This window comes from Rhipicephalus microplus, unplaced genomic scaffold (assembly GCF_043290135.1).
Source record: "Rhipicephalus microplus isolate Deutch F79 unplaced genomic scaffold, USDA_Rmic scaffold_107, whole genome shotgun sequence".
NCBI classification, from domain to species: Eukaryota; Metazoa; Arthropoda; class Arachnida; order Ixodida; family Ixodidae; genus Rhipicephalus; species Rhipicephalus microplus.
Window position 1 is genome coordinate 168,061 of NW_027464679.1, and position 72,089 is coordinate 240,149.

The 72,089-nt window shown below is 47.0% G+C and overlaps 1 protein-coding gene across 2 annotated transcripts; it reads right to left on the minus strand.

Annotated features, from left to right (window-relative positions):
- Positions 1–2,331: 2,331 nt before the first annotated feature.
- Positions 2,332–45,724, minus strand: LOC119163531 (uncharacterized). 2 transcript variants are annotated; one of them, XM_075885264.1, is made up of 22 exons: positions 45,542–45,724; positions 34,836–35,079; positions 29,268–29,362; positions 24,455–24,541; positions 23,561–23,672; positions 23,357–23,402; positions 22,422–22,600; positions 21,294–21,372; positions 20,341–20,447; positions 19,192–19,345; positions 17,779–17,908; positions 16,264–16,384; positions 15,269–15,312; positions 14,587–14,705; positions 13,634–13,746; positions 12,535–12,812; positions 9,284–9,608; positions 8,656–8,847; positions 7,199–7,428; positions 5,882–6,217; positions 4,226–4,640; positions 2,332–2,702 (listed from the first exon to the last, which is right to left on the minus strand). In XM_075885264.1, the coding sequence occupies exons 2-22, from the start codon at positions 34,915–34,917 to the stop codon at positions 2,656–2,658; spliced, it is 3,291 nt and encodes a 1,096-aa protein (XP_075741379.1). In that variant the 5' UTR covers positions 34,918–35,079; positions 45,542–45,724; the 3' UTR covers positions 2,332–2,655. The 2 variants fall into 2 exon arrangements, with proteins under 2 accessions (XP_075741379.1, XP_075741378.1); XM_075885263.1 differs by having other exon boundaries at positions 4,230–4,640; positions 45,542–45,722.
- Between the last annotated feature and the right edge of the window lie 26,365 nt (positions 45,725–72,089).

A 72,089-nucleotide genomic window follows, 5' to 3' on the forward strand; every position in this document is an offset into this window, starting at 1 on the left:
TTGTGTTCATACGATACAACAGGCCCTGTACGTTCAGCCAATTAATTGTTAATCAGATCAGTCGCAACAGGGTCGAATAAGAAACCGTATAACGGAGAGTCATAGTTTAAAGCTCGGATAGTGTGAGCAGAGTTATCGAAGATGTGAGTGTTCAGTGTGCTGACAAAAAAGACCTCGTTCCGTCAAATATGCCAGAACACCCCTCAATATGAATTATTTTAACAAAAGAGAAAAACAATCAATCCAGGGGGACCTTTTGTTTTTAGACACAGCCTAATGGAGCCAACTGATAATGAAGCTGAAGACTAGAAACTTCTGAGCTTCACGTTAAATTATCTTTACGTGGTAGTATCAAGCAATGGCTACCTGCTATTTCAACTCGAATTTAAAATGCTTTTTCTTCTTGAATGGGAAAACTGACTCAAACAAACTGACGAGGGATCGAGATAGGCCACACTGTAGTAGGTAAAAAAATCGTGAAAACAAATAATTAAAGCAATCTTACAAGCTATATAATATTGTAAAGAATGAGAAGGACGAAATCTGATGTAAATAAATATTGTCTAGAGCAGGGGTTCTCGAGCATGTTGGTCCAATGAACCCTGCCAGGCTCTATTAAGTCCCAGAAAACCTTCCTCTTCCCCTTTTTATGCAAGCATTTTTTCATTTGGTATACATAACATTCACGTGCAATAAATTCACAAACAAGGTTCTATTAAAATTTTATTCACTGATGTGCAACAGAGCTCACTTTTCTTGCAACAAACGGGAGCGAGTGACGTTGTTTATACCGATCACGCAGAGTTACGTCAACTAAATGACTTGTGTAGACAATGGTCTAGAACCATGGTCTAGAGAATGTTCATTGGAAAAGAAACAAATTAGGGTATGATGACTACGACGACAAATACGACGATGATAGCGATTATGATAGTGCCGATGATAGCACGGCCTGCACTGCTGCTGCCGCTGATGGCGATGATTAGAAAGAGGAGGCAGAGCAGGAGACAAAGACAATGCCCCTGCAGGAGATGAATAAACAGTCTTCTTCAGACCACAAGGAAACGTCTACAGTGACAAGCACTAGGCGGAGAAATATAGACACCACGCCTGTTCTTGAGGCTGGCTGTTTTATTCTGCCTCATCTTTATTTTTTTGTCTCACGGGGCGAGTGCGAGAGCCCAAGCTGCGTTGCCGCTCTTCATTGTCCCATTCGTCCGTGACTGCGAGCGGGCGTAGCTCCAGAAATCGTCTCTGGGGACGTTACTGGGAGTGTCATGGTAGTCAGTCATAAGCACCCTTTGACTTTGTTTTGTGGAAACGCCATGTACTCTGGAGGGCAAACTGGCTCTGTGGAGCTGGTCGTTGCAGGTCTAGTCCACACCGTGAACGAATGCGGTCACTTGCGGTTGGATGTAGCTCAAGGCTGCAGCTGTGCACTCCAGTTCACCTCTTGAACTTCGGGACTCTTCGCAGCTACCAGACTCGAAGCTCATCCCGGCCAGAGACCACTACCGAAGATGAACATCGTGAAGGGCGTTGTTCTAATGACTCAGCCACAGAGAATCACTTCAACTGTGCAGCTGTGCCCAGTGATACCTCAGATGACCTCTTGGTAAAACGACTTGCAGGGACCACGGAAACAGGTGGCAAGGTACTCACCTCGGTACCAATGATATATTCCGCATCGAGAACCATCTCGCGATATTTCTTGCCAGTGATCAACACTACCAAGAAGTCGGAGCTCCCGGAGTCGCGAAAGCCCAAACTTCGTTGCCGCTCTTCATCGTTGCAACGGGTAAGCCCACACAACTTACCCAAGGTAGATCTCAATGCATTAGGCGCTTACACTCTAATACATATTTCTTGACACCCTTTTCTGTGGGTGTTGAAAAAATTAGAAGGTTGTGAAGCATGGGCGTCGGCAGGGGGATGCAAAAGGAGCATCTGCGACCCTTAGGACACATCAATTGGACTTCACCCAAACCACTCCAGCGCCCCCCCCCCCTCCTGCCAAATACGATGACGATGTAACATAGCTGTGCACCCCTGAAGACAATATCTTTCTGAGGCCCATGCGTAGAAGGCGACCTACAGCGGAGTGTTTCTGAAAGCCTTTTGCTATAGAACGCCCTAGTTCTAGGGTGCATGGCAAAGCAACCTTCCTAAAGGGCACAAATTCAAAACCCCCGGGATGTTGTCCCCTTGACAAGCCTACCCACGTCCTTTTGGTTGTACACACTCATGGCGTCATCAGATGTCAGGCACTCGATGACACATAACAACCGCGTAGCAAAGCAACTGGAGACACTAATCCAGTCAAGCCCGATATTGCGGTAATTGGTCTTTATTGATCGGAGAAGATACGAACAGACGTGCACGGTTGTCGATGAACAGGCGCTACTACACTTGGAGCGCGCAGCGCGGCACGCGTGGACGGGAAGCTTGAATGCTCGCCGTCCGTGAGGCATTATGTTCGCTGCGCGATGATTGTAGGCGGATGAGACAGAAGGAAGAGAGGGGCCACCCCTCTTCCTTTCATTTCCTTTACTTTTTTTTCACGAGAAAGTCAGGTGTGGTGAACTGGATCCAATGAGATAGAGAAACGCGATGATTACCAATCAAAATTCAGCGTCAGAGTCGGCAAGAGCAAAGTCAGGGTCGTATGAGGAGAGAATCCGTTCTTCCTTCGCCGTGATCTCCTGATAGGAGAAGGAAAAAAGGAAGATCATTGTTAGCACGAATTCGCAATAATGTAACTGCTGTGAGAGTGAGCAACTAGTACATGAGCATTTCAGTTGAACTTTAGACAATGCATCTAGGCGGCATTACGCAAATGTATTACTGTCATCTACAAAATACCAGTTGGTCGGTGTTCTGCGTTCGCCCACTGTTTTATTCTCTGCATGATGGAACAAACATCCCTAACTTGGCAGCAATATAACTAACGTTAACTCCATACTTACAGTGATAGTCAGTGCATACTTCTCGTGTTTTTCCTCTCTGGTGTCCATACTGGCACTTCAACCACCTCTGCTATACCTACAGTCGTTATAAGATGCGAAGCAGCCCTTTGACTAGCTTGTGTAACGCTGTCACTCTGTATCGTATATTGTACGCTCGATCGTGCGCCCTTATCTTGCAGTGGGGGGAGTCGTACGTCTTGGCTAGCCTTTGAGTTTCGTCGGAACGATTCTGTTGTAGTTACCGGGCGCACAAAGGTCACTAAAATCATTGCACAACCTCCGTTTGCGAAAAGGGCGCGCTTTTCAGACACAGCGAAGTAACAACTGAGACGCTTATTCGCGTTAATCTGTACCTGTGAGTACGTCTTGTGCGTCCTTTGTGCGTGAGAAACGCGGGGCACGTTTCGACCTGCTTTCCATTCTGCGCGTGACCTTCCAATTTGTTGCGATCGCGTTCATTGCTTCGCCTTTGCGGCAAAGCTGTGACTTTTTAGATGCGGAAGCATCTTATACTCGCGCCTTGTAGTGCGCCGTCCACGCCGTCCGCGCCGTCCGCACCGCTTCTCGAACATTCGACAGCTGACGCGCGCGCATGCGCCGTCGCGCCGTCGCCCACTCTTCCACCATCTGTGCATCCCTTCCTCCTCTACACACCGCGCGCGCTTCACTCCTCCACTATCTGTGCACCCTTCCTCCTCTACACACCGCGTTCGACATCTACAATTCTCCTGATTCTCCAGTGGACGCGCATGTGGCGTCGCGCTTCGAGAACATTCAACAGCTGACAGTGCATGCGCCGTCGTGCTGTATATATACTCAAGGTCGGCGCTCGCTCGCTCAGTTGCCGCTCGTCGGTTGGTTTGTACGGCGCGTCGACGTCCAAGGTCGCGGTGAAATGAATTCCAACGAATCCACAAACACAATGATCGACGTCCCTTCGACCAGCGCCGCCCTTTCGCATACGTGTGTACGTGTTCACTCATTTAACACCCCCTCCTACAACCACGTTAACCAATTTAGCCATCGACCCAAGTAAGTCGCAATTTAACACCCCATTTCACAACCACGTTAACCAATTTAGCCATCGACCCAAGTAAGTCGCACTTTAACACCCCGTTAACCAATTATATGGTCCGCATCCTCCTCAGTGTTCCCCGAGGGAAGCTGCGGGCAATTTTTTTTTGTGAAATCTTTCTTTTTGTCGACTCAATCGTTCTTTACTTAGACTTCACATGCACAACACAAAATAAAGTGCCCACCCACTTGCGTGAGGTCTTCCTCTTCCATGGCGTACATGGCGTAGCCCTGTGCCTCCGCGGCTTCCGTTGTGTCGTCCGGAAGCGTCGCGGACTTGGACGACCCGAGTCCCGCGGAAGGCGAGCGGACCTTGACGCCTCCTCTCATGGGCTCGTCCTCTGCAGCAGGCTCATCTTCGAGTGCGTCTTCCAACTCGAGCTGCAGCACGGACAGCTGCTCGTTGACCAGCCTCGGCTGCTGCATCCGCTGCAGCTTGTCCTTGTCCCCGCGCAGCACGTCTGCCGCGTCGGGCGCCCGCATCTGATACCGGTAGACCAGGTCGGCCGTCAGCGATACACCCTCGGTCCAGTGCGGCTCGCGCAGCACAGCCCGGAAGGGCTGCTTGCGTCGACGGTCCTTCATCTCAGAGTCGGTGTCCTACACCAGGAGAAAACAAGTTCATGCATAGCGTCGACAATATTTTTAGCTTGTCCTGTATTCCGGCATGCGCAATGGAGTTAAAGGAAAACAAGAATAACGGACACCACGGAAGTCTCTTGTTTCCTTGGCATGTACTGTTAATGCTCTTCACGCACTTGAAAAAGAAAATATGTATAATACATTAGTTTGATTTTCAAAGTTATCGTCGCCAAACATCTGCAAGATGATCCCACCCCAACGGTGCTTATCCTGAAGACTCAGCACGGCTGCGTCCTGCATGAAGCCAAAATTGCTATCGCATCCACTGGATGTCGCTTCACTTGTCATGGTCTATGTGCAACACGTGTAACTAACACAATCCTACAGAGTGATGCATGGACGTCAAGAGTCACTGTCCCAGTGAGACACTTGCATCCCTCTGTGTTTACACGTTAGTGTGACAGCATCTCCTCAATATAGAGCCCGAATGCATGTCTTTAAAAAAAGTGGTAATAAAAGTGTAATAAATGCGTTCCGAGCAACCACGGTACACATTTTAGTGGTCTTGACGCCAGTACTTTTATTATACCAACAATGCAATAATTTCAAATGTTGGTATCAGTATATACTCCGTTGACTGTTTATGGGCACCCCTGATGAATCAAAACATTTATAGAGGCTACTAATTTACGAACACACATCTGCTGAAGGTTTACAACAGAAAACACAGTAGAATACACTTCGTTCCTGCCATGAAACTCCTGTATTTCTCTAGTTGATGTAGTGTGACAAAGTGGGCTAGTTGGAACAAAATGACGACGGACAGCAGAAGAAGAGCTATAGAGTCAAGAACAAGTAGACGACACTGGTTGATCTCCGTATCAGGACTCCGGTGCCAACAACCCAACCACTCGCGATTACAAGTCTGGTAATGGTCAATCATTGAAGGTAAAACTAGTGTGCGCTTATTAACACAACTGGGATACAGAAAGAATGAACAACGACCTGCCTCTGATCATTCTTGGTGACTCAGTCGTGTTCATTTGCGCAAACCCACTTTAACTTCAAATATGAACTAAATCACCCAGCTACAGGTTTTATTGAACCAGCAATCGGCAGATGTTAATCCCGCCGAACAAACAAATCTCCGTTTGTCTTTCTAGCACTACACGGACACGCTGCGGAAGTGTTGCCAGGTTTTCTGCGCACGGCTTTTTGTTGAGACAGGTGCCGAGGTAGTAACAGTAAACTATGCGTACCTCAGAAGACTTCTCTGATGAGAACTGACTTTCCGAGTTCTCGGACTTCTCGAAGAAGGATGATCCAAACGAGAGCGACACGGAGTCGTCCTGGTGCATGTCCTTGTCGGTGCTTTCGCTGTGGCGCCGCTCGTCCGCGTCCGACTTATTGGCGCCTCCAGCCGAGGGTCCGTTGCCGAACCCCGTCGCATACGGCTTGAAGGGTCGCATCGGACAACCCCCCACTTCGGTGCCGCCATTGGCATTGCTGCTGCTCCGTCGACCATTGGCCGAGCCGTCGCCGAGGCCCGTAATGGTCGCTGGACCACTTGTCTTGTCCGCCCCATCTTGCAGGGCCTGGAAGAAACAGTTGCTTTATTTGTAACAGCAATTATAGTGCATTCGGTCGTCGTGTCCCGGGACTCGGACGACGAAAGAAAATTCATTAATATAGCAATAAGCCTGCCTAGAGACGCCGTAGATAAGTCTACCGCTGTTCTTCGGACACCAAGTCAATGCCTACCGTGTGCGAATGTGGGGCCCTACCAAAACAAACTGAAGTGCCTGCTGTTCCTCGCAGCTTGAATGAATGGAGCAGGACGCTAACGCACAGTGTTGCCGGAGCTATAATGCACTAGTGCTTACCCAAAATTCAACTAGGAACGTAGTTTACGCAGCAATCAAATACTTGTCAATATTAGCTGTAATATTTTGCCTACTTCCTTCGATTATGTTTAAATTACTAGGCGTGCTAACACAAACGCAACCACGTACGCTGTTGTTTGTGGTGTCATGGCTTCTCTATTGGGTCCATGTTTGCATGCCCCGTTATGTTAACATCAATACCTGCCAAATAGATCAGCTGTTATTTTAAGTCTTCGCTTCGTCTCCAAAAGTTCTCACTTGTGAAAATCTGGTTCCAAGTTAGCAGAATTAAAATTCATTGACATCTCATCGGGCAATGAAAAAAAAATTTAGTGACGATTCCTATTGCCACCGTTGCAAATTGATTCGCAATTGTTGAAAAGTGGCGACAGTGAAACTGGTCCTTGTGATCGGATGTTCAACCTCTGGAAATCCATGGCTCTCGCGTGCAGGAGTTTTCGTGTTGCCTTTTTCCTGTCAGTATAATTACTATGGCTTTGCGGACTAATATAAGTTTATATTTAGCGCACGTCTTGCTTTTCAAGCATATTCTACTGAACCTGTCTCGCACGGTTTATAAAAATCAATCTGAGTAAGTCTACAGCCCAGGTCCTGTGTCACGTACATTTGACAAAAAAAAAAAAAAAGACGCGAAAACGATAATATAGGATCTCACGTCTCTTTTTCGCTCACCTTCCTCAGAGCATTATCGGAGTGCTTTTCGGTGGCGGCCCCCGTCGGAGCTCCTGGTGTCTTGGCGTCCGCCTTGGTCGCTTCCTGTGCGCCGGCGGTACCTCCGTTCACAGGCGGTTGCTGCCACAGAGGCATGAGTGGCAGGGCACCACACTGCCACATGCCCTTGGACTGTGGTCCATCACCCGTCGGCAGCGAAGGGTACAGTGGCACGCCACCCACGTACATCACTGCACAAAAGGAAGAAGGGCAACGACCACTCATTAGTTACTCATTAGTATCCGTGAAATGAGAGTAATCAGATGCTAACGAGCAAATAACCATCACAAAAGAAGCCCAAAAATGCCGTACGACTTTCGCGAAGAAGTCCAAAAAAAAGTCAAACGACTAATTTTCCCATTCTTGAAAATATCTTTAGATATAGTAAAAATGTCACTGCAATACAAAGGGGAGCTGGAAAAAACACTTAATTGATTTGTACGGCAAAAAAGCAAAAAAACGCAACTATGAGTGAAAGCCCACATTTAATTTTTAACATTGCCTACAAGGTATACCTTCATTGGACTGAATGCACGTATGCCAGTGTATGCTTAACGATACTGGTTGGTTGCCCAACGTATGTTCGACTTCAACACTCAACTACTGAAAGTCGTCGACAACACGCCATTAGTGAACGATGATCGTGCTATTGGTGACCGTGTTGGCCGCTAACTATATTTGACGAAAAAAATGCAAATAAGCAACAAACAAAAACGCGCCAAGACACCAGAGAATTCCACAAGAGACTCGGTGAAAAAAGAAGCCCAAATCTGCTAATTATTAGCGGGGCTTCCAACTCTGCGCGAAGCGGAAGCAAGAACAGTAAACGTATTTGTCGTATAGTGTGGGTCACTGGAATTGATGCATTGTAACATACGTTACAAGTTGTTTTCAAGGTGCTTTAACGTCAGTGATTTATTTCTGATGTATACAAGAGACACACAAAGATAGGACACACATGTTCCTGAGTCGTCTGCAGTGTCCTATTTCTTGTTTGCATTACGCCCCGAAGGACCTAAATAAGATGCCGCCCGGGTCCAAGGACTTCGAGCGCTCGCCTGAGGCACCACCATTATAATCGACGGTGAGTGGGAAGGGACAGGGGTTAATCCCTTCTTCCCCCACCTCGCCCGGTGAAAACTGCCGGACTTTAAATAAAGTTAATTCATTCATTCATTCATTCATTCATTCTGTTCACGCAGTTAGCTGTCAGATAAGAAACTAACTGGAGCATTCAACGAAAAACCGCAAATGGGAGTATAGCTCCTCGCCTGATAGTTGCGAATTTTTGTCGGTCGTCCGCAAAAAAAGTTAACTAAGGCCGGGCATTGTTGTAGCCGGCTCACCCAAGAGCGAACGGACCAAAGAGTGCAGTACTTGAACGAACCACAGATAATGCTACATGCCTCTATACATACCGGGTATGAGAAATGGCGTGCTGTTGGCGGTCGACTGCGCGCCCCCTAGGGGCACGTAGGTGTAAGTGGGTATGGCCAGGTTTGGGACGAAGGCTGCCACGTTGTCCTGCTGCGAGGTGACCAGCGATGCGGCGGCGTGCAGCAGTGGAGGAAATGGCGCAGCCGACGCAGCTGCTGCTCCAGCTGCCGAGCCTGCGAGTGGCGAAGAATGTGCGGTCACTCTTGGCAGTTCACTTCTCGTAGCGAAGCATAGATTCAAGAAGCCTTGTCCTTATGCGCTCGTTGACTCCTGTCATCGGCGCAGGACGCTATGTTGCAGCTAGGCACAACCTGGGCTACACACTCGACGTTACGCATCACAACTATATATGTGTGCGTGTGTGTACGAAGAGTTCGGCTTATGGTATAATTTCAGTTTATGGCATGATGTGTCGAGAGAAGATCGAGCAATTTCTGGCGGTCACGATGGGATCGCATGTTCTCAGGTGCCTCGACAACTAATCGGCAGCGTTCTAAGACTATGCTGAAAAAGTGTTGAAGAGATCCTAAAGATTATGGACCAATTGTCCTGGTAACGAATTTGGTTACTCTACCAGTGCCGTTGTACGTAGAGTGTTTGTTTGCCTACCGTCTGCCACCGTGCTTTCCCTGCACGACTTGTTGTGCTTGTGCAGGTTTGAGTTGACGAGCGGCGATCCGCTGCGCTTGAGCCGGTGGCTGTCCTTGTGGTCGTCCGCGGTCGCGCCGCCTCCGTTGCCCATACCGGGCTGCGGCTGGTAATGTTGCTGCTGGGGCTGTTGGTGCTTATTCATGTGCTTGTAGGCCAGTCGGTTGTACTGCAGGAGCACCTCCTCGGTGAGCGGTGGGCAGGGCGGGTACTTGTCCTGCACGCTCGCGGCTCCAGCGCTGCCGTTGCGGCTGCTGTTGCTGCTGCTGGCTCGCATCTGCTGCTCCTGCACACGCCATCCGACGCCAGACACTGTGAACTACAGCGTCTTGAATTTTGCGCGCTGGTTAGCTGTTACGTCATGAATTACGGCTGTCTCCCGCCAGGAATTTCGACCATTGAAACTTGCGAGATTCAAAAGCGTATCGACGATGTGGCCAGCCAAATAAGATGCCATGTACATTGATTGAAAACCACGACGTGACACTTACGTAATGACGTTACGGTTTCGACGCAAAATTTTCATTATATATTGAACTATGTGTGACATGTTGTAAACAGTATCTGGAATAACAGTTGCTACATTAAATATGAAGTAGTACTTGCACTGCCCCTTGCTGCCAAAATTTATGTGGAAAACTTTGCTCTCTTTATTTATGTTTCAATTAGGAACACAAAAATTAAGAGACTCCAGTGACGGTCGGTGAACATTGGAGCTCCACCATTAAAAAATATATATATATTCGTTTTGGCTGCCCACCCGCAGGTCGCGGGATCGTATCCCGGCTGCGACGGCTGCATTTACGACGGAGGCGGAAATGTTGTAGGCCCGTGTGCTCAGATTTGGGTGCGCGTTAAAGAACCCCAGGGGGTCGAAATTTACGGAGCTCTCCACTACGGCGTCTCTCACGATCATATGATGGTTTTGGGACGTTAAACCCCACAAATCAATCAATAAATTAAAAAAATCTTCGCTGTTAAAATAGTTGAAGTCAGCGCCCTTCCTGTCACAGACAGACGTGTCTGCTGCAAGATGTAACATTTGCGTGCATGGTATGTGTGGATTACACTTTCTTGCAAAATCATGGTGACTTAGATTTGCGTAAGACCACCGCTGATTGAAACTTTTGACTTCCTTTGTTAGACTAGTTCGCGCGTGAACATTGTTCTCTTATCTACTTACTGTTACAGGGCTGGTAATATCAGCGGTGCTCACTGTATAGTGTGCCCTTGAACAGAGAATGGTACTGTACATCTCTACCTTCTTCTTGTCAAATGCAACGCTGCAATATTTTTTTAAAAAGAGTCAAAGAACAACTTACGTCAGAGCGAAAGCTGAATGCATGACAACGTCTAAAATGTTAATATTATCAACAGCAGTGCCCTACTTACCGATAAATGAGTGTAAATGCACGAGAGTACATGCGCTATGCGTAAGACATTCGCACAACCTGAGAAGTACCACTTATAATTAGTCACTAGTAATCGAACTAGCTGCACTAAATAAAGAAGCTTCCGTGCATCAAGAGACGTAACAAAAATGCTGCTTGATCATTTCTGTTTGATTCATGGAAAAAGAGAACCGCCTGACGTTATTACGGGGAAATGGCGCGAGTGGTTCAAAAGTTCAATTTTTTTCTGGTTACACTCATCGGGTCGTGCCATCTAGCGGGGCTCAGTGAAACCAAGCAAGTCTGTCATCTCGCAGGCCATGGCAGGAAATCGTTCAATGACAGTCGTTGCTGCTGCTGCTCCCGCTACTTTCATTCTGCTGCTACAAGTGCAGGCGGCCACGCAGTAAGGCCGGGAAATGTTGTGCACGGCAAGGGTGACGTGACACGTTCCGCTTGAGGCAGGTAAATTGAAAGGCGCTAACCCGATGCGACCACTCACGGTGCAAGAACAGACAAATTCCAGCGGACTTACGTCACGAAAACGCGGTGGCGCTGTCTATGTAGGCAAAAGACGCTCTGCCTACCACAGGTTCTGTTGCGTTTTCAATGGTGCATGTGGTGTTCTCAGTCAAGCAACGAGGAAAAAAAAAAACGGTATGCCGACGAGGTGCGTCACGGTTGAATGTGAGTCGCGTCTCACAACTTAGTTTTCTTTGTTGGCGCACATCGCGGCCCTCAGCGCTTACGGCGGAAGTTACGCGCGGACGTCGCTATAATTTTACCCATAATGTCGACATCGACCTACCTGTGTTTACAAACATAGAATGGGTCCATACTTTAGGTGAGCGAATGCCGGGACAATCGGCTGCGCGATAATGCTCTTCGCTAGGAGCCTGGGAAATGGCGCTAGGAACTTTGCCCCGGTAAAAAGGGGCTTTATGCCCCGGCTTTTCCTCCCCCCCTTCTCGGTGTAGGAAAGCCCAGTGATGTAGGAAAGTAGCGGCGCTCATTTATCGTAACCACAACACTCTAGCCGCATCGTCAACCTCCTCCCTTATCACCCTCTCTTTCGCGGCACCGCTCTATGCGTGTCACGTGGTCGATATTGCACGATTACCCGGTTTTCTTAGATTTGAAAACCGTCGCTCATGGGCTTTGTATAATTTGCCAGCAGCCCGCCACGATCCTCAGTCGGGTGAGCCATCTATCGGCACGCCGCAAACGAAAACATAATCAGTCCCTCCCCGCCAAGCGCTCGCTTCGCGTCGTTCAATCACCTAAAGTATTCGTGCACCGTGGAACTACTAAAACGTGATTTTATTTTAAAAAAAAGCACTTCCTTGGCACAAAAATACCACTACGAGGTTTCTGAACCACTATTTCCACAAACAACGTCGACTTATTAGTTGCCTTTAGAACATTCAAACAAACGTGCCTTTTTTTGAAAAAAAACGATAGGCTTTCCTCAGATACTTCACCGCAGAAATTTTGATCTGTATGTCTGTCTGTGACGCGTACCAGCCAGCCGGCCAAAGTTTAAACGCTTGCTGAACGCCCATCCGTCATGAACTGGTGGCTGCGTTCATACTTCTGAATATTGTCGATCAAAAATGAAATGTTACGCATATCTGAGGCGCAATATCAATGCGTAAGTATTAGGTGGCGTGTTCCTTCACTAGAAACTACATATAGTACGTTATTCTAAATACCTTAGTGTCTATTAGGGTGCGCTGAAAATGCGACGCTATGCCCGAAAGAAGGCTGGCAAAATACTATCGCCTTTTTTTTTTAATCCCTAAGAAGAACCATGTAACCCACCTTGACAGTTAAGGACTCATTTCCAGAGTCGCCAGTCGTGACTGAAGAGTGCTTTCTCTTAGAGTCAGAACTACGGCCGCCGCCAGCACTGCCTCCGCCACCACTGCCGGATCCGCTGCCACCGCTTCCTCCACTGCCTTTACTTCCGCTGCCACTTCCGCTGCCACTGCCGCTTCCGCATCCAATGCCGCTCACTCCACTGCCTCCAGCACTGGCGTAGTTGCTGTCGACAACCGCGAAGTCCGAGGCAGACTTGTCTTCGGAGGATTGCGGTGAAGCTGCACACAGGGGGGAGCATCGTGACGTGGGGTTCGCCCTCGGTGTTATCGATGGAGGTTCAAAGGAACCACATCGATATCTAAGCCGGCACAACACACGAGCACAAGTGCCGTTGAAAGTGTGTTGGCCGAAGTTTCTTCTGTTTGGGATAGTTCGTTCTTAGATATCAGTGACGTCTAACGACTCAGAGCATATAGACAGGCCGGAGTGCTTCTTATTCTGCGTTTGGTTTATGCGGGAAGCAATTTATCAGAAAAAGCGCCGTACAGCAATAGTGTAGATCCCGAACAAGCTTCGCAGTAGGAACGAGGCTACGGTGAAGGAAGATACAGGTAACGCTTTGTGTCTTCAAATAGTGATTAAGCATATTTATTTGATTCAAAAATTTTGCCACTTTGGATTTCGTGCAGATAGCCTTGACACACGTTCAAGCTCTCCTCATTATTAAGATCGTTTAATTAGGGAAATGAAGGAAAAGACTTTCATGCGCGAACACCAGAGAATATTGTACGACATCAGAAAACAAAAGATAGCGATCATTTAACTGTACGTGGTCTATTTTAGTTAGCTCAGAAATTAGCGTGCGATTGCAACAGTGCAAAACTCGCTACCCACAACAACCTGACTTCGAAACCCACATGTAACTGCAAGACAACCTCGTGATGGGTTTCTTCGATTGAGGTTGCCCTCACGTTCGACAGAAAAGAGCACACGAATATCAAAATATGTGTTTGATTGAATCCTACAATAATTTTGGATTTGAAAGTGACGAAGACTTTCAGCTTGATCACAGGGATGAAAAAAAAAACACATCACTCACCTGTGGCCTTGATAGCCTCTTCCTCGCGGTTCTCGGGCGAATTCCGATCGTTGTCCATTTTCATCTCTGCCGGTTCGTCAGACGAATTTGTCTTGGGATTGCTCGCGAAGAATCTGCGCGCGAAAAGTGTATATTTCTTTCTTTGTAATTCGACGGCAATTCATCAGTAAAGATTGAAGAAATCCGTTAGAATGATCAATAAAAATCTGTAATTATTTTGATAACCGAGAATACCGAACTTTAATTAAAATCTGGGATTTTCATGTCAAACCCCACAAATTATCGCGGGGTACCCGTCAGAATGTTGCTGCGGTGACAGGGAATCGAACCCGTGTACTCGAGGTCAGCAGTACAACTCCTTGCCAAGCCAGATATTGCATGTTGGATCCCAATATTAACCAACAGTCCTGCTGATATACAGGCACACGGAGTAAATTTCTCATCAAGATGATCGATTGGGTGAACTGGTGATTGATTGTTTGAAATACGAGCGCGATACGTAGACAGAGACAGGAACAACACGAGCAAGCGCTCAACTTTCTCAAGGAAGCGCTTGTTAATGTCTTTCCTGTCCCAGTTTACGCATCGCGCTCGTATTTAAAAGATTCTAACGGGAGCTGGTACACATTTTTTGCCCTTTTGTAACTCCTACCGTACCGCAATAAAAATTCTCGTTCCCCAATCTCTTGGAAGACAGTGCCATTAATAATTTTTCAAATAAGGGCATATCGGAGATGTTTGGCTCGTGTTGGCCTCTGTGTATGGTTAGAACAACACTGACTCTTATCGAAGGACCGATAGTGTCTTCCGCAAGATGGCACAAGACGTGACGACAAACTATTCCTCTACATTGAAGGGAAGAATATCGTAATTTTTCACAGGCTGCTCACCCGCAACTTTACAGCCTTTCACTTTTTTTTTCGTGTAAACAGCCACATCTCATAGCAACTCACCTCTCAATATTTTCTTGGTATCTTATCTCCTGGATGTTTGGCGGCGACTCGCTTGAAGGGTCTGAGTCGTGAAGTTCCTGGTGCGGTGAAATCTCCCCCATCACAACCGATCCAAGGTCCTGGATTCAGGTACAAGAAAAACGCAAGATTACTCAACTTGGGCTTCAAAGTTTTTGAGCGAAAAAGAATTGTTTTCGCAAGTGATCGTGGGTAGTGCAATGTGAAACACTGAATTTATTTTCTCCCAGAAAGTCGCACTTTTTAAATGTAACTACGCTGCCACTACATTTGATAAAGTTATAGGTCATCTTTCTAAGCACACTGAAATTCCATGAATGTCAATTGGTATTTCACGTACTTTTACCTTTGCGGCGTCGACTGTGCTGACTGCACTGTAAGAAGCGTTACTCTCAGTTCGAACATATATAGGTAGAACATATTTTCAAATACGATACATTCGAGATAAACATTCGAGATAAATAAGCCACGTGTTTTTTTTTTCAACTTCGTTAGGTGAAAAGTCCATGATTAAATTCCCCTATGATCCTCTTTGGCTAACCCAAGTTGCCTCACGTACCATGACGCATAAAATTACAAAAGTATCGTCAGGATACCAGGGCACAAATATAATGAATACGCTGTCACACGCACACAAACACGCACAATCTCAAATATTACTCACGGAACATGTGCATCCTTCAGCTGTTGCGGCTACTTGCTCCTCTCCTGGATGTATGAAGCAAGGGGAAGGTAAGAAAGAAAAAATCATATTTGTGTTACTTGAATATGTGTAAGTCATCAACTTTGCAATGCTTACGCGAAACTCCAGCACGTATAACGTCACACTGTTTTATGAAAGTTTGCTCTTGGCCGAGATGGTGTTTAAGTTTGCTTAGCATGTGCGCCGCGGTGGTGTAGCAGTTACGGAGCTCGGCTGCCGAACCGCAGGTCGCGGGTTCGATTCCGGCCGTAGTTTCAGACTCGAACCTTGAAATACTAGAGGTCCGTGCACTGTGCAATTTCAGTGCGCGTTAAATAACACCGAATTGTACGAAATGCGGCGGCATGTGTTTCACGTTATCGATGTCGTTGCATAGCTGATGGCTTCGTTTTATGCATGAGGGCATATCGTCGTATGCATAGCATTGCTCCAGAGGTCCGTAATATAAGGCAAGGCGTTTCAGCATCGTGAGAGATTAGATAACTTTTGATTTTAGATACTTCAGCGACCAGAGAGGAAACTTGGTGAACATTTGTTGAACGCACTATGAAGACGTGTTTCATTTTGCGTCTGTAACACCTATCCGAATATATATGGGCGGTACATTAGGACAGGCATGGCACAACAGTGGCGTCTTGTTTTTTTTTTTATTTATACTACAGGAGAATGCGCAGTCGATGCGCTGTCAATAGAAATGCTAAATGCTTTAAGTAGTCCCTGGGCTATTCATTGCAGAGCTCGAAAAAAAATCCAGTGACATCCACTGCGTAAAAATAACGAAAATTTATATTGGTTACATGCACTGACGCTTTAAACATCGGCAATGAGAGTGGATGGACAAAATTCAACTAAACCTTACCTGTTACTTACTACGCTGAAATCTGCTTGCATCATTGGTTAAAGCATCTATGTCTTACACTACAAAGATTACGGAATGAGGGTACAGCATGCATTACCTTTGTCGGCGACTCGTTTGTGCGTCATCTCTCCGACGAGGGTGCTGACGAAAGATGCGAGCTCTTTTCGCCTCTTGTTGGATCGCTGGCGCATGTTGCTGTTCTCTCGAAGCTTCACGGGCTGTGACAGAAATCGAAACAGGTGGTTATCTCTTTGTAAGTTATTTATGCGAACTAACCTGCATGCACCCGAGCATCTGCATAATTGAATTACTCAAACAGGAAATGCAGCCGAAATTCTGTGTTCGGAAACGAAATTGTCTTCGCTGAGTACCTTTTCAAGCCCTGCGGACTGCCGTTTCCGAAACTAAACCTGAGCGCACATTTGCGGGAGACATTGAGGAATCTGGTGCTTGTAGACAAATAAAACAGAAAAACCGGTGCAGTCCGGGAATAAATGTGCAGATTGCTACGTTGAAACTTCTTGAATGCTCAACGCTTTTTGGCAACCTGATTCTTCTAAGATTGGCCCCTTCTTGTATAATCCGTCTGCTTAAAGACTTCCCAGGAAGACAATATATTTTCTTCGTTTGCACAGACTCTTTGAGCGTAGCTCCCGCATCTTTGTGACGTCACGCGAATCGCCTACGACGTAGGCCCCATTGTGGTCGACAATCCCTGACCAATATGGCTGGCTTGCCAATGTTTCTCCTCCGCACCTCGCTTCTCTTCCTTATCCGTTCCTATATTATACTGCACATGGCTATGCTATACTATGCATGCCTTATGCTATGCTATGCTATGCTGTGCATACTATGCTATGCTCTACCTTCTCCCCTCATCCTCGCGATCACTTCCTTATTCGCCCATTTACTGTACTATACCGTAAGTGGCTGATCTATGCAAGATTTGGCCTGCGTGATGTCATACATTGCTATGCTCTGTCTTACCGTCTTCCTTCCTCACTCTCATTTCCCTTTCCTGCCTTACTATACATGGATATTCTGTACATTACTACGCTATACATGGTTTTGCTTGCCTGACTCAAAGTGACGCCATGCAATGACAGCAGATGACATGATGCACATATGTATCTATTAGGTGAATATGAACTGTCGTTTGAGGACCTTGTGTGCGGAACATATGAACCTATTGACTGTATGTGAGGTGACCTGTGAAGTTTTGTTAATGTGTACTTTCACATCGTATGTTGTACAGGTTCGCATTCTGTGCCCTCATTGTTAATCTTACGGCATATATTGCCTATTAGGAGAAAAGGAGTAGCCGGTGCCACCATAACGGCACCAAACTCTCCTATTTCATCACTTTATTAAAAAAAAAAGAAACAGGACACGATAGCCCGCCCCGGCTCCTGAAGTGATCCGTAAAAGTGAAGTGTTCCAGAAAGCCCCAGTGACGATCTTCTTGTGCTCCCGTCTAAACCTTCCTGGTACCCTTCACCTTTACGTGATGTATCAAATGGCCCACAAAACCACACTGTTAAATGCTTCGTATTTTTGAAATCTGCATTGTGGTAGTGGATTCGCCACACCGAGGTCCATCACGCATCCGTACCTGGGAAAGGATGTCCTTGATCTGTTCCTGTATGAGTCTGTTGTTATTGTGGGCTTCCCCCGTCATGGGCTGGTCACCCATGAAGTGCTCGGTCGACGACTCGGCGAACACGTCTGGGTTTCTCGGGCCCCTGTTGCGGTCATTATGAACTGTTACTGCGGTTTGAAATCAAAGGCGCAAACGAAAAAGGGAGAGAGAACAAAGAGGGTGTTTTGCAACTGACAACCGGAAGCATAAAGTTGAAAAGTAGAGAAAAGAAAATAGAAACTGAAAATGGAAAGTACTAGAGAGAAGGAAGAGCAAGATTACGGGTCACATTGACAAACTATGGCGAATAACAATGAACATATTTCTTACGGGACAATGAAGAGATGAAAGAGAGACGCAACATCGATACTTGTATTCACATAATGCTATCAGTGCATGCTATCACTGTGCTAAAATATTTAAAAAGGAAGCCGTAGTGACTGCACGATGAGTGACGAAGTGGACTGTCTTAACAGTAAGTATTTAAAAAAATGAAAGGGAGAGGCGTGATCGTGCCGATAAGAATTCGCAGCTGATAGTCTAGTCGTGAGTAAGAAAGGCAGATGTGTGGCGTCCAAGTGAGGCGTGAGTTGCAGGTCTAATGTCTTAAGTAGCAAGAAAAGCAGATGCAAGGAATAATACCAAGGCGGTCATTCTACATTACTTTCACCACTTGGGCCTTTTGAACATGAAACTAATTAAAAGTATAGACATGTACCTCACGACTTTTCATAGAATGTGGTAGTCTATCATTAGGCAGTATCGTAATCGTTGGTTAACTTATTTTTGTTGTGGGTCCTTTTTTTAAGACAAAAGCATTCGATACTTCATCAAGCAAGAATAGTGACCATTACACTTCGCGGCTTCGGCGGCGTTAACATGAGTGACGCCAATATAATCCTCATCATGTGATAACTTTGCCTCATGACGTCATTGTAATATCGCAGTACGCCGAAAATTTTGGCGTAACGATGACGTCACTATGACGTCACATCTACCGGCGTCATGTCACGACGTCATCACATGACACCGTCGCTAGGTCATGATCTATTCATGAAACATGACAGTATCATGGCATACCGCATCATGGGAGCACTGCAAGACCACATGAGGTGCAGACAGCTATGGACTTTACTTACTACCGTTTAGCGATATCGAGATGTACATGCCACGACAGCGTTTCATTGTAATTCTCAGCAGTGTAACCCCAAATATGTCGCTGCCAACACAAAAACAGGCATTTCGTCGGATAAACATTTGTAGAGTGTCAACGTGATCTAGGCCTTTGAAGGTCATACCCTGTTTTCTTTTCGCTTAACTGCTTGTTTCACTGCTGAGCTTATTCGTGCGAAACAAGAGAACCAACAGAAACAAACGTGTACTCACTCGATAACCCTGTGCTGGCCGACGACGAACTCAAGCTTTCGCGTCCAGGGATTGATGAAGCAGGACCAGTCTGTCTCGAGCTTAATAAAACAACCATTGAGCGCCCTGAAACGATACGGCTTGCTTCTGAAAGAGTGGCCTTGCTCTTTCATCACTGCGAGAGGGTAAAAAAAAACACGACAAAGAACAAAGCAATTTAGAAAAATTCCATTCATTCTGGTTGCTGTTCGTTATATTAACGCATTAGACTATGCACACAACTAATGATGAGGGTGGTCCCTGTCTATTCTTCGTCTATTTTCAGTATTTATGCAGCAAACTGAATAACAGCTGTAACAAATACCACCCACATCTTCCCACGGATCCCTGGGAACTGGAGTAAGTCCGCCGCAGAGTGACGGGTGTATCGCGTGAATGTTGCGCAATTGCGTATGGTCTGGCAATGCTTAATTGTTATTTGGTATTTATTATTCTTGCTTATTGAATGAAGCTTGAGAAGCGTTGCCTTTAACGTCAAGCGAAAGCCAAGTAAAGACGCCCTTAACTGAATGACAAACGCGACGATCGAGTGCCTACATATACGGGGTGACCGTCAACGGTTGAGCAGCGCGAGCAGTCTTTTTTTTTTTTTTTTACTAGCAGACGCTGCTTGCGTCAGCCTTGCGAGACGAGAGAGGGAGAGGGGAGCGACAGTTTCGCGGATGTCTTCCTGGGCCGTCACGAGACGCGAGCATGTGCAGTGGGGGTGTAGACGGCGCCGACGCCGACGCTCGACAACGTGCGACTAAGAAATGCTCCGATTTAAAAAAAAAACGACGACAAGAAGTACAAGAGGGAATCTGAGTACACTAGCTTGCTCCTATTGACATTTCGCCACAAAGAACTTCATGGAACACATTGATGCCCTGTTTGGAATCAGCACTGGGATTCGTCGCTAAGGGTAAGTAAAAAATACTCGTCATTCTGTTGTAGAAGCGTGCCAGAAAAAAAAATGTTTAGCGTTTAAAGGAATAATAGCGCCACCTGTCGCTCTTGATCTGAACCACGGTTCCGTTCAACAACACTGGTATTTAAGTGTCACCACATTGAAAGTGATGTAGATCACTAGGGTGCCTGATGTGATCACTGGGAAGGCGTAAGTACACTCACCCAAGTCGTAAATGTCCCTCAGCAACTCCATGTCCTCCGGACAGTAAAAATCGAACACCGAATGGCCCAGCATATCTTGAGGCAAGTATCCAAGGTACACTGCAGCGCTGCACACGGCATCAAATGTGACATGATTAGGAGATATTGTAAGAATTAGAATCGATGTTATTATCACTGCAAAGTTGACGTATAGCAATGTTGTCACGTAAAACTACTCATCATTGCAAAGTTTGTTTACAAACCCACAGCACTACACAGTGAGCACATTTTTTATCTGCATCTACACTGCAGAACATAGCTCCACGAAGATGTTAGTGTAAAGCCCCCTTTACCATGAGATCACTGAGATCAGTGGACGTGATAGGCTAACGCACTGATACAAGTATCTGAAAGTTGGCCAGTGATATTCATCACTCGTCTTTCGAGGCTGAAACCATGCGTTAGAGTCTTAAACGCTTAGTTCTTCCCACTTTCACTGGTGCTACAACTACCATCAAGATCCAAAGCATGACAACGAGCGAGTAAGACAACATGCTTAATTTTTGGTGCCGGACCTGTTTGGGCAGATCTCAGTGAGTATGTAAACGAGATGATTCTTCGGTAAATGGCAGGTGACATAACATTACAACAATGACGTTTACTTTAGGATATTTTAACAGTTGGGATGAAGGAAGTAGAGGCGAACGGTTTCATCGGATATGGCATCTGGCAATTTGATGTATCGTAACAGCTATTTCTTATTAGAATATTTCAGTTTTTGCCTAAAATTCTCGATAGACTGCCAGTACATCCATACTTGGGTGTTTTTATATTTCTACGAGTTTCAGGAGATAACATTGTTATCGGTTCCTGTCTTCATTGATCCATATGGGTTCTTTGGTTGTTGAAATTTTCGAATAAAGAATGTCTTCATTTGCTCAGTATCGTCATTCTAAAGGCAATTAAAGTCTCACCTGAGATCAACGTGGCTGTAATGGCAGGATGCGGTATGACGTGTGGAAAAACACGTCATGGCGGGAGTTTCCGCTGGCACTGTAAAAGAAAGAACGGCTTCTTAGTTTATTGTTCCCACGTTCAATTGTTATAACTGAGGCTATTAGTTTACGGCTGGACATCGTAAGACAAAACATTCAAAAATCCCGCTTGCCAATCGCAGCGAAAACAGTACTTTGGGAGCTACTAAACTGTAGTTAGATATTGATATCAATAACTAGAGCTGAATGTCTCCCGTAAACAAGGTTCAGCCTTACGTATTCGTATTCATTCAGATCAAGCACCGTTCGGTGTAGCGCACGGTTGGTGAAGAGGGTGCAAGAACGACCACGACACAACGCTTCCTGGCAGTGAAAGGTGATTGTTGCTTTCAAGATTAGAGTACCCCGTCCTTTCACCATTTATATTTTGTCTTGGTTGCATCTAGGAAGCTTCGCGCAAGTTTACACTACCGATGACGCTTAAGCATTGCTTGTCGCAATGAGTGAACTTTTGCGGGAAATGTAATCAGGGAGACACTTATGACGCACTTGAGGCTTCATACAAGACTGTGACACTCAAAATTAAATTCAGGAGTACAATCACTAACATCACAAGTATACATGTGAAGATGGTCATCAGCTGAGGGAGTTCCCCAACAGGAACGAACTTATTCAATCATAATCTTGTATAGACAAAAAATGATCTAGCCAGTTGAACACCATGAAAACCGCCAGACAGCGTAGCTGTCACCCATTGGTAAGGCATTACTGCACTTCACACCTCTCGGCGAGGCACAGCTCTTTCTGGCAAGCCTCTTCTGCCCCTCAGGTCATGTGACCTATGCCTCGCCACCCTCGACGAAACGCAACCCACTCCACCGAGCGTCTATCTAGCCCCTAAAATCATGTGACCTACGCGTCGCCACTTCCGGTGGCCGGCAGCCCGTTCCCCTTTCCGCGGAGCCTCACTCTCGCCCCTCAAGCCACGTGACATACGTGACGCCTAAGCCACTATAACTACTACGACGACGGCACAAGGCAGCGTGAGACGGCTTCGCTGCACAATACACCAGTGTAAGGCTGCGACGTCAGACGTTCGCGACTCACCCCTGTAGGCCGTCTTGATGGCGACTGTGGTGACCACGAGGCACATGGCGGTGGAGGCGTTCTCGACGCTGACGTCATCCCCGTTGGCGGCATCCTTGATGTAAACGGACATCTGGAACGGCTTGTACTGCACCTTCTTGTCCGAGATGCCATAACCGTATTTCAGGCTCTGGTATTGCCTGCTCGTTTGGACGTCGTCGTAGCCGAGCGAGAAGAGAGAAGCAGAGGAAGTAAACACCGTTCTGGCAACGATGTAGACATTAAGGGTCCTCGGCGGCACGACAGAGCACTCGTGGCTTCGACTGACGGTGAGCACATTCAGCGAAAAATGGCGACGTGTCTGTTTGTGTGCTCAGCGTAAGTGTGATAGCAGAAACATTCGTTCTTTTTTCTGAGCATTTCTTACCACTGCGTGAATTTCTGTCCAATGAAGTTACCTCTGACAATTTATAGGTACCTTAGATTGCCTTTTAGACTAGTCTGTCTGTAGAGAGCATACAGTCGCTCTTTAATCACTGTGTGAATTTTCGAACACAGGTTGCCGCTGGAGTAAGCGTTTCGGCAAGAAGTCTTGCCTTGTTTGAGGGTGGAACTTGATGTGATAAGGCTGCCGCTGAGTTGAAGCCTTGAAGACAAGACCTCTTGTCGAAACATCGGCTACAGGCTACAGTGTTGAAATACAACCGAAAAATATATGTATATCTGATTACCACATAATCGCCTGTAAATGACTGGGCAAACTCCGAGTAATACTGCAGCGTTCAACTGGTTAACAGTCATGTTGACCAACGAACAAAAATTGTGTGCTTTGCTTATCTTCTCTTACTGGTCTCGTGCGCCTACATAGAGGCGACATGATAACGTTTTGAAGTTAACGTGGAAGCATGTCGCTGACGAGAAAACGTCAAACAGTCATGTTCTACGCGTATGATTACCTGAATCTGCATAGGAAGGTGCTCTGGCTTCGGCTGTGGCAAATACCTCGAGGAGGGAGGAGGAGGAAGAAAGAAGAAGCAAGAATAAGTGCATCTTTTGCAGATCGCCACCAGGTGGCTCTGAATCGGGAAACGGGGTGACTTGCACCGTGGCGCTTGGCAAAGTGTGCTGCCACCAGCGGTGGCTCTGCGAATTGCCCATACCTTTCGCGTCCTCGTTGAACCAAGAGTTGAGGCCGTGGCTTAGGTGATTGGCGAAAGTGATGCGGTCACGGGGGTACAGGAAGTTCATTATGCATTGACCGAGCAGCATATCCTGTGAGAAGAATATATGGGAAAGACAAGAAGAAGAAAGCACGAACCGAAGGTCAGATTAAGGATTCCCAGCAGGAACGAAACGTCAAAAAAAAAAAAGAAGTCCCACTCTAGAGCAGATAATACAACGGGAAAGGGCGCAAATCATACAGTTTAAGAGTATAGTACATGGGTGTCGGCAGAATTTCGTTTTGGGTACAGAAACCTGTGTTTGTAAACCCTTGTTGGTGGCCTCCCAAACCATGGGTAAGGGTTTAGTTTGACTTGAAGGGGAGGCCAGCACTGTTGTGGTTTAGCGGGAAGTGCGACTAGTCTTTTTGAACCTGCCCTCCTTCCACGCTAAAACACATGGTGTAGCCTAACAAGGAAAGCCTCAGCTTAGAGCCAAAGTTTCGGCCAAGCACAACAGCAAGGACACTTAGTGAAACCTTTATTTGATACCAACGGTATCGTTCTCCTCCCTTCTCTCTCATTTATATTGCCCTTTTTAATGAATTCAGCGTATGGTTGCCAACCGTACATGTTTCTGTTAACCTCCCTGCTTTCTCCCCCCACTTTTTTTTCCTTCCTTCCTTCGGGCTTTGCTGACCCCATTCAGTTTTCATGTTTCCGTGAAGCGTTTTGAAGCTGTTCCGTCTGTGCTAGGTTTCTTCAATCACTGTTGCAGCCTCACTGCCAGAGCTTGAAACTCAAAGTGTCGGTGACGTTTAACACTACACGCTGCCAATGGACGAGAAGCAGGCGACAACAGACAGAACGCAAGGTACCGCTCTTGTGATTTACCTTTGAATAGCCGAGGTGAGATGTGATGGAGCCAGATACGTAGATGATTGTTCCGTCTTGAAGGGACACAGCAATAGCAAATCCTTCCTGCAAGCAGTGCACGCGTAATTACACCATAAGAAGGTAGATACAGCATACCGCGCTTCAATAAAAACATGGTGGAAAGTAAAGGTGGCACTACCAAAGCAGACTCCCACAGTCGGTTACGACCTAAGAGTAAGTACAAGCTACGCCCACAACGGTATTTGTGTCGTTATAAAAAATCACAACAGATCCACCGACTGAATGATGATGAGTGGGGCAAAGCGTCCGTCAGTCCATCCATACTTCCATCCGTCCGTTCGTTCCTGCTTACGCTTATCCGTGCATGTGTCTGTGCATTTGTCCATGTGTCAGTTCATACATTCGTCCGTGCCTCCGTTCATCCGTCCAACCATTTGTCCGTGCGTGCGTCTGTCCATGCGTCCGCCTGTGCGTCTATGCGTCCGTTCATTCGTTCGTGCGTCCGTCCGCGCGTTCGTCCATCCGTCCTTCTAATTGTCTGTTTGTCCACCCGTGCCGGGCGTCCGTCCATCTGGTGAGCCCTCCAAGTACCACCATCTCGCATGTTTTCATCATATATTCATCATATACAAGTACCGCCAGGCCCGTGTACTCAGATTTGGGTGCACGTTAAAAGAACCCCAAGTGGTCAAAATTTCCGGAGCCCTCCACTACGGCGTCTCTCATAATCAAATGGTGGTTTTGGGACGTTGAATCCCACAAATCAATCAATCAACAAGTACCGCCATCCAATGGAGATTTAAAGGACTAGACGAGAGGCGGCTAGTAGCACATAGATCACGGACGCACGACCCATGGCATAAGGAGCGTCGCACCTAAAAAATCACAGCATATCCATGGAGTTAATGATCATGAATGGGACGAAGTGTCCATAAGTCCGTCCGTGCGACCGTCAGTTCGTGCGTCTGTCCGTGCATTCGTCCATCCATGCACCCGTCCGTCCATCTAGTGAACCCTCCAAGTACCGCCATCTCGCATATTTTCATCATATATTCATCATATACAAGTATTACTATCCAATGAACATTCAAAGGACTAAACGAGAGGCGGCTACCTGCTACTACGCCTATTACTACTACATATATCTGGGACGCATGACCCACTGCATAAGGAGCTTTGCCCCCGAAAATGGGTAACGATATGGAGTTCTAGTTACTCTACGACGGGAGAGCAAAAAGCCGTCCCGTGGGCCTCGCACTTGATGTGTGATTAGAAAAAGTGGGTAAAGATTTAGAGTACTAGGTACTCTATTATGGGAGAGCATATAGTCGTCTGATTGACATTCCAGCGCGTTAACTTTCGTGCAAATGACCGATCCGATTTAATTTCAAGTACCTTATCTTTACATAGAGACACTTTTTTAAGTCACTGGTTCTTGTTTAAAAAACTTGAACTTCCTTACAAATTTCACCGAAGAGCATCGCATTATTACTCTAGGAGATATATTCTTTTGAGTAGGGACGACGAGCTTTTAGTTGATGGTATGCGCAGTATTCAAATCAACAGCAAAAAGTACTCATAATTACAAGAAAAAAAGTTGGCAGCATATCCACGGAGTAAATGATGGAGAGTGAGGCGAAGCATTCGTCCGTCCATTCAGTCTTGCTTCCGTCCATCCATGCGTGCGTCTGTGTGGCCGTCCGTGCGTCTGTTCGTGCGTCCGTCCCTGCGTTTGTACATGCATCCGCCCCTGCGTCCGTTCATGCGTCCATCCATGCATCTGTCTGTGTGTCCGTTCGTCCATCTATTCAACACTCCAAGTCCCACCATCTCGCATCTTTGCATTATATAATCCCAATATAGAAGCACCGCCATCAGCGGACATTCCAAGGACTAAACGAGAGGAGGCACACGCACACTTTCTTACGGCTTGCGCCTCGTGTCTACTTCACACCTTTAACCACCTCGAGTTCGTGATATATACTAGTTCACTGTATTCATGGCAATGCGGCCCAACGCTCGCTAAACCTTTCTAAAACCAAGGAGGTTACACCCAGCGAGTATAACGTAGCAACCGTTTCTTGTCTTCTGCGCGTTGTTGAACAATAAAAATTTGCAGCATGCGCGTTAACCAAAAGCCGAATTCTCCTGTCTTTCATTCCCCCTTAGCAGCCATTGGCATGTACATTGAGCACTATCTTTTATTGTTCAACAACGCACAGAAGAAATATCTCACTGGCATAACCTCGGAGGTCAAAATGTAATACTTGTTAGACACTACTACAACGGCTACGAGGGACGAACGGGTGCCGCTATAAAGGGCTTCGCCCCTAAAAACACTTGGCACAACTCTCGTACAAATGAGCGGCAGGCGGGTCGAATTACTGGGGAGGAATCTTGTTTTAGGGGCGAATCTCCTCTTTGTTTAACCTTATCCTGCGCCAGGTGTAACCAGCGCTATCAGACAAACAAACAGACAGACAGATGGACGGACAAATAGCGGAACGCGGATGGACGAAAGCATGGACGGAAGTGCTGACAGACAGACAGACAGACATATAGACAGACATATAGACAGACATATAGGCAGACATATAGATAGATAGATAGATAGATAGATAGATAGACAGACAGACAGACAGACAGACAGACAGACAGATAGATAGATAGATAGACAGACAGATAGATAGACAGATAGATAGATAGACAGATAGATAGATAGATAGATAGATAGATAGATAGATAGATAGATAGATAGATAGATAGACAGATAGATAGATAGATAGATAGATAGATAGATAGATAGACAGATAGATAGATAGATAGATAGATAGATAGATAGATAGATAGATAGATAGATAGATAGACAGATAGATAGATAGACAGATAGATAGATAGATAGATAGACAGATAGATAGATAGATAGATAGATAGATAGATAGATAGATAGATAGATAGATAGATAGACAGACAGACAGACAGACAGACAGAGAGATAGATAGATAGATAGATAGATAGATAGATAGATAGATAGACAGATAGACAGATAGATAGATAGATAGATAGATAGATAGATAGATAGATAGATAGATAGATAGATAGATAGATAGATAGATAGATAGATAGATAGATAGATAGATAGATAGATAGATAGATAGATAGATAGACAGATAGATAGATAGATAGATAGATAGATAGATAGACAGATAGATAGATAGATAGATAGATAGATAGATAGATAGATAGATAGATAGATAGATAGATAGACAGACAGACAGATAGATAGATAGATAGATAGATAGATAGATAGATAGATAGATAGATAGATAGATAGATAGATAGATAGATAGATAGATAGATAGATAGATAGATAGATAGATAGATAGATAGATAGATAGATAGACAGACAGACAGACAGACAGACAGACAGACAGACAGACAGACAGACAGATAGATAGATAGATAGATAGATAGATAGATAGATAGATAGATAGATAGATAGATAGATAGATAGATAGATAGATAGATAGATAGATAGATAGATAGACAGACAGACAGACAGACAGACAGACAGACAGACAGACAGACAGACAGGCAGGCAGGCAGGCAGGCAGACAGGCAGGCAGGCAGACAGGCAGGCAGGCAGGCAGGCAGGCAGGCAGGCGCTTCGCGCCACTCATCATTCACTCTGCGGATATGCTGCGATTTTTTTTATTATTAAGTCGTAACCATTGAGTTTCATGACATAATAACTAGAGGGGAATCTGGTGCTAGTGTCGGCGCGGGCTCCTTTTGCGGTGATTGTACCCGCATGTGAATTATGGGAAGTACAGGCTTCAGATCCGCTTCGGATGTATTACGTTCTTGAGATTCGGGACGCTTCTTTTCTTAGTGTAGAACGGAGTGATATGGACTTGTCTTTAATAAAAACTTGCTGTATTTGTTTGTGTGTTAGCTTTATTGCAAAAGTTTTTGCGACGAGGTGGCAAAAATGAAACCAGGGCAAACTTAACCATCAGGGTATGTATTGCTCTGCCATTGCGATCCAGATTTGGCATCAAGATATAAGGAATAGTTTTTCACAACGCTTTAAAACAAACGTGCTTGTTTTTTTCTCGAAAGTATGAATGATCTATTTATTGAAGTAACAGTATAACAGTACAGTATTAAGTGAGAAACACTTAACGTTTAGTCTTCTGCGATGCTAGGTGCGTCTGTCCAGGTGGTCTGCCCCGAACGCACCTCTGGTTCTGTTGTGAAGTCGAGTCGGCGAAGCGTGAAGGTGCGTCTGCTTAGCTTCTTCGTCGTTTTTCAGTCGATTTAAAAAGAGTTTAGGCAAAATGCACTCGTGAAAAACCATAAACTCGACGCCATATCCTGCACTGGCATGATACGCTACATTGATGCGCAGCGGTGGGTGAACGGCACTTCGTTTAAACTGTAAAATGCGACACGTGAAGCTCCAACGTCGCAGCCAACTTCAAACCTATAGGTTTGAAGTTATAAAGGCTAAATACCACTATAGTGGTATTTAGCTTCTTTGAACAACAAAGGCGCTGCTTCTTTGCTTTTTACCGCACCTTACTACCCACGCTGCGCGGATAATGAAACTGAAACTGTAGAAAAAAAGTCTGTATAGACAGTTCGCTAGCTGACCATATCCAATCCGAAGCCTGCACTTTACACAGTTCCCATGGAGGTACACGATTGCAACGCCAGATTCCTCTCTAGGTATTATTGTATGAAACCCAATGATCGTAATCGTCTGTAACACTGATCGAAGCAATGCTGTAAAAAGATGTGGACTTACCCCATTTTTGACACAACTCTCATTCTTCAGGTGTTTGAAAGCGCTGGACCGAATATGGGCCTTTTTGCTCGCATTGGAGGTGTCGTCAGCATGATCTAAAGCAGAACCACATAAAGAGAAAGAAAAGTACATACTTTGAGTACAGATTTTAGAATATTTTTCTTCAAGTATGACACAAAATGGCTCAGTAAATGGACATACACTGTACTGCCACTCTCCTTCTCAACTTTAGCGAAAGACTGCAAAAAGCTACAGTTATCTTCTAAAACCTAACAAAACTTAGCAATTTGTATCTCAATTATGCACAACAGGCAAACGGCGGGCATTGGTGTTCTTGGAAATATAACAGACCTTGAATTTTATACTCCCTGTACTGACACCTCGTTGGTAAAGTTCAAACATGTTTCGCTTAAGCGACGCAGAAACGACGCGAGAAGCGTGGAACGGCAAGGAAGCAGCTATACTAGAAGGCATGTTACGAATATTAATTATTCTGTTTTAGTCTAGAAAAATACCCCAATGGCCTGATTTACCCGGAATGAATCAACTCCTTTTTAAGCGGGCAGTCCATTTTCCACCGTAGTTGACATCTGTTTCTAACTTTGGGTTACTTAATATGGCTGACGACAGCATCAATTTCGACAGTATAACTTAGTTTAAATGCATTTAGGGCTTATTTATACAGACATAATACTGATAACATTACACTCCACTTAGGTTGTTTTTTAAACGCATCTTACTGCGATACTAAAAGTAACACTTGATGTTTCAGAGTAGAATTAGTAAAGATTTGTTAACTTCGAGAGGAAATGCATGTAGATTATGTGGCTGTGAGTTACTCAATCACCAAGTGTTCGCTTTCGCTTTAAAAAACGTGACAACGCGGACAATAACTAAATCAATGAAATTGTTTCGCTCACTCGTAAACGTACTTTTTTACCGTTGTTATTAAGTTCTCTCGACCAATCGACATTGGACAGAACCTTCAGGCACTGCAAGAACCTAACTTGCATCTTAAGCGCTACGTCCAACTCTTCAATAAAATTAGCTGATCGTTCTTCCAGTTCCTTTGCAGGTAAATTTCACCTGTATACTTACGCCGCTGCACAGATTGCATGAAATATAGATTTACGTTAGTCTAACGGACGTTATGGCCATAATACAACGTATGATTTATCTGTTCCGCATACTACAAAACTGATACTGACTCTCGAGAAACATGGCCTTGTCCTCTCGACACGAGGAGTTTCTGACAAGCTCTACCCGGCAGCCGATGTACTACCGAGTAAGCGATAACCTTCGAGAATCTATGTCAACGCCGCTAACCATCCGCCAAACACGTGGACACCTTTGAACTGACGTCACGGGTGACTCTCCTTCGAATTACGCGCGCTTTTCATAACCCCGCTTCGCCGAGGCAACATTCTCGGCGAGACGCGCAGACGCTGAAATTGACGTCGACGTTGCTTTGACGTGGCTACTTTCTTACTTTACAAGCACCTTTCTTGCGATTGTTCCTTGGTTTTCTTTGGCATTTCGTAACCCTACTGACGACGCAACAGTCACATCGATCACGTGTCGAGCAATCCTCGTGACGTCAACGGAATCCACCGGACTTGACCAATCGTTTTCTTTGTCTTATCAGCCTGCGCAACTTTGAGTCAGCTTTTTTCGGGTGGTAGGCTGACGTCCATATTAACAGTGACTGGGTGAAGTTTCCCAAAGTCCGTGACGTCTGCTTCGAGCGACACAGCGCAAGCGATTGCGAGAGTCGGGTTGCTTCGATTAGCCAGGCAACGCTGCTAAGGTTTCTTCTGAAGTTTCGTCATCGCGAAACCGAGGCGCTGCACGTGAGCAGGCAGGTGGTACATTTGGGCGTTTGATGATCCTGACATGATGCGTCACATGTTTACGGCGCCAATTTGTGGCCGAGCTGAGCACAACTAGAAATGTGCGAGGTACCTGTCCACGAAGGGAACGCTTTGTAATGGTTCGGCTTCTGAAAAGTGTCACTTATGCTGCTCATTGAAAACACGCTTCTTTTTCCTTCGCCAGGCACAAGCCGAGAACAAGAAGAGATTATTTTCACTTGAAACCAACATTTTTTTTTACCTTTGTAGTGTAGGCTTTGTTCACAGTCACGTCATTCTTACAGGCGAAACACACTTTACAGGCTCGCTTTGTGAATTGATTGGCTGATTTGTGAGGTTTAACGTCCGAAAACCACCATATGATTATGAGAGACGCCGTAGTGGAGGGCTCCGGAAATTTTGACCACCTGGGGTTCTTTAACGTGCACCCAAATCTGAGTACACGGGCCTACAACATTTCCGCCTCCATCGGAAATGCAGCCGCCACAGCCGGGATTCGATCCCGCGACCTTCGCTTTGTGAAGTACGAAGTGGTGCCATTTGGTCTGTACGCGTGAAATAGCGAAACATCTATCTATGGATTTAATTTTGCGTAAGGCTTTACATATGCCTTTTTCAAAATTAACATAGAATCCATACAAGAAACGTTTTTTTTTCACAGCTGTTACTCATATGAGCAATTGTCTCCGTATTTCTTCATGGGGTCTTTTTTTGAAGACAACCCTGAAGATGACAAACGTTCTACTACTTCCCGATCCAATAAACTTCATCGCCGTAGATAGTGTGCGAAATATTTCACCATTAAATTCTTTTTGTGAACTTGAACTCTAAAAAGTGAAGGCTTAAAGCTTAGTAACGTATTATAGTTTGGAAAGTCGGGCAAGACGGTTTAGGGACAATAGTTGGTTTAGTAACATTATTGCTTAACATGATGGTGCTAGTTTCACTGGGTAATGACTGTTTTCCCTACGCGCTCTTTTCGATGCACATATAATCTTCACTGCATTTTCTTTCATTGAGGAAAAGGGCGATTTGCTGCGACCTAATAGTATTCACCCACCAGCCGCTATACAAACACAACCAGTGTTACGGTGGTTCCCGCCGAACTCTACTAACTTGATTTCCTTGAACCTTTGGAAAAATGCCAATTCTCGCGTAATTGAGTAAAGCGGAAAATAATTTCTTTTTCACTTAAAGGTGACTTTCACGGGGATCGCGTACTGCGAGCGATCAAGCGCGGAGCGTAGATTGGTCGACGATGATCGTGCCTGCTAAATATAGGCACGAAAGCCGTCGAAATTTATAGCTGTAAAACGTGCTTCCTCCCCCATCTCTCTCTTTCTCACCCATAGAAGGAGCGCTTGGAGAGACAGTGTCTACGTAACAAACACGTGCTACGTAACGAGCACACCTTGGAACGTCGCAGATCGCAGCTTTTCAAGTTGGTTCTCCGTCCAATCTGGTGTCCGCAATGCGTGCGCAGCGAAAAAAAATGATACACTACCTCCCCGATAGGCACCATGGGGTGATGCGGAGCATTGCGGGGAGATTCAACAGCCTTTTGCAATGGGGGTGGTTACCAGTTAGTGGTGTTACCTTTCCGGTGAACCTAGCGTGTTATTTCGTTGTGAACTTGGTTCGTTACCACGCATCGCATGAACGTTTTGTTGGAAACTCCCGCGATTCTCCGCATCACCTCATGGTCCGCTTCGAAATATGGTGTGATTTTTTAGTTAACGCGCCCGCTGAGAATTTTCCGTTCAACAATACACGGGAGAAATCTCCCACCGGCACTACCTTGGAGGTCAAGATCAAGTGCCTATATATACGGGGTGGCCATTGAACGGTTGTGCAACGCGAGCAGTCGCTTTTTTAAATCAGGAAACTCACTGGCAGACGCTGCCTGCGTCGGCTTTGCGAGACGCCGCGGAGAAAAATGCCTAGAGAAGAGGGGGGAGCGAGCGTACGTTAGCAGACGCTCCTTGCGTCGGCGTTGCGAGGTAGAAGAGCGAGTGAATAGGAGAGGATAGAGAGAGGGGGCGGGCATGCGCAATGGGCGAGTTAGCGCAAGCAGGTGGTAGGAGAGAAGTGGAGAGAGTAACGTACATCTTATGAAGAGAGGGAAGGAGAGGAGTCGCGCATGCGTAGTGTGAGTGCGGACAATTGACGCGTGACATTCCCGGGAGCAAGAGATGCTCCGCATCTAAAAATAGAAAGAAGACACGCATTAGACGCGGGGGTCGGCACGTCTGCGTGAAGCTCAGTATGGTAACGCTTGGAGCATGTAGGTATGACATCATGAGCTTTTATGGCGCAATAAATGACAGTGACGAATTTACAAGTGACACACACAGTGACTCCACAGTCCGTACACAGTAGTTTCCCAACAAGTGATGCACAATAACGGAATACCTTAATTTCTTTTCTATATTGTCCGATAATGGGCCGATATAAAAAAAAATCTAGTAAAGCCCTATATAAACGATGCCCTACTGCTTTCATTCGGTTAATGCTGCCACTCACTCAGTGATTCTATGCTCCCCTCACTCAGCAATTCAATGCCACCCCTAACTTCATGATTCTATGCTGTCCCTCACTCACTGATTCTATGTTTCCTCTCAATCATCGATTCTATTTTGCCACCACTCACGGATTTTATGTTGCCACTCAATCACCGACTCTGTTGCCACTCAGTGACTCTGTGCCGCCACTCATTCGGTGATTATATGCTGTTCTCACTCAGTTATCCTATGCTGCTACTCATCCAGCGATTCTATGCTGCCACTCAATCATTGGTTCCATGTTGCCACCATTCACCGATCCTATGTTGCCACTCGCTCACCGATTCTATGATGCTATTCACTCGCCCATTCCATCTGGCTCAGTAAGGTAACGCTTGGAACATGTAGGTATGACATCATGAGCTTTTATGGCGCAATAAATGACAGTGACGAATTTACAAGTGACACACACAGTGACTCCACATTCCATGCACAGTAGTTTCCCAACGCGTGATGCACAATAACGGAATACCTTAATCTATTTGCTATATTGACCGATAATGGGCCGATATAAAAAATCTAGTAAAGCCCTATGTAAACGATGCCCTACTGCTTCCATTCGGTTAATGTTGCCACTCACTCAGTGATTCTATGCTCTCCTCACTCAGCAAATCAATGCCACCCCTAACTCCATGATTCTATGCTGTCCCTCTCTCACTGATTCTATGCTGCCCCTCACTCAGTACATTTATGCTGCCTCTCAATCATCGATTGTATGTTGCCTCTCAATCATCGATTCTATTTTGACACCACTCACCGGTTTTATGTTGCCACCACTCATTCAGTGATTCTATGCTGCCCTCACTGAGTTATCCTATGCTGCCACTCATCCAGCGATTCTATGTTCTCAATCATCGGTTCTATGTTGCCACCACTCACCGATTCTATGTTGTCACTCGCTCACCGATTCTATGATGCTATTCACTCGCCCATTCCATGTTGCTACTCACTCAGTGATTTTATGTTGCCAACAACTAAGTTTTTTATGTTGCCACTCGATCACTGACCTAATGTTGCCACTCGCTAACTGGTTTATTAATTGATGAATCGATTGATTGACTGATTGATTGAATAATTGACTGATTGATTGACGAATTGACTGATTTATTGATTGATATATTGATCGTGTGGCTTACCGCGCAGGCACTGCACGTAGCAGATGAGCGGGTTGAGCTCCCTTAGCTGGTCGGGGTACACGTCGGGCATCAGCGATTTCATGTTCCGCTTGCTGGGGGCGGCGGAGGGTGGGGTGGCCCCACCAAGGAGGACGGCTCCGCACGCTGTCGCCCGGTCCTCCCGGGCCGGCTCCTCCGTGGACGTCGCGATTATCACGCGGACCTCTTACTGCGACGGCTGCTCACGCCGGACGAAGGCTCAACACTGCGGAGCACCAAGATCAAGGTCACATGACAACCTACGCATTGTTCTAGTACTGTGAAGTAAACCTCAATTCAATTCACTGTTAATACGACATGTCAATCATCTTTACGAGTTAGAAAAATGCGCGAACTTGTATATCGGGGGTAGTGACAACGGGTCGAGTTAAGTTCTACTGGACTCCAGGTTAACTGAGTGTTGGGCGAGTAGGTTAATGTTCATAGCGAAATTTAAGCGAGCACAAAAGGCAAGGAGACCATGTCCTTGTCTTTTGTGCGAGCTGAAATTCAGCCACTAAGTAGAATGGACCTCTAATCTTCAATAGTCTCGTCGAGTAAATGAGCCATTAGAGTAGTAATCGTTATAGTCGTTCAAACCGTCGGTACACTGGACTAGTCATGCATTATGAGAAAAGGTGATTTGTCTATTCCCTCGGTGCTTAACAAGCTTGCAGTGATGCACCGAAATTTAGAGGCAACTTTATTTAGTCCTTGTATGAGCTGCAGACCGGTTTAAAACTCTGCGCAGAGACGTCGCTTGCACGACACACAGTGGTCATAGTAAAGCCGTAGAACTGCCGCGAATTTGACGGCGTCGGTGGGGAGATCGAAACCGGACCTAGTCTGCGTTAACTTCGTTATATCAGCTAAGTCGCGGCTGAGTAGCAGTGTCGTGGCAATGGCGCTCTACACGTGTGTCTTGGTTATAATGCTTTTCCTGTGTTGAAGGTATGATAAGTCGAATAGCTTGTGCATCAAGTTTAGAACGGCGCCAATGGTTATTGAAAATGTAAGCACGAGCTAAGAGAAGAACAACTAAGGAAACGTTGCCTGATCCCCTTCTTAGAGTGCTCTCAAATTTTCACTGACGCATACGCGCCAACTAGCCCTCCCTCCGTTTTTTCTTCAAGACCTTTCACCCTTCCCTAGTCCACTGTGTTTACTCGACAGCCAATTTACATCCACGTGAAGCAACTCATAACTAATACAAGAAGTTCGTTCTAACAGTTGTGAGTAGATCGAGTTCATTGTGTAGAATTTTTGTTGCATGTTCCCTTAAACTATGAAGATCAGGCTTCATGATTTCGCAGGAACCTGTTACCGAAAACTGTTCTCTGCTTTCGAAACGCCCTGTGGTTTCTCGATCTAACTTACCATTACTGCTTGGACGCATTGACCCCATTCATTGCAAGGGAGGCACACCACCCTAAGATAGGATGACTAAGATTTCGACATAGCCACATTTTCTACCACGGCATTTAATAGAGATTGAGAAGGTGAGTATCACCGGAAGACATGTGAAAACTTTAGCAGCGGATTGACAAATCTCCATCACTCGACTGCCCACAAGGCAGTAACGCAATTTTGGTCTTTTTGAAGACTACGGGCCTGTTTGATCGGCTTTGACTATTTTGCAGTGCACCGGATACGAGCATCTAGTGCTCATTCGCTTCTTTCATTCCTCTCGCTCTCATATTATCCCCTTTTTATTCCCCCAGCGTAGGGTGGACAACCGCACATGTTTCTTGTGAACTGCACTGTTTTCTTTTTTATTCCTTCTTTCTTATCAAAGTCAGCTTCTTGAGCGGTAGCATGTTTTAAGCAGTATAGCTTCAATATACTTACCTGATCGTAATACCCCATGAAAGTTATAATAGCACATGCTAAGTTGGAGATAAATTTGTTCCACAAAAAGACCTTGCGAAAAGTGGTAACTGCTTCAAGCTACAGTGTTCTTTCGACGTTCCCGTCGCTACCAGTGAAGTGCGTGCTTACGCCAGAAGCTTCCACAAGGGTTTCCCTGTGCTCGACACCATCGAAATACGGAGTGGGTCGGTGCAGCGGAAGACTACTAAACCTGTTTTTTTATTCTTTTTTGCAGATATTCAATGAAGAACCTTCTAATGCATTCCAACATTTCGGTGCATCGCCTGGATGTAGATGCGGCTTACAGCATCCCTTGCTCTTTTAGGCACCCATTGTCGAGGTTCACGATACTTGTGTTTTTTATAGCGCACCTCGAGCCCTTTTCCATGATGAATCAAGAAATACGAAGGTAGCGCGTGCTGCGTGAATCGATTACATTTGAAAAGAAATGACGAGCAGAAAAAAATTGTACGTGCGAACTTTGAGGGACAATGACATGGCGCATTCAGCGGGTTGTTTAAAATATTTGAAATTTTTTATATTAACTGCCTTTAACTGGCATTCATGACGCCATCGAAAACATGTAGAAATCGTTAGCCGAACTCATGATGCCAATAGGGCCTGCACACGCCCTTAAACAAAAAAAAAATTAACCTTGTCGCTGCACACGCACAAACACAAAGAAGAATGTCGAACGACCACTTAAAACTACCCAACCTTCTTAACTAGTACGCCTCATTGGTACAATGATCGCGGTGCACCGTTGCTGACTCGAAGGTCTCAGGTTCAATTCTTGCCGCAGCAGTCGATTTCGACGGAGACATAATCCTTGAGGATTATAATCCTTGAGGCTGTGTGACGTCCGCGTATGTCAGAAAGCACCAGGTGGCCAACATTTTCGAAGGCTCCTGCTACGTCCTCTCGCAATATTACCGTGGTTCTTGCACGTAAAACCCCAGATATAAGTTGCTATAACTTTATCATCTATATACAGCATCTATATGTATGCTACAACTACGTGGGTTGACACGCTTTTTTTTGTATGGTGAAAGTAACGACTATACCTAATACAGAAAGCCGGGACCACTTGTAAGCTGATCTCTGCACAGCAACCCGTTTCCGACAGAAAACGTTACAGGTACAATGCCGCTCCCAATCTGTACATGACGACGACGCAGAGCGCCGCATGACGTCAATTTGCCGAAGGTCCGGGCGTGCTCCAGATTAACGATGTCACGGCCAGAGGTGTGCAGCCGCGAGCCCCATGGCATCGTACTTGCATGCGGGCTCCTGGGACACGAGGGTCTATTACGCAACCACCATTAGCCCGTCGAGGCGAGAGCCTCTCGATCAGTTGGACCTCGCTGACGTCCGTCGTGACGTCAAGCGCGGAGCCTGCGCCTTTATGTTGGGCTCGTAGTCGCTTTACAAGAAATAAAGCGACGCCAAAGAAGCACCATGCAGCCTAATTCGCGGTACTTGATCGGTATTTTTTTTATGGTTGTGATGATGCCACGTTGCGCGCTCACGAAGCAACAGTGCGCGTGTAATAAGATGACGTCAGCAGGAGTGCTAAAGCGCCGCATTTCAACTGTCATGCCGGATTGTACAATCTTAGTTCATAGCGAGCATCAGGTGCGAGATACTTCACCGCGTTACATGCCGACGAGGCTACAGAGAAATGCATTGGTTGGTCGGCTGGTTATTATAATGAATTGTGCTGCAAATATTACGGCGCCCAGGGCTGAGGCCACCATGACAATGAGATAAGCGAAAACATTACAACGATAGAGGCACTCGCGTCATGCCCAAAGCATGAAACTGTCATTGTGCCTGCGCGAACATGACAGTGGCTTGCAGCTGCGCATGCGTATGGGCACCGAGAATATGCACTTAATAAGGTTGTTCAGCCAAGCATCACTTCAGTGGAATGGTAGACACGCTATGGAAATAAGTTGAATAAAGCTAACAGACTGCGTGTACAGTGTCAATTTTTATGAAAGGGAACACGGGAGCGCGTAGCCTGCGCACTCCGGCGGCTGCTGGCAGTGCGTTCAAGCGGAAGCTAGAGCAACCACGGTCTCTTCTCACGTCATCTCGCGGCGAGCAAAAGAACCATTCGTTGCTTATATGGAACCAGCAGTAAGATTGTGACCCTCTCCCCTTCAAGGTGATTATGCGAGAGCTGGTAATCGCCTTGAAGGGGTAGGGGCTGCAATATTGCCGTTCTATATCAGCAACGAATGGTTGTTTGGCTCGCCGCGAGATGACGTGAAAAGAGACTGTGGTTGCTCTAGCTTCCGCTTGAACGCACTGCCAGCAGCCGCCGGAGCGCGCAGGCCATGCGCTCCCGTGTTCCCTTTCATAAAAATTGACTCTGTACATATGCCCCTCAGTCCGCCTCGGTGGTGCAACGGTTGTGATAAGCAATTGCTGACCAAAGATCGGTGGTACGTCACAGCCGTAGCGATCGCGTTTCGATAGAGGCAAAACGCTAGGAACCCGTGTGGTGTGAGACTGCCGTGCACGTTAAAGAACGCCAGATGATCGAAATTTCTGAAGCACTCCCCTATGGCATATCTCATAATCGTCATACCGCGTTTGTAATAAGCAACACTACGTGTAATATGCTCATCGTTAAACGCGTCACTGCACGAACTGTCACGTTCTTCTTCGCATTTGAATGCCTCATTGCATAGAAAAAGAAAAAAGTTAATAGCGGACACACCGCAAAATCTGGCCTAAGGAAGTACGTCACAGCTACGTAACAAACTAGTGCTCTCACCAAACGCCAGAGGACGCAAGTGCGAAAAGCAAAAATATGTTTTTTTTTTATTTAACGAAACGTTTTTGTTTTACCAAATTATAATCATTCGCCTATATTTGGCATGTTTTTGTTCATAACAAAACGATTTATTCGACACACCTTACGCTGTTATTTCTGTTAAGCCACACTGCCATAAACAGCATCTACGTGCCGACTAGTGCAGGCGCGCGAACATCGGCAACTGCTACTGTAAATGTTTTCGATCAGGAACGCCTCTCATCACTGAGGGAGACGGATAGCAAGGTAACCATGAGGTATTGATCGAAAGATGTTCACCCTCACATGTAAGAAGGAATGAACAGTGATCACTTATATCCGTGACTGATGAATGATGAAGATCGTCGTTATCAAGATTGGCATCCCCTTCGCAACGGCGTGGCGATAGCCACCTCTTCTAGTTCATTATAACCCAGTTTGCAATCAACATTCCCTAATAGCTAGGGAGCCTTCATGTGCGCGCCGACGCGTATGAAGGCTAACGCCAACCTACAAATGGCTAACGCCAACCTGCCATCTGGCGGCTATCATCTCAAACCAGGCGGTCGATATCAAAGAGCTCTGAGATTCGAGCGGTGGAACAGCACCGAGAGTCGCGGTGACCGGCAATGCGCTTCTATGAGAGGACTCAGATGGCGCTTCGATTCATTTCGTGCGCTCGTACAGCTCCTATTTTTGCAACCTTTCGTACTTTGTATGTGATGACGTCGAACGGTCACGATTATTTTCGTGTTCCCGCCTGCACAGAATAATCTAAGCTTGTCTTGCAGTTTTCATTTTCAAGAAAGCTAAAATCTCTGTTTAGTCGCGCTCGATTTCTTTTCTTTTTGCTTTTTAATGTAACGAAGCCACAATGAAACAAAAATCTGAGTTTGACGCGTCAAAACCGTCACGTGATTTTGAGGCAAACCGTAGCGGTGCGCTCGATAAGTTTCAGTCCATTGGTGTTTTTTTTTTTTTACGTACACACTCATCGCACAGCACGGGGGCCTCGAACATGTCGCTTCCGTCGACACGTGGCCATCCCAGCCGGTATGGAACCCCCTACAATGGAATCAGCCGAACAGTGTAACCACTTTACCTCAGAGTCTGGCTCAAGAATGCTACAGAAATATAGTTCACCAAAACTGTGCTGACGCGCGCATGCACATGCGAATGTCCAAATCGCCGTATAAGCGGAAATCTGCGAACACCCCGTTTATTTCCTAAAATGAGACAACGCAAATAGAAACAGGGTTTAGTTCCGTGCAGTAGTAAGGCCAGGACACTCTTGTACATTTTGTTCAGTTTTTGTAGCACAACATGCTAGACGATGAGCCCTTGTGACGTAGCGCTAGTGGCGGCGTGTCGGCTAATGAAAAAGATGACGAGCGGCGGTGGCTCGTGGCGCGCGGAGCCTAGAACGTTCGATGTTTCAAGCTGGCTGGACGTCATGGCCACAGCGGTACTTCGGCAGCTCGCTTCCTCCTGCACGCCTCGTCCTTTCATTTAACCCGTGACGACGGCACGTCTTCGTGGGACGCCGTCCCATGGCCTACAAGCTAACAATATTTCTGATTGTGATAAATTCACTGCGTACGTCTTGCCAGGCTTGTTCATGAACGCTGATAAACTAAATGGTAAAAGTGTCATGTCCTATTGAAGATAAAAAAAGTTTACTATTGCTGGACGACAAACGTTCGGTCGGGTCCAGATATGTCAGGCAACCTGCATCACGTTTGTGTACTCGGCTGCTGACCCGCAGGTCGCGGGATCAAATCCTGGCTGCGGCGGCTGAATTTCCGATGGAGGCGGAAATGTTGTAGGCCCGTGTGCTGAGATTTGGGTGCACATTAAAAAACCCCGGGTGGCAGAAATTTTCAGAGCCCTCCACTACGACGTCTCTCATAATCATATGGTTGTTTTAGGACGTTAAACCCCACAAATAAATCAATCAATCGCACCACGTTTGCGGCAAATGTCCTGAAAGAATTGGACAGCTTTATCTCGCGCTCAAGGCAGACGTGACGATAACGACTGTTGAGCATCCCGCGGGAGACAATGTTTTATTATGTTTTATTAGGTTTAGCAATGTTTTATTAGGTTTAGCACAAAGAAACGCTACGGCAGAAATATATGGCTTCGAAACACTCTGTTTTTTTCTTAGTGCCCATGTGTTTTCTTGCGCAAATCCTGAAGGTGTGCAGTGCCACTTATAGCCCTGCTTTACTAGTCTGTTTTGCAAGAACACCGTTCCCGAGAGGCCGGCATGCATGAGAACCTAACAAGTTGAAGGAACGTTTACAACGCACACGAATCGTGACCGTATGCAATGCGTGCATCTATCGGGAGAAGGCATAAAATGATCAAGTACGATACGACACAGTGCGCTGTTATACAGCGCAAAACTACGAAATCCAAAGATTACAACAAGATATCCACCTTCTGAGTTTCGATAATATTGACCTACTGAAGCGTAAGCAATGTTTTCATAGTTCTAGAAGGAAAGCAAATTAAAGCCTCTTTGCATATAATATAGAATTCACGGGACGTGCCTGATGCATCCAGACCTTTTTTGCATACGGTATCGCTGTCGTTTAGTCGTGAGCCAGCGTACAGTGCGAAATATATCGGCACGTACCGCGCCGTGCCATCAGCGCCGCATATCGCTAAATACCACCTGAATGCAGGCAGCTAGTGCGGGCTAGACACAGCTCTTGTCATGTGCTGGACACATCGCAAGACATGGTGCTAGTCCAGTGTCTACTTGTCCACGTTTCTCGTGTGCTTTTAACAGCTAAAGTGTGTAAGCTAGGTGTAAGTTGTATCCCGATCGATAAACGAGAATGTGCTCGTCTGGGCTGTCCACTAAGCCCGCGAGGCGGATGAGGAACTGCGCGTCTCGGTCCCCACATGAAAGCGGCCGCAGTGATCTGCGCTTTGGAGGACGAAATAGAAGTTTATCCACTCCAGTGCTAAAAAAACTGGGTAATACCCGTGCCACACGGGCAGAAAAAATGGCATTTACCCCCGAATGCCTTCAGATTTATTGCCATTCGCGCGGTGCCACACGGGCGAACAAAATGGCATTCGTCCGAATGCCATTCGCCACCAACTGCCTTCACCAGAACTCAGTTGACTGAGAAATGCCTACTATCGAACACAGGTCGCGAAGTGCGATTTACCTGAAAGTATATAAAACAAATCATATCGAGCTAAAAATGAAATTTCCCGTCTTTTATTTGCACTAAAGTCTTAAAAAGATGCTTTGAACGTTATACGAAGAAAATAAAGTATTGATAATGAAACGCTTGTCAATTTTAGTGTCTATTTGCGCTGTGGATCTGACTAGTGTTGGCTTAAGTTGCTACGGTCGGCTGCAACGTTGTAAAACAAAGCAAGAAACTAAAATTTAGGACAGCGTAATACGCTTATTTCTACATTTGATGATTATCTGATGTGTATGAAGGTTGTAAATGCTTCTTAATTTTTTTATTGCTATTCCATCAATGCTCACTTGGAAGGTGCTGTGATCGACATCATCAAGTCAACTGTCATTCGCTTTGGACGTGTAGCAGCGCCGGCGAAACGAATGTCATTCGGGAACTGAAGGCCTTCGCCACCAAATGTCATTTTCTATGCCCGTGTGGCACGGGTATAAGTTCCATTACTCGTCGATAGCCACTAAAAATTAATAAGAAGGCACCAGCTAGCCTCACAAATGGCTGCATAGTGACTGTAGGGAAACGAAGACCCGAGTAAGACCACTAGGGAACGGAAGAAGCAACGCTGCCTGCTAGAAGAACCCGAAGCGAGGGAAGGCCTATATGCCAGCGATGTGCCCGTGTCGCGTCTGTCTGTGCTTTAACTCGAACCTCTCTGCGCCGAGAGTCAACAGAAAACAACTTACCATCATTTAGCTGAAGCGTAGAGCAACGACCTAGAAGCAACCTGCATCACCTAGTTAAGGCCTAGAAACTACCAGATTAGTCTCCGGGATCGTCCAGTTTAGCTGTTTCTAGCCTTCCGTGGCTTATAGTGCAAGCTTCGTCAATTTCTTCTTCTTTTTTTAAACCTCACCTACCTGTACCAATGCAAGACTCGGCGCTTGTGCGGTGCGCTAGTGGCGCGACTATTGCACCATCGCGCACGTCTTCGTCGAAGAAGCTCATCGATGACGTGACGGGCACGACAGTAAGCTATACCGCAAACGAACAGCGCATGTGCGGAGCTTCGCATTCGTCATAACATGAACGTCGTTTAAAGCTCGGTGCTGCACGCGTCCCCATGTTCACGTTGGACATATTCAGGACTGTTCGCGCTGTTACACACCAGGAAAGCCCCGCCGCGGTGGTCTAGTGGCTAAGGTACTCGGCTGCTGAGCCGCAGGTCGCGGGATGAAATCCTGGCTGCGGCGGCTGCATTTCCGATGGAGGCGGAAATGTTGTAGGCCCGTGTGCTCAGATTTGGGAACGCGTTAAAGAACCCCATGGGGTTCGAAATTTCCGGAGCCCTCCCCTACGGCGTCTCTCATAATCATATGGTGGCTTTGGAACGTTAAACCCCACATATCAATCGATCGATCAATCAATCAATCAATCAATCAATCAATCAAAGGAGCACTCACAAGTCGATGCGTGTGCTTCAAAAACAACGCAGCCCACGCGATCCGGTACATTAGCCCGTTTGCAAGCCTCGTTGTACTTCAACAGGGGAACAGTGAAACAGTGAAGAGCAAAGCTATGGACGCATTATCTAACTACCGAATTCACATTTTGGCTTGGTACTAAAGATGGACGAGTGACAATCTTTCCAATAATGTATTCCCTCGGCAAAAAAAGAGAAGGGTTTGAAGTTCGTTGGGAAGAAAGAAAGTCAACCGCCCTCATCTGTGAAGTTCACGCTGAAAGCTCAAACGGTTCGTTAATGTGACGTCACAGCATACTTCATCTCAGTTCTCTCATGAGGCAGATGAAAGTTCTGGAAACTTGCTAGGTCCACTGCTTGGTTCTATTGTTAAAGTGGTGTAGTGCAGATCTTTGCTACGAGACTATCCACTAGACCCGTATATAATCTGTTCAAATTCGTGAAGTCATATGAGAGTGTCATGACAACGTTAAAGTGGCATCGCCACCTGTCTTTTATGCAAGTTTTTTCTCCAGCTTGACAGGCCTTGTTTCTCAGTAAACGTGGCCATTACTTTGCGTAGTTAACAAGAGTCACTTTAAAGTGCGCTTCACCTTAAACAAGTGCTCTACTGAAGCCACGTAGTCAGCATGCACTGAGAACAATGTTGATGTTCGGTTCAACTACGAATGGAAGCGATGTTGATATTGCCTCTCAGAGACCCGTTTTAACAATCGTGTTTCACTAAGTTCTCTACAGATATATAGCAAATCATTGCCATCCGGGTGTACGCGCACGAAAGCGATATGAAGGGTCGATGGGTCTTGCTGAGATAATGGCATTAAACTTACTGGCTGGTATGTTGCAATGATTATACTCGTAGTTGTCATTGCATTAATGACAAGCTTATATTGTAGTTGTTACAAATAATGCCTCCTGTAATTTACTTGGCTTGATTGTCCGTTGTTTGTCAATAGTGTAGTGCGTAACAAAGAAAGTAAGCCCATGTATTCTCCTACTTTCGTTGTCATCGACAAACTCGCAAGATGAGGGTCGGATGTGAATTGCCGATGACATAGTTCTAAGACGTGTATGTCCTGTAGTGGAGTTCTTGCAAAGCTTCGTTATCTACACGTTGTTGCTCAGTACACTCATGCCTTAATCAAAGCTGTTCACTCTTGCCAAGTAACAAAAGTGTTTAGAACTGATATCGTTTGCCGGCAAGTATTGTTCAGATCATTGAACTCAACCTAAAGACATCTGTTAGTGTAATGCACTAATCTGCCGGAAACGCCTGTAGGGTAGGGTATCATTGAGCTTAACTTGAGAAGACGGCAGTTTGAAAAAAAAAACACACAAAGTTTTAAAAAAAAATTGGTGATGTCCTTACCTAGGGCCGGACGCAGACGGGAAGACACAGGCTCTCGCGCCGGATTCGACACACAAAAATCCAAGAAAGTGCCCAAGCTCATCCCTGCTGCGGCGTCGTCGGGGTACATCCCGTGCTGGGGGCCCGTGTCGGCCAAACTTTTTTCCACGCGCGCACACCGGCCAAGCTCCCGCTCCTCTCTGAGCGCTGGTCCGTTTCGCGCGCAGCCCAGTCTCCGGGCCCTTACCTGCCGCGTCACACCGCCATCGCAGGCCCCGATCGATGCCCGGTCACGTTCCGGACGTTTTACCTCCCCCTCAGCCTCCTCGCCCCTCGAGAGGAGAGGAGTGCGCACTCTCCCAACACGCGCGCAGAGTGCGCACGCTGCTCCTCACATGCTCCGTGCACTGCGGAGAAAGTTGCGTGCATTATGACAATTCAGGGCGGAGGTCGTGTCAGTCGGTCAGAAAATGACTGAGGCCTGTAGATACACATTTCAGGCACACAACGTGAGCAAAACGATTACCCAGCCCCCAACGTGGAAGCCAACTCTATCTTGTAGGGAAGAGAGACTTCAAGACAGTACGGCTGCAGTAAGTCAGTAAATCAGATGACGAGATACGGAACGTTAACAACGCGAAACAACTGAAACAGTGATTAAAATCAACGAGAAGAAGTAGCTGAACGCGGCGCATACTCGATGTCGTACATTTAGTCTCGGTCTTCGTGTTGCGCCGCGTAAGTTTGGTACAGATTAGCGAACTGCCCAGTCAGTGCCACTCGCCAAGTTGGCGAGAGATCCAAGAAGGTTAAATTGAGCCAGCTGGTAAGTATTCGTGATGAAAAGTAATAAAATGATAGATGATAAGTCTGAACGTAAGACTCACGTCAGTGCTCATTTAAGGTGTTCTCTCTTTCGCTCTTTCTCGTTCTCTGATGTTTCAAATTCAACGACAACCAGCTACAATTGCTTTTCTTTTTCCCGAGAGCGTGGATACAGTAGGCGTTCGCCCATTGCACCCTTCCAGTACCTTAAATAAAGAGCCGTTGCTAAGAAATCGCCAAACGAAAAGGCTCTTGGCACTGACCTTCTCCTCGATTTGACTGGGAACGAAAAACAGTTGACTCGTGAAGCACGCATCTTTCTCAGCAGTGCACGTAAGTACTGCGGTGCAGTATCCGAGTTTCGAAAGAGCTGCATGACGGGGATGACGAGAGTGACCGGTGAGCCGGAGGGAAGGGTAGCGGGAGCACGCGGACGAACGGTTTCGCATTTAGAAGCGACCGTCCGTGTCACGAGTTTGCCGCAGCTTTCTCCCGACGGGGTTTATTTCTTTCTCTTTTAACGTGTTACTTTTTCTTTCACCGTCCTTTTTTTTTTCTCTCCTCAACTTTCCTTCCTCCGAATGAGACGACCCACACACACAACGCTTGTCGACATGACCGTCGTGTCAAGCTGAGCGAATCAACAGGTGCTGCTGTGTTATTTTTCTTTCTGTTTTTCTTCTTGTCCCTTCTGCGCATATTGACTGTTGTCGGGTGGACGAAAATAAATGACGCAGTGGCGCGCTGTCATCGGATTTACTATAATTACGATGAAAGGTCGTTATGCGGATAGAGAACGAGACCAGGAAGGAAAAAAAAAAAGGAAACAGAAAAGCTAAGGACCGCAATATTTGTTTCACTCCCCGAGTTTCCGCAGGCTATGGATGCGTCAACTTAACGATGACGCAGCCGATAAGCTTCCCTTCCTGACGTGACACACCACCGTGTTATTCACCGGTGAGTGCACACCTCAACAGATGAAAGTCCGATAACGTGATGCTCGTTCTCGTGAAATACAGTGGCCAATCCTTTACAAGTGGCGAGCGCTAACGGGGGGGGGTTTGGTGGTTTATTGCAAGGTTCGAAGAAAAGAATGTCACGACGATGTTGATTGTCCTAGTTCTGGTAATAGGTCTCTATCTCACGAACAGATAACGTCAAGTCGGTCATATCAATCATTTACGCTCCGCTGTCACCATTTCCTGAAGTCGTGAACTTGTCCCTTATTCTGGGCATGAGCCGTGGCAAAAGTGACACTTTTGTGACCCGAAGTGCGTCTTCCAGGCTCTTCTGGTTGGGCGCTTCCTTTTTTTGTTTTTGAAATATTCAGACAAAAATACGTCAGCTAAAAAAGAAAATCTAGTGGTGGCTTAGCACAGCTATGTCAAGATATACGTAGTGTGAGCTAAGGCAGCGCCAATAAACACGACGTTTAACGCATGGCACTAATTACCGGCAGCAAATCTTTCATGTGCCACGGTCTTTCACACACGCCGCCCACACATCCAAACGGATTGTTTACGAAGTCCATCTCGAAGGTCAGAGTCGCACTGGCGTTTTCGCCGAATTTCATCGCGTAGTCAGTCAATCGGTCTCCCGGTGACGCCGCCTTGGTGGGTGTTCCTCTCTTTGATCCAGTGTCTCCGCATCACGTTGAGCCTCCATTTGTTCTTCCTTCGTTCGACCGCTGATAGCCAGGCAACTACATCATGATCCCATCAGTCAAGCTTCTCTGCCATTCTACGCCGCTTAGCAGAGATTTCACTCGCCTTCTTCATTGCTATACCATACTGGCAAATGCCCCGCTATATGCACGTAGCGGAAGAGACGTTGCGGAAGAGAGCAGCGTGGCTCGAGGTGTACGAGTCGCGGGGTACGATCAGAATGCTTCTGCCGTGGCTATGACGTCACTCCTCTGGAATGAGCAGACCGACGAAGCGCACGCAGTCACTGATTCTCGCGCATGCGCAGCACAGCTTTTGGAAGTGCGCGCGAAATCGCTTCGGTTCGGCCAGTGTAGCTAACACTACGAAACCTGGTACGAAACTCGCGGTTATGGTTCAAATGAAGAGTTATGTTGACTACATGTGGCGTTGGAAATAAGTTCACACACACACATCATCATCATCACCATCATCATCATCATCATCATCACCACCATCATCATCGTCGTCGTCGTCGTCGTCGTCATTATCATCATCATCATCATTATCAGCCTGACTACGTCCACTGCAGGACAAAGGCCTCTCCCATGTTCCGCCAGTTAACTCGGTCCTGTGCCTGCTGCTGCCAATTTATACCCGCCGCAAACTCTTAATCTCATCTACCCACCCAACCTTCTCTCTTCCCCTAAGCCGCTTACCTTCTCTGGGAATCCAGTTAGTTAACCTTAATGACCAGCGGTTATCCTGTCTACGCGCTACATGCCCGGCCCATGTCCATTTCCTTTTCTTGATTTCAACTATGATATGATTAACCCCCGTTTGTCCCCTAATCCACTCTGCTCTATTCTTGTCTCTTAAGGTCACACCTAAAATTTTCCTTTCTATCACTCGCTGCGTCGTCCTCAATTTAAACTGAACCCTCTTTTTAAATCTCCAGGTTTCTACTCCGTAGCTAAGTACCGGCAAGATACAGCTATAATATACTTTACTCTTAATGGATAATGGCAATCTACCTGGCATAATTTGAGAGTGCTTGCCAAATGTTCACACAAAATGAGGGCAATACCTGTGGGAATATTTAATGATTAGTGATTGAATGAGCTCAACGAGAGAGCAAGACAGTTTTCTTGCGAGCATCTGGGATCGTTGTTGCACATGGCGGAGCAGACAAGAACCACGCGCTTCTTTCTACGTGACCTCCGAGATTCCCTACAACAGTGCACGAAACGATGATACCCTAATATGTAGTGTTTTACGTACCGAAACCACGACACGATTATGAGGCACGCCATAGTAGAGGGCGCTAGAAACTTCGACCATCTGGCGTTCTTTCTAACGCGGCAATATGATGTCGCTCAGTACTACATCGACCTCCTGCATTTCGCCTCCGCCAAAATGTGATCACCGCGGCTGCACTCGTGACCTTCGAATCAGCAGCCTAGCACAGTAGCCGCTACACCACCCCCGCGGACCACGAAACGCAAAGCTAACCGAAGAATTACAACGGGCCCACGAACGCAGACGTGAGAGTGCCCCCAACAAACACCCAAGGGAAGAATTAGGGTCGCCTTCGAGTGAAACTGAAATAAAACTGCGCGGATGATGGAGCACCAGTTGACAGGACGGACCCAATGAGCCCGCAGACGCACATGAATTGGGTCGGCTTCGAATCGCTGCAGGAGAGTAGATTCATATAAGCGAAGCCTCACAGGCTGCATTCGTCTGGTCTACTTCAACTCCGGTGCCTCGTCCCAGGCACAGTTTTTTGTTCCTATAATTCAATGATTCCAGTGACTATTCACCTTCTCATAAACGCCTCCCTGAACGCCGCCATAGCCCTCCTTGGGCTGTGCAAATTGGCGCGTCTCCTCAAAAATGCACTGGCAACGCTGCGCCCTTAGCCTTTGTACTCTCGCGTACAGCCCATCATGGCGGTGATTTTTTCCTTCCTGTGGAAAGGTGAATAGGCGGCGCAACGGTACGTCGAAATGGTGGACGAGACGGTGAGGTCACGAGCATGCACGTCCGCGTCGCAGAGTGAAGACGTGTTCATTGGTTCATGACCACTAAGAGACCGAACTGCGTCACTGATGCCGTCACAGATTATTACCGTGTGACAACTTCGGAGCACGGCCACATGGCTCCGCCTGCGTCGCTGGAATGACCGCCGTCTTGCGAGCGAAGGCTACGGAGCCGAAATGGCGTGCATCCCACCGTCAGTAAATGTAGTTCCACAATAACGCCCGTATTTTCAACTTGAAATATAAAAGTTCCTCCTGTATTTTCTACGTGGAGCTATTCGAGACGGGACGCAGCGAGCGCTAGTAAGATATTCGTATTTCTTTTAATTTATTCGTTGTGGCTTGGCGTTTCTGAAGGCTCGAGATCATCCCGCCTCTTTGCGTGTACCTCGAACATTGAGCGCCGTCTGCGTCTACATGAAACACTGATGGTGCACCTTCGTCACTTTCAACAGAATCGAAAGTTGGGCTAGTTGGATATGCATGGTATAACTATCAGTTAAAGTGCACGAAAAACAGACATGAAGAGAGGACAAGCGCTTGTCCTCTCTTCATGTCTGTTTTTCGTGCGCTTTAACTGATAGTTATACCTCGTCACTTTCCACAGCGTTACGGACGTGCAAGAGGTTGGACTACTTTGCGTACCGCTACGTGTCACAGAAGCTTCGCCCACGTAGCTTTCCCTTCAGAGAGAAAGAGAAAAGAAACTTTCTCTTATTGAAATAGCAATTATATGGACACACTCGGCTGGATTTCGCCACCGGCGTCGTGCACCGTGTATGTATACGGATCTATATAGATAAAAACGCAAGAAAGAATAAAATTCAAAAAAAATACTCGGGTGCGCGTAATCGAACGTGGGAACTCCACGTCGTGAATGCGAGGCGTTAAGAGCAAACCTCATAAGCGCGAAAATGCACGCGACCGCGACGAGCGACGCTATGAGCGACGAAACAGGGCGTTCGCGCGACGTGTCGCGTGCTCGTTTTCGCGCGATCGCTCGGTTCTCCAGATTTGGAAACCGTCGCTCATCGCCCGGAAGTGCTGGGCTCAAGCAGCCAATAGCGAAAAACCGGAAAAGACAAAGACTACATAGGTGCACGTGACCCTGCCCGAGTCACGTATGCGCATCAAGAAATAACGCAATGTTTACGCATGTGCATATAAAAAAAGTGCTGCAAAGCATTCATAAACACTTTTCGTTCCATTATACAACAATATATTTTATTTTTAAATTGCATACCGTTCACTACACGGTCTCATGGCCTCATGCCAGCAACAATGGAATTCGCTCGCCGAAGCCGTCGCGTGAATGAGGTTTGCCTGCGCTAGCGACTGATCGCGCGAAGACGATCTACGTCGCGTCGCTCGTCGCTGTCGCGTGCATTTTCGCGCTTACGAGGTTTGGCCCTTAACCACTGACTCACCGAGGGATACCTCCTTCAGCATTTAAATGGCAAGCTATTTATATCTACCACTCACAGCTGTTGGCGGGCAACTTGGGGGGGGGGGGGGGGGTACGTGTTTCCAGCATTATCAGCAAGATGGTGCAATGAGCGCGCAGCGGCTCTCATCTCTCACGCGTACATTGGCCCGCAGAGAGGAGTGGACGATCTCTCGCGCACAGTTATCTCCCAGTGGGGAGGATCATACGTGATGGCTGGCGTTGGGCTTGCACTGGAACGATCCTGTTGTAGTTACGGAGCGCACACAAGTCACTGCAATAGTTGCACAGTCTCCGTTTGCGAAAAAGGGGCGCTTTTCAGACACAACGAAGTAACAACTGAGACGCCTATTCGCGTTCATCTGTACCTTTGAGTAAGTTTGGTGCGTCGATTGTGCGTGAGAAACGCGGGGCACGTTTCGATCTGCTTGCCATTTTGCGCGTGACCTTCTAATTTTTTCTATCGCGTTCATTGCTTAGCCTTTGCGGCAAAGCTGTGACTTTTTTATTCACTAAAAGGTTTCTGGTCAAATGGGGGAGGTTCTCAGTTTAGCGCTTTACTGGCCTTTGTGGCTCGCTGGGCTTAATCGAGCAAAGCAAGCTGGCCTTTCCGATCCTTGCTAGCAAGCCATTGATTGATTTGTGGGGTTTAAGGTCCCAAAACCACCATTTGATTATGAGAGACGCCGTAGTGGAGGGCTCCGAAAATTTTGACCACCTGGGGTTCTTTAACGTGCACCCAAATCTGAGTACACGGGCCTACAACATTTCCGCCTCCATCGGAAATGCAGCCGCCGCAGTCGGGAATCGAACCCGCGACCTGCGGGTCAGCAGCCGAGTACCTTAGCCACTAGACCACCGCAGCGGGACCCTTGCTAGCAAGCCAGGTCTCGCACAGCCTCGGTAGAGGTTGTCCTCAAAGTACCAAGAAAAGTGGTCGCTGCGTGAACACATGCCCTGCTTGTGCCCCTTTAACTCGGTATCATAACTACCAGTCCAAACCTCCTGGGAGGCTGCCACGCACAGCACGGAACTCGACAACCAACTCCTGTCCGTCCGGAGGGCCCGGAACATCGCAGAGAGACACCACCTCCCGGCACCATCCTGGGCGGGGCCACCTGGCTGAGCTAGCGTGGCCTCCAGTCCCGTCCAGCCTATGCCGCCTTTGGCCCAAAGTAAAGTTCTCGTTCATTCACTATAACCATGCTCCTTCAATAAACGTACTGAAGGACCATGCTATAACCCACCAACAAATGCTCTATGAGTTCGTCACTGAAGGAAAAGTGAATCGCTGGAGGAAAAGTGAAGCACTTTCTATACAGCTGTCTCATTGTGTGTAACTATCATTTTTTATTTGCTTTCGATGGTCTTAGGTTAATAGACATAAAATAGTATTGAAGATATTGGTGAAGAAATTTAATAGCTCGGGCCACCCCTTTACCTCAGCTTGATAAATACGCAAATCCTGCAATCAACACAGAGAATACCAAGAAAGATATTATGAATCTGGAACGTATTAACAGAAAGGCTGTAAGGTTTATTTTTGGCAAATATCGTAGGTTTGATTCCCCGACCACCTTAATGCAATTAAACGACATTTCTACTTTAGAAGCTCGGAGAAAGTTCAGTCGTCTTTCCTTTCTTTACAAATGTTTGTGTGGTATTGTAAAAATTGATCTCCCTGACTGCGTTAAACCGCTCTCAGTACGACGTACTCGTCATGGTCATGAACATGCTCTAACCCCAATTTTTGTCCGATCAAATGCTCTTCAATATAGTTGTTTTCCTAGAACTGTCGATGACTGGAATTGTTGGCCGTGTGACATCTTTCATTCTAATAAGTTTCTTGGTGACCTTGAGCGTCACCTTCTTTCTTAACCTTTTGTTTCTTTTGTATTGTTGTCTGTTGTTTTCTTCAATTACGTTTTGATGTATCCACTCCTGCTTGGGCCAGCACATTGGCCTGCAGTATTGTGAAATAAAAAAAAAGAATGCAAGAGAGCTTTTCAGTGTAATCGTACAAGGAAACGTATACTTCCATATATTTACGACGATTACACGCGACGGCAATGCCTGGCACACTGGCGGGCTGGGACCACTCTCTCCACTTCGTAGTCTTTCTTTCAGCCAGGGACCCTCTACCGCTTTATGCCCCAATCCCACTACTGCCTTGTGGCACTACCCCGCGGCGTTAAAGCGCCGACCCGGCGCTTGTCACGAAAGGGGAGTGTTGGGTGACACATAAGGCTTCAGTCTGACGACGTGCACAACAGTGGATGGTGGTGGCATTGAGTGCGCTTCGTCGACGACTCGCTGTATCTCGTAGGTGAGGTTGGTGATCTTGCGCAGGACTTTGTATGGTCCGTCATAGTGAAATAAAAGTTTTTCTGAGAGGCCGATGTGACGACATGGGGTCCACAAGAGTACGAGAGAACCTGGTGCATACGAAACTTCGCGGTGGTGACGATCCTATCGTTCTTTCTGAGAGGCTTGAGAAAGTACGAGTCGTTCTCGGGCAATCTGTCGTGCTGCGTCGGCTCGCTCTATGGCATCGCGGACGTATGTGACAGGGGAGCTTGAACCAGCGGGAAGGAGTGTATCAAGAGGCAGAGAGGGTTCCCGTCCATAAAAAAGGTAGAACGGGGAATAGCCTGCGGTGTCATGCCTGGAGGAGTTGTAAGCGAAGGTGACGTAGGGTAACGTTGCGTCCCAGTCACGGTGGTCTGGAGAAACATACATTGACAACATGTCCGTGATAGTGCGATTCAGGCGCTCTGTAAGTTCATTAGTTTGTGGATGGTATGCCGTTGTGAACTTGTGGTTCGTGGAACAGGAACGTACGATATCGTGGACGACGCGAGATAAAAAGTATCGGCCTTGGTCAGTAACGATCTGTCGAGGAGCGCCGTGATGCAATATGATGTCATGCAGTAGAAAGTCGGCGACATCGGTAGCGCAGCTGGTTGGAAGAGCGCGGGTCATCGCGTAACGTGTCGCGTAGTCGGTCGCCACGGCAACCCATTTGTTCCCGGATGCAGAAGTGGGAAATGGCCCGAGAAGGTCGAGCCCTACGCGGTATAATGGTTCAGCAGGTATCTCAATAGGGTTAAGAAGGCCAGCTGGAAGCGATGTTGGTCGTTTTCGAAGTTGACAAAGGTCGCAGCTGGCGACATACTTTTGCACAGAGCGATATAGGCGTGGCCAGAAAAAACGGCGCCGGACGCGATCATAAGTGCGGGTGACTCCCAGGTGACCAGCGGCAGGCTCATCGTGAAGCTGTCGGAGAACATCTACACGCAAATGGGAAGGCACGACGAGAAGGCGGTCAGGATCATTAGGGCGCATGTTGTGGCGGTAGAGAACACCTTCATGAAGGAAATACAGGCAGTAGTGGGATTTGGGCAATATCATATATCTTGAAAGCCCTTGACAACTTCGCTCTATGCACAAGATGTAAATATGAGTGTTCAGGCTCCGCTAGGAAGTATTCCTTCCTCCAGGGTGCATGGGACAGCTTTAAGCTCTCCCATAGTAGAGTAACAAGTACTCTAAAGCGTTAACCACTTTTTCTAAACACAGTCAGTTGCCCCTTCGTAAACAGAGCCCCTTCAAGTGCGAGGCTGCGGCTTTAAGCTCTCCTATAGTAGAGTACCAAGTACTCCAAATCGTTACCACTTTTTCAAAACACAGTCAGTTATGTTTTACAGAGCTGTCAGTGGCTTAAAACAACACTAGAATCAACAGGTTCATGCAGTCTGGAAGATGTTTCGCCACAGGAAACAGCGAAATGGTGACAAGTAGCACCCTGAGCCAAGAGGAAGAAAAAGCATCCTGCCCAGAAAAATTGAAACGATGGCGTTGCAATCGCGTACCTAAACAGGTGCGCGAGTTTGACTGATTGAGAAGGTAGAAGGCGTTGCCTACGCGTGACCGTTTAGTATATTGGGCAGTCGTTTCAAATGACCGCTGTCTAAACTGCGGCAAAAGAGAGACGGCCCAACTTGCTCTTTTTCAGTGCTCGCTGGCGAAAGGCGTCTGGCACGTGGTACAACGCCTCTTTGGCTTTCGCACAGTGCACATGGGAGCAGAACGTAGGCTGTCTGCAAGACTGTTCTTTACAGTGACCTTGTACGTACTGTGGCGGCGACGTTGCTTAGCGGAAGTACAGCGCAAGCCTCATAGAGATGCCTACCCCGAACTCCAGAAAAAACAGCTCATCGTGTGAAAATACCTCGATCAGCATCTGGAAACGCACAACGAAGAGGTTTTCCTTCGACGATGGCACACACGTTTTTTCAGAGTAAAGAAGGGACAGCTGAACTTTCCAGTTGTTCTGTACTAGCCATGCGCCCCCTCTAGTACGCATATGTGGTATTCTGTAAAATGCAACTAACTTGATTCATTTTATTTTCCTTTGACTTGGAACATTTGAATACCCAGTGATCAATTAAAATTTGGCGCTCATTTGTAAGATGTATACACTGTCGTCACTTGTTTTCGATGTTTCGTTTGTGTATGTACAAGTTAAGTGTACAATGAACTTCCTTTTCTCAGTTTGCCTACCGGAGCATCATTTGGGTGCGAGGCCCACGGGACGGGTTTAGGCTCTCCCGTGGTAGAGTAGGAAGTACTCAAAATCGTTAACCAATTTTACTAAACCCCACAGTCACCTTATTATGAACTCGAGTGATATGAAGCACCTATTCTTTTAAGTGGTATAAGTGACTCGCAGCTCAAGCTCTTCCTTCTGGTTTTACAAATATTCAGAAAAAAAATCACAGCATATCCACGGAGTGAATTATGAATGTGGCGAAGCGTATCCGGCAGTCCGTCCGTCTGTCTGTCGGTGCGTCTGTTCATCAATCCATCCATCGATTTAGTGAACACTCCAAGTACCACCAACTCGCATCTTTTCATCATATATTCATAATACACAAACACCGCCACCCAGTGGACATTCCAAGGACTAAACTAGAGGTGGCTACCTACTACTAGTACTACTACTACTACTACTACTACTACTACTACTACTACATCGGGAACGCACGACCCTAAAAACTGGTACGAAATCAATGGTTCTGGTTTAAATTAAGAAGTATGCTAGATAGACATAGTAACGGAGCATAAGTTGGCTTAAGAAGTGAGTCACTAGACTACCACAATAATTTATGAAGATGAATTCACTGATTTCATTGAAAAATTCTGAGTAGCTGGAATTAATGCACCACCAGGCGAAACAAATCTCAACCACACGATTCTTTCTAGGTGGCCTCTGAGATACGGTTCGGCAAACTGGTACGAAATTGACAGTTATGGTTCAAGAGTGATCTTTCAAGGCGTGAATGCCTCATAAAACGAGCAAAGTGATCGTCGGCATCGGTAGCCACACGAGTGATAAAAAAAAAGTTACGCTTTCAGAGATTACTGCTTCACGACGTCATCACGTGACGTCGTTATGACGTCACAGGTCTTCAAAATTTGTGACGCCTTTATGACGTCATCATGGTGTCACTACGAAGTCGCAAAAGATTGCATAGCGTGGTGACTTATACACTAGATCATCACATGATCAAAAATGTGGCGATCTCGGAGGTAGTGCGACATTGAATGAAATGCAGAAAGCTGGTATTGCTTCCGATCCTGAAGCCAGTGCGAAAGCACGTTAGGTGAGGGAAGCCTTCAAGGAGTGGGGGGAAAACATCAATACGCAGAGTGAAAAGACCCCAATATTTTGTTTTACGGTTGCCAAGGCCAAGCACTGGCTCAACATTAAGGCCCAGCAAACACTGCCTCGTCAAACGTGAAAACTGACGTCGCAGTTAGCGCGAGTGACTTTGACATGTTTCGTGTGGAGGTGCCGTTCTCGACAAGTGGGTCCGAACGCGGCACCTTGCACTGTGTTTGTCAACACAGTGCAAGGTACCACTCTCGGGTTGACACGATGAAAAAAAAAATCATAGACACGTGATGACATCTCGATATTACGTCATCGTGACATCACCCACCCCCAAAATTTCTACAGTCGTCGTAGCTTCTTATTATGTCCCTGTGACGTCCCGTAACGTCCCTTCTTATGATGGCGTCACCCCAAGGCACCGTCGCTTGGTCAAAGGTTGATTTGATTTGATTTGCGGGGATTAACGTCCCAAAACCACCATATGATTATGATAGACGCCGTAGTGGAGGGTTCCGGAAATTTCGACCACCTGGGGTTTTTTAACGTGCACCCAAATCCGAGTACACGGGCCTACAACATTTCCGCCTCCAACGGAAATGCAGCCGCTACAGCCGGGATTTGATCCCGCAACCTGCGGGTTAGCAGCCGAGTACCTTAGCCACTAGACAACCGTGGCGGGGCGCTTGGTCAAAGGTGGACGATCCCGAAGCAAGGGCAAAACCACGTGAGGTGCGAAAAGCTTTCGGGGGTGGCGGCGGGGATAGGCGGTTTAATACATCGGCTGAGAAGAAAACGGAGATGGTTTTCGCCGTCCATGGGGTAGTCTCAGGCGAGTGCTTAAGAGCCCCCCCCCCCCCCCCCTTTTTTTTTTGCATTGTAGCTGCATGTTCACAATTCCAGTAGGTGTATAAGTAGCAGGAGGTACGTAGTACAGTAGCAGTAACTGTTGTAAAACTGATTTTGTTGCTGCTTTGATTATTACAGTAAAATTTCGGTAACTTGAACTCGAGGAGGACTATTATATTGTTGAGTGATCGTTCGAATTATTGTTATTATTATTATAGTTATCGTTATTGAATTATTATTGTTATTGTTATTGAATTGTTATTGAATTGAATTATTGTTACTGTTGTTGCGAAATTGTTCATATTAAGCGGAGTTTGAATGAGCGGACAGCATAGGTCGGTGAACTATCGACTCACTCGGACTCGAATCAAGCCGTGAGTCTGATCCCGAATCAGTCCGGGTGGGTAATATTTTGCTGAGCTTGAGTACGGGTGAGTCCTGTAGAAGAAAACTTTTTCTGTGAGTGTGAGTATGAGTGAGTTGGGCTCAGAAAAATTTTTGTGAGTCCAACGCCCAAGATATATTTCTTGAGTGAGGCTGAGTGAGTTCAACTTTTCTTGCCGCCCTACAATCCTACCTACTCATCTTCAGATTACCTTCAGCATTACCATCAGGTGATTTGGTGAATTAGGTTCATGAAGCTCTAACAGCGAACAGAAATTGACTGATCAGTCAGTGATACGCCACAAAGAAGCACCGGAATGCACTCATGTGAGGAGTGAGCCTCAACTTCGAAATATATGACCCAATTTATGCTCTAAAACACGTTTATTTACATGGAAGAGCAACCAAAATAAAATTAATCGATAATTTGCATTTTCTTGCCTAAATTCACGAGCAATGTTTGCAGCTTGCCCAAGAGCTCCAGCGCAGCGTTCGAATTCTCATCTGTTGCTGTTTCGTTGTTCTGAGTCTCTACTAAATTTGGTTTGAATCGGTTTCCCAGCACATTGTGATCAATCGAAGTCGACTTCTGCGAGTGCGTGCGATGCAAACCAGACGCTTCCAATTCGAAGCAACCGTCGTGGATACTGGTGCGTTCCAAATATCCCCAGTTTGCCCCCTTAGAAATACACTAGACTCTGCCGCAGCTATGGCGTAATTAAGTGTAAGTTTGGATTAACCGGGCTCAAATCGGCGAACATTTACAGTACTAACAGCCAAGCCAAGCTGAACTGGCGCCATCTGCATGTACTCGTATGTACTATGCCACGCAGGGCCAGATTCTCCTCTTCACCACTAGAGGCACTTATAATAATGGTGATAATGTTAGAAACAATTATTATAAATGATTATAATAGTAATAGTTATTACGGTGCTCGAAATGACAATGTCTATGATCTCTCTAGCCAATCACATACACTGGTGCGCTTACAGCTTTGCTGAAAGAAGATTTTCACGACGTGGAAGTATTATTACTAATATTATATGACATCATTATTATTATCATTAAAATTTATCATCGTCATTATTGTTGTTGTTGTTGTGGTCGTCATCGTTCTTTTATTATACATTCTTGTTTTTCATCCTCCTTTGCGTGGGTTCCCCTGAACCATCTCCTATACAAAAAAAAAAAAGCACGCCCCACTGCCAGAACATAATTCAGACTTGCAACAATCCGAAAGTCAACGCTTGGTTTTTGAGGAATCTTTCGTGATTCGCCAACTGCAGACCCGAACTTTCCCGAACCTCCACTTTTTGAATAAGATATACCCGACTCGTTATACTGATGCCTGTCCAGGCTGTGGCGCTATCCCCGCAACTTTTCACGTTACCGTAGAGGGATCCGCCGCTTACTTCCCCCAGCTCCCTCCAATCCTTCGGTCCACCCGTACCCCGGTGCAGTGAGAAGGCGCCCTCCGCGACGGCGCCCCCGATGTCTGCCGGGCCCTCATTCTCGGGGCCTGGACTGTCGCAGAGGTTACTATAGGAGTCCTGCAATAGGGACCCTCCCGTGTTCTTTGATTTTTCGTAATAAAATGTTTTCATCATCATCGAGTCGTAACTGTTTTGACTCTAAACGCGTAACTCTGTTTCACAAGAGCATTGTTTCACAACGTATCTCATTTTCACGGCAAGAATCGCAACCGCAACCAATCTACCAATTTGCACGCAAATGCGTATTCGACACTGCTGTCGGAGAGACGAGGAAGATCATACAGCCAGATTTTGTAACGGTGCCCCTGGTGTCATCTAATATCCTCGTTGCCTCGCTTCACGTTGGAAAGCAATATCATGCTCTGCCGCTTTTGTAACCGCATAAAGAGCAGAGCGGGCTCACTCACGCTATGGAATCGCGCCCGCATTGTGCCCTCGTTTATAAAACACCTTTGGCTGACACGTGCTGCAAGATCAGCGTGGTTCTTTCACGGCTTGTTCGCTATGACTTCTAGCTACGGACGTTCGTTGATGATGGTTGCGTTCAGATTTTCTTCTCAAATGGTGGACGACTCAATCGTGGGGGCAAACTGGATGTCAATAATGTAGATATTTAGAAGCAGTCAACAATGACCAACATTAGACAACACTACCCCATAATAATTATTGTTGGGGTTTTACGCTCCCAAAACCATGATATTGTCGCTAGGTGAAAATAACAGAATACAGGACGACGGTGCGACCAGAAAAAACGAGGTCTGTATTAACAGAACAAAAGAGCAGCCGCTTCGGCTTCTTCTTCCTCGGAGGAACCGTGGGTGCTGTCCACGCTCATCACTTCATCGTCCTCTGTCTTCTTGCTCGGCCTTTAGCCGTGACAATATGATTATGAGATACGCCGTAAGGAAGGGCTACGGAAATTTTGACTCCCTAAATCTAACTACACGGGCCTCAAGAACGTTCACCCTCCATCAAATATGCGGCCACCACTGCCGGGATTTGATCTCGTGATTTTCGGGTCAGACCCTGAGCACCACGACCAGCGTGGCGGGTAGCCAACACGGTCCCGTATAGACCTCACCTTCTATAGCCTGCATTAGCCTGGTGTTAGGCAGCAGTACAGCCTATATTTATTCAACACTGGTTATGACTAGCAGTCACTCAGTCAAAATTAGAAAGCGCCAAACTAGGCTGTCTTTTCTCCCCTCCACTTCCCAAGGCGAGAAATTCGTCATTGTTCATAAGACATTAGGCAATATTTAGCGCGATATTGAGTGCTAAATATGGGAGGCGGCGAACAGATTAGAGCAGGGAAGATGGTTCACGTCTCGTGTCCTCCATTGGCGTCTTTGTGTCACTTTGCGGTAAATATTGCCTAATTCATTTCCCAAGTCGGCCGTGTCTGAAAGAAAGTAGACTTGGAAGCAAACGATGGAAGCCAACTTTGAAACGAAGCGATGACGTGGTGCTCAGAACATCCCAACTGTGGTACCAAGCTACCCGGGGATAACGTAGGAAAGGAAACAGTCTTTGGAATGCATGCAGCATCAGCATGCAGCATCAGCATGCAGTCATTGGCAGCCGTTATCTTTCAAACCTTGATCACCGTCACAACGTAAATTGAACAACGTAGGCACAAGACTGACCGAAAAGAGGTATGGGGCAGACTCGGCGCCTTCCATCGATGAATAGGGGTGGGGTGGCCGGACCCCCTGGCCTCTCTTCTCCCCGCCCCTTCTCCCCATGTGCGGATGCGAACGAGGCCAGCATATACATCGAATGGGAGTTGTGGGCGTAAACCACAGCCACCGGCCGAGTTTCGCAAAAGCGCTGCGACACGACACACGCCGTGCTCTCCCGCGTCACTGTCACACGTTACCAATAGTCGCGTGAGCGAGTGGGTGAACGTACTCAAAATTCACGCGGCACACGTGCGAGTAACCGATTTGACCGGATGTCGTAACCACCTGTCCATACGAAAAAACGCAATAAAATACAAATGGCATACGAGACAGATTTGGCCGTAGGTGCGCCGGTTGCTCGCTTCGCCCTTGAGTGCGATCGCACGTGGTGTGCGTGCGGCGTCCGTCAGTATAGAACCGCGAGAGAAGGTCAGACGTCACTCATCGAAAGCGTGCTCACCTGGAGGCATGCGAATCGCACGACGAGTCGGTGTTCTAAAGGCTCACCCATTACAGAGAACTCGGACTTATTTAAGCATCATCGCCAACAACCAAAGCATAAACAGAATGAGCAGCTGCGTATAAGTCAACCCGTTCAGAGACACGTAGGGGGGCCCTTGACTGATTCGAAAAAGGGAGAGAAAGGGCGAGAAGTACCACAACGGTTCCTGCAGTACGCGCTCTAGGATAGATACGAATGGCCAATGTTACATGCGCGGACGTTCGCTTCCTCGCGACACAGTTGTGGCATGCATCGAGAACCGAAGTTCGCCCAGTGACTTTGAAGGCCCTTCTCGGCCCGACTATTTGTTCTGTCGCGTTGTACTCTTGAAAACAAAGCTGAAGCGTCCACACAATACTTTTATTTACTTTTTAGGGGCGAAGCTTCTTAGAGCGGCACCCGTTCGTTCTTCGTAGCAGTGCGTAACATCTCTTACGCTTTGACCTGCAAGGTGGTGCCGGTGGGAGATTTCTCCTGTGCGCTGTTGAACAATAAAAAATTCACAACGTGCGCGTTAGCTAAAAGCCAGCTTTTCCTGTCTCTCATTCCCCATTAGCAGCCATCGGCTTGTACATTGAGCACAATCTGACAAGAAAGGGTTGCTACTTTATACTCGCTGCGCGTAACCTCCTTGCTTTTAGAAAGGTTTAGCGAGCGTCGAGCCACAGTGCCGTGAATACAGTGAACTAGTAGATACCAAGAACTCGAGGTGGTTAAAGGTGGAAAGTAGACACGAAGCGAAAGTCGTAAGAAAGTGTGCGTGTGCCACCTCTCGTTTAGTCCTTGAAATGCCCGCTGGATGGCGGTGCTTCTATATGCGGTATATATGATGAAAAAGAAGCGAGATGGTGGTACTTGGAGTGTTGACTAGATGGACGAACGGACACACAGACAGATGCATGGATGGACGCATAGATGGCTGCACGGATGGATGTACGCATGGACGAATGCAGGGACAGACGCACGAATGGACGTGTGGAGGCGCGAACAGACGCACGCACGGCCGGGCGGATGGACGCACGGATGGTGGTCACACAGACGGACGCATGGACGGACGGAAGCAAGAACGAATGAACGGACGAATGCTTCGCCCCACTCTCCATCATTCACCCCGTGGATATGCTGCCATTTTTTTTGTGTGTGTGAAATAAGGGAAGTCAATCAGCACTCTGTATATTCTCTTGCAGCCTTGCTCAAAACATTGTAAATCTACCGGCTTTAACGCAGACTCCAACAGTTCCTCACTTCGTCCTCATGTACCTGTTCATCACGCCCCGTATTCACAAGAACAAATTATACGCTGCAAAGTTTTATAAGATAATGTTTTAGCCGATCAGCCAGATGCATGACATATTATTAGCGAAGCCGGCTGACCAATGGTAAAACGCGTTTACGAAGGAGAATCTTTGTGATTTGAGCCTCAAGCCTTGCGAAGCGCCGGGCCAACTTGTAAGAGTGGTCCCGACTGCATAACAAGAACACACACGAAGCAGGCGTTTTGCACTGTATCTCGTGTATAGTCCTCCTTAGAGTTGTCAGCATGTTTCCCAACCTCCATCTGTTAGCGATAAAAAAAAAAGAAAAGTAAAACCGTTTGACTCTAGTAAGTGACTTGGCTCAGCTCAGCTGCAAGCCTTATTGGTCACTTACCAGGAAACTACATTCATGTCGCTGATCACTAGGCCAAGAAGTGCTTCCTATATACTGCTAGAACGACTCTTTGCATCAGACGCTCGCCACTCGACCAAAAGTGGATGGCGCTCCGTGAATGGGCAAACACGTGCTTCGGAAGTTTCCCTAAGCTAGACACTTAATAGTTTCCGTCCAAGGCACGTGACTTCGAGGGCTTTCCGGTTCCGCGTTGTCGGCGACTGGCACTTGGAAGCTGAGCCTCAGGTGTAAACAAGCGCCAGCGCTTTCGAGATTGATGCTGGCAAACGATGTGCCCAACGCGTAACCTGTCCCCCTTAAGAGCCTCCAATAAGTGTGCTCACTTCTACTAACGCTGCTCTCGGTGGCCTGCTCCACCAGAGACGTAAAACCCGGTTTTCCAAGAGACTCCTGATGCATGTAACTGAAAGGAAAATGCGGAGGAAGCACCACGAATGACAAACAGTTGATGATGTTTAGTGACCCCATTTCAGAAACTACCCGGAGTGAATTTAGGGTGTTCTGGTATGTCTTGGTGTTAACGCCATACCATGCTAATGTGCTGTGTTGCATCAATCTCTCGGACCTCATTAAAGCGGAATTGCTTTTCCGGAAACATTGCATCTATTAGTGGATTTACCTGTCTGTGCATATATATATATATATATATATATAGAGAGAGAGAGAGAGAGAGAGAGATTGGCATTATATTTAGCAGTTAACAACTTCTCACTGTAACAAGTAACTCACTCCCCCTCGGTAATGTCCTGCTGTTTGGTTCTGAGGGTTCATTGAATAAAAAAAATGAATTAAATATACCCCAGTCTGGCATTGTGTTATTCTGTGTAGTGAGTTCAGGTGTGTTCTGGTCACTCAATTCTGTAATGTCCTCTCTGAAACGTGTGAATGCACTTTGTTCAAGCCCTGACCTACACTCCGCTCATCTAAACACATGCATTAACGTAAAAAGCAACCAACTAGAGTTACTCTAAATTAGTTTGTGAGTAAATCGGAGCCAACACGTTCGGGCGAACTCACGTCACAGTCACGTAGCGCACGCAATATCAAAATTTAGTCCTTCGTTTAGCATGTTTGACATAACAACTCCCCCTATACATTCCTTGGCGTTATTGTCTGTTAGATCTCATTAATATTGCGTCAAAACACGGAAAAAAAGAGCTCTTAGGTATACAATAAACAATTGTATCGGGCCAGTTGTTATGAATCCATCTTGGTAGGAAGCGCAGCCACTATTACACAGAACACACAACATAAGCGCTTGTGTTGTGTGTTTTGCGTAATAGTGGCTGCGCTTCCTACCAAGATGGAGTTAGGTATACACTTCTTTCCCTAAATAATTTCAATGTTCTCGATGAAGGAAGAGCTCATGAAGCTCGTAAGAGCGCTCGCATAAGAGCTCCTGAAAACACTGGCTATGACTGTGAGTTAAAATTAACAGCGCAAAACACAGAACACGCCCCATGGAGCACAGAAAAAAAAACGACACGGCGGTTTTGTGTTTGCCCTGTTAATTTTAACTTAGAGATACGTACCAAGTAAGCCAAAGTGATATAGAGGGAGGGGGGAGGCTTTTCACAGGCTTGGTGTCCTCGCATCGCCTCTCGCGAATTGGGCTCGGGGCTTCTTATCTTTCTTTATCTCTTGCGGGGCGTAATTGATACACCGCAAGCCTTTTTTCCCTCGGCTTACGTATGCGCCTTCGTTCGCTAATCTCTTGATTCCCTATAACAGGCGCGAGACGATTAGTTGCCACGTTAACGGTGGCGGCCCCGCGCCCCGCAATCCCATCATTCCGCTCGTTTCAATAGCCCCTCGGCTTCTATTTACGTAAGAATATTGCGCAGAACGTGCACTGAAGAAACGTGTTCGTAGAACCACATCAACAGCCTCCGCCGCCGTTTATTGTTCGCAGAGGGCTCCATACAACGCGGACGATGGTTCACCAAGACTCAGCGGGGGACAAAACAAGTAGATGTGTGCTGAAGACAGTGAGAGTGAATGAAGGAATGGGGGATGAGCTGAATGCTGGTGGGGATCTGGGATTGTTCCACAACGGCAACTGTACGGAAGGCGAGAGAGAGAAAGAGAGAAAGCAAAAAGCCGCGCACTGGCTGAACTAGGAAGTACGAGAGAAGAATCGGGGAAAGTAGGCAATAGGTCTGCGCAGCAGGTCTTCCATTTCGTGAGCATGATCGTCATTCTCGCTGTCACGATCTCGGCAGGGTTCGATGGTTTCGGGGCTGCGTCTCAATAAATGTGGGCTGCATCTCGGGGCGAAATAGGGAGCACTCGATCGCGCCGTTGAAACCAGTACACGCGTACCTATTTCGTCTGCTGTCCAGGAAGTACGAAGCCAGGGACAATGCCAAGGCTACGGAGCCAAACGAACGGTTCTTTTATATGTCCTACAAGAACGGCTCAGTCGGACATCGCAGTGGCAGATGAAGCGATTGTGTGGCTATGGTAATACACCTATGATGCCCAATGGTCAGCTCAGCAAGCCGCCCAGTAGCAGCAGCCAAGTGGTGGTTAGGATGAGGAAATTCGTAGTGTCGTGCACTTATCGAAGGCTCAGAGCATAATATGGAACCAACAGTGTACGCTGAAGATATTAAGGGTAACATATGTGGACTGACCATGAAAAGAAAAGATGCAGGTATCTATTGTCCACCTGTTGGACGGAAAATCAACATTTGAAATATTGGGCGATAACCACACTGAAAGAGAGAAAGAAGTCTTCGGGCCCTGAGAGTGCGTGTGCCGGTATGTCGGGGGGGAAGGGGGGTGTGCTCGCTCTGGCTTACCACCTACATGATTCTCCTTAAAAAGAAGCGTGAACATCTTCTTGGAGATATTACTCTCTTTGGAAAGTCGTGGCGCCCAAAATATATTTAACGTGTCTCCAGAAAGAGAGTCATAAACGTAGCAAGTAAGCCCTCACCAAAAAGAGTAGCAGGTGCAATTTTTTTGCACTGTGCATTGAAAAAGCTAGAAAAAAGAATATTGCGAGGACACTGGGTGCAAACAGGAACGCAAGATAAACGTCAAGATATCACAAATACCACCTAACAAAAGCAAAGGCGCACAACCGTGGAATAGAAAGAAGGCACGAAAGCTTACCAGCATGTATGCCCGTGCCATAGTCGAACCTAGTCCATTCGGCGCGTGCGTTGGCTTGTTCTTGATTCCTTGATTCCTTCTTGATCCCTTCTTGATCCCTTTTTTATGCAGATTAACCGACGGTTAGCTCAGGCATGCTCAACCACTATTTTTGATGTCGTCACAGAACGAGCGCTAAACAAGAGCGCGCCGCCAAATCCTTGCGACAACGGGCGGCAGAAACGCCGCGAGGTAAAAAGAAAAAAAAAGAAAGCAAACATCCAGGGCTCCCGGGCGCGCGCTCTCCCCGCAGAAGCACGGCTTCGCAGACGATCCTCCTCACCCCGCATCGGCGGCCCAGCAAGGCCGCGAGTTTTCTAGAACGAAGGAGGCGGGATCAGACCGAGTGAATCATCCTCCGGAGAGGGCAGTCGAACCGTCTCGTGCCTCTCCCCAGCCTTCGCTGCGCGTCGCGCCGACGAAATGAGGAGAACGTTCTGGAAGGTGGCGCGGAACGTATTTAATCGAGCAGCCGAGACGAGAAAGCAGGAGGAGACGGAAGTTAACGCCAGAGCGCGTAGGGATTCCGCCGTGTAGTCGGCGAAGGGTTTTAGTCCGTAGGGACGAAGCTGGAGATGAAGAGGAATTCCACCAGTGGGTGAAGGCTCGAGCTACAGGCAAGAGCGTGGGTTTACCGCTATCGAGCGAAGACGCGGGCAACAGCTGCGTGTGTGAAGCCGACGGATTTCCGGCGAAGAAGTTTGAAGCTTGGAGAGTGGCCATTTGAGGACGCGAGGTTTCCTGGAAGAGAAACTTCGAGAGCTACGGAACGACAACAACGCTGGACTTTGAGTGAGTGATTCTCGGAAGAGCATCATTCAGACTTTTGTTCCAAGGACTTTGGACTGAATAGGTTTTCTATCTCTTTAGTCTTTAAGTGTCTTGGTTGTTCAATGCATGCGACTGCATTGTAGTGCGTATTGTTGTCTGTGTCTGTTGTTTTGAGTGTGGCTGATTGTACCGTGTAGTACGTTGTTTGATTGGTGACGTATTGAATGTAACTATTGTGGAGTGTGCATTTTTGTGTTTTGTTTTCGATCTGCCATTATTGAGAATATAATTTGTTTGTTTATCAACTCTCGGCTCTGACTTGTTCTTTGGGCCACAGCCGGCGTCCGCTGGCGCACCAATAAGGACCACTTCTAAATTGTCCACGCTTTCGTGGTGCGGTTCGGGGGGCCGATACTTCGGCTCTTGGAATTAGCCCGGCGATCGCCTCCCTAAATTAACGGGACAGGTGTGACAATTAATCTGGCGTCCGCGAGACAGGACCTTTTGGTGCACAGTGTGTCCAAAGTAGTGAGAAAGAGCCTCGAGTTGTGATAGTGCTATCGGAACGATTTTGTGTGTTGTTCAGTGTTCTCGTTAACGAGTGCAGGGGAGTGTTCCGATAGACTGATTTAGGCAGATAGTCTTTGCACGCGGCAAGGTTTTATTTGCGAGACACAATGGATCTCGAAAAGTTAGTTGCTCTTGGTGAGAAGATGGGTCTTTCTGGCGCCGAACTACGGAAGTGGGTAAGCCAGAAGGAGAAAGAGGCGGTGGAGAGAGAGAAGTTGGCAGCCGAAAGGGCGAGAGAAGAAAGAGAAGCGAGGGAGCGCCAGCTGAAAGGAGAAAGAGAGGAAAGGGAGCGGCAGCGGCAGGACGAGATGGAACTCGAGCGGCTCCGTTTGCAACAGCGAAGTGAAACTCCCGTCCAAGCTAGAGTTGAAAGCAGTGAACGGGAAGATCACAGCTTCCGCTTGAACCCAAGCAAGCTGCTCGTAGCGTTTGATGAAAGGAAGGACGACCTAGACGCGTACCTCCACCGATTTGAGACGATTGCGAAGAGCCAGAATTGGCCGGAACATCAATGGGCAACTGCTTTGAGTACTTGCTTGAGTGGTGAAGCGCTCAGTGTGTACGGTAGGCTGACGCCGACCGATGCAGCCAACTATGCAAAGGTGAAAGCTGCTTTGTTGAAGCGATTTAGATTCACTGTGGAAGGATTCCGGGACAGATCTCGGACAGGAAAGCCAGCTGACGGTGAGACGGCAACGCAATATGCCGCCCGACTTTGTCATTATTTCGACAGGTGGATTGAACTTTCAGGGACAGCGCAGGAGTACGATGAGCTTAGAGAGCTGCTAATTAGAGAACAATTTCTTACTAGTTGCCACCCAAGCCTGTCACTGTACTTAAAAGAGAGGAAGGCTGACTCACTTGAAGGAATGCTTGAATTGGCTGATCAATTCTTAGAAGCGCAAGGAGGCACTAATTTGGCCAAAGTCAAGAAGGAGTGTCCCGACGATTCGAAGAAATTGGCTCCCGAAGAAAAGAAGCGTACACCAGAGAGCATTCTGCGATGCTTTCTGTGCAACCGAGTGGGTCATCGCGCGAAAAAACTGTCGAACGATCTTTACGAGCCCTACGGTAGTGAAATGTTTCAAGTGTGGTCAGACCGGGCACAAAGCAGATGCATGTCGGAACGGAGTGAGTCAAACTCACCAGGTATCTTGTGTGCAAGCAGCACCGAAATCTGATAATAAGGCCGTCACTGATGGATTCGTAGAGTTGAAGAATGGGGAGAAAATTCCTATTGTGGGGGCTGTAATGTCAAAACAGCCAACCGGTGTTACGAAGGGAATGCCAACGCTTCCTGGAAAGATTGCAGGCAAGAAGATTACGGTTCTAAGAGACACCGGTAGCTCCACGGTTATCGTGAGGAGAAATTTTGTACGGGAAAGAGAGTTGACAGGCAGAACGAAGCCGGTTTGCCTAATTGACCGTACGGTTCGGATGCTTCCCGAAGCAGAAATTGAGGTTGAAACCCCGTACTTCAGCGGGAAAGTTACTGCTTTATGCATGACGACCCCCCTGTATGACCTTGTCATCGGAAACATCGACGAGGCGCGAGGGCCAAGTGATCCAGAATGTTTGGGAGAAGACCCGAAGATAGAGCCCTCGCCAACACAGCGGCCGCGAGATACAGTGGAGGAACATCCCGTGACGGGTCTCACTAGAGCCCAAGGTGAAGCTGCGGCGCAAGAGACAGCGAAGGAGAAGACGAAAGTGTCGAATAAGTTCACAGGCCGAGCAACTGAACGTACGTCGGCACGACCTCAACCGACTGACAGTGTAAAGGAGACGGAGTTGGCCAGCCGGGCAAAAAGTAGAGGCATGATCAAGCGGGTAAATAAACAGACAGGACCCGTCGAATGTAATGACGCGTTAACGGTGTCGGAAGAGACAACGATGGCTGAGACGACGCCTCAGATATCGTCGTTAGAAAGGGCTCGCCGAAAAAGAACGTGGAAACACAAGAAGAGATCGAGCGAGCACCGCAAGAAAGGACGCAAGCGCAGCTCGAAACACACAGGATAGGTGCTGAGGTGGAATCAGATTGTGTTTGGCAGGGCTGAGTGACATATGTTGTGTTAATGTTCTTGTTATCCTGTGTCTCAAGTGTATGTCGAGTAAGTCAGTGTTCTGTGCGATGGTGTGATGTATAGTGTTGTATAATTGTTGTATAGACAGAACTTTCTACGTTTGTATTGTTTAGAATGTGTGATGAAGTGTTGTAGGCATGTACCTGTGGCTATATTTCATGTGTTGTGGAATTGAACTACAATGTACGATTGTATTGAGTGATATATTGTGAATGTGAAGTGTCATGAGCGACGGATTGTGTTACAGTCTGTGCGAATGTGTGGTGACTGTTCGCGCTCGTTTGTGTGGTTTTGAATATTGTGAGATAATATTCTTAAAGTGGGGGGCAGTGTCACAGAACGAGCGCTAAACAAGAGCGCGCCGCCAAATCCTTGCGACAACGGGCGGCAGAAACGCCGCGAGGTAAAAAGAAAAAAAAGAAAGCAAACATCCAGGGCTCCCGGGCGCGCGCTCTCCCCGCAGAAGCACGGCTTCGCAGACGATCCTCCTCACCCCACATCGGCGGCCCAGCAAGGCCGCGAGTTTTCTAGAACGAAGGAGGCGGGATCAGACCGAGTGAATCATCCTCCGGAGAGGGCAGTCGAACCGTCTCGTGCCTCTCCCCAGCCTTCGCTGCGCGTCGCGCCGACGAAATGAGGAGAACGTTCTGGAAGGTGGCGCGGAACGTATTTAATCGAGCAGCCGAGACGAGAAAGCAGGAGGAGACGGAAGTTAACGCCAGAGCGCGTAGGGATTCCGCCGTGTAGTCGGCGAAGGGTTTTAGTCCGTAGGGACGAAGCCGGAGATGAAGAGGAATTCCACCAGTGGGTGAAGGCTCGAGCTACAGGCAAGAGCGTGGGTTTACCGCTATCGAGCGAAGACGCGGGCAACAGCTGCGTGTGTGAAGCCGACGGATTTCCGGCGAAGAAGTTTGAAGCTTGGAGAGTGGCCATTTGAGGACGCGAGGTTTCCTGGAAGAGAAACTTCGAGAGCTACGGAACGACAACAACGCTGGACTTTGAGTGAGTGATTCTCGGAAGAGCATCATTCAGACTTTTGTTCCAAGGACTTTGGACTGAATAGGTTTTCTATCTCTTTAGTCTTTAAGTGTCTTGGTTGTTCAATGCATGCGACTGCATTGTAGTGCGTATTGTTGTCTGTGTCTGTTGTTTTGAGTGTGGCTGATTGTACCGTGTAGTACGTTGTTTGATTGGTGACGTATTGAATGTAACTATTGTGGAGTGTGCATTTTTGTGTTTTGTTTTCGATCTGCCATTATTGAGAATATAATTTGTTTGTTTATCAACTCTCGGCTCTGACTTGTTCTTTGGGCCACAGCCGGCGTCCGCTGGCGCACCAATAAGGACCACTTCTAAATTGTCCACGCTTTCGTGGTGCGGTTCGGGGGGCCGATACTTCGGCTCTTGGAATTAGCCCGGCGATCGCCTCCCTAAATTAACGGGACAGGTGTGACAATTAATCTGGCGTCCGCGAGACAGGACCTTTTGGTGCACAGTGTGTCCAAAGTAGTGAGAAAGAGCCTCGAGTTGTGATAGTGCTATCGGAACGATTTTGTGTGTTGTTCAGTGTTCTCGTTAACGAGTGCAGGGGAGTGTTCCGATAGACTGATTTAGGCAGATAGTCTTTGCACGCGGCAAGGTTTTATTTGCGAGACACAATGGATCTCGAAAAGTTAGTTGCTCTTGGTGAGAAGATGGGTCTTTCTGGCGCCGAACTACGGAAGTGGGTAAGCCAGAAGGAGAAAGAGGCGGTGGAGAGAGAGAAGTTGGCA

Excerpts from the sequence above, each read along its gene's own strand:
- LOC119163531 (XM_075885263.1), bottom strand. The coding sequence starts at position 34,917 with ATGAAATCGCTGATGCCCGACGTGTACCCCGACCAGCTAAGGGAGCTC. Across the intron at positions 29,363-34,835 it reads CTACGTGCAGTGCCTGCGCG|ATCATGCTGACGACACCTCC; the intron begins GTAAGCCACACG and ends GTTCTGCTTTAG. Across the intron at positions 23,403-23,560 it reads GTTCAACGAGGACGCGAAAG|GTATTTGCCACAGCCGAAGC; the intron begins GTATGGGCAATT and ends TCCCTCCTCGAG.